This window comes from Diadema antillarum, unplaced genomic scaffold, assembly GCF_040938485.1.
Source record: "Diadema antillarum isolate AM-2024a unplaced genomic scaffold, OU_Dant_1.0 scf00000066, whole genome shotgun sequence".
Classification (NCBI taxonomy): Eukaryota; Metazoa; Echinodermata; class Echinoidea; order Diadematoida; family Diadematidae; genus Diadema; species Diadema antillarum.
In genome coordinates this window covers 2,350,482-2,422,570 of record NW_027270955.1, presented here as the reverse complement: position 1 = coordinate 2,422,570, position 72,089 = coordinate 2,350,482, and the positions used below count along the sequence as shown (strand labels likewise).

The 72,089-nt window shown below is 37.4% G+C and overlaps 1 protein-coding gene and 1 pseudogene across 1 annotated transcript; one reads left to right on the top strand and one right to left on the bottom strand.

Moving 5' to 3' along the window:
- The window catches only part of LOC139716511 (uncharacterized), a 602-nt pseudogene extending 174 nt beyond the window's left edge, over positions 1 to 428 (top strand).
- Positions 429 to 13,377: 12,949 nt separating this feature from the next.
- LOC139716509 (uncharacterized) lies at positions 13,378 to 64,806 on the bottom strand. The gene is made up of 7 exons (XM_071628050.1): positions 64,671 to 64,806; positions 62,576 to 62,710; positions 60,985 to 61,203; positions 59,074 to 59,379; positions 58,058 to 58,381; positions 41,270 to 41,527; positions 13,378 to 13,511 (listed from the first exon to the last, which is right to left on the bottom strand). Exons 1-7 carry the CDS (start codon positions 64,720 to 64,722, stop codon positions 13,378 to 13,380), a joined length of 1,428 nt encoding a protein of 475 aa, XP_071484151.1. The 5' UTR covers positions 64,723 to 64,806.
- Positions 64,807 to 72,089: the final 7,283 nt, after the last annotated feature.

Genomic DNA, 72,089 nt, shown 5'->3' with positions numbered 1-72,089 from the left:
GCTCTTTATTCCTTCGAAGAGGTCGACACACCCTGCGCCGCCCAGCACCTCAAGAGCAGAGCAGAGCTACATTAGCGCCAGAAGCTAATCAAAATAGCCGTTCCCCTCTCGGTTGGTTGACAGTTAAGGAGTATGTCGCAGACGAACTCTCAGACGATTCTGGAGACGAGAAGCGCTTAAGGAAGGCAGAGAAGGCCGCCGCCACAAAGAAATCAGAGTCCGCCAAGAAAGCAGCCAGGACACAGGCCTGGCCACGCCCATCTCTACGTTCCCGGGCTCTTCCGTACTCTTCTGCTCCTCGCGGCTACGCTTCTTTTCGTCACTACACACCAAGGCCTTTCATGCCCGCATTCCGAGCAGAGAACCGCATTTGCTTCCAATGCGGTATCACAGGCCACGTTCGCACCAACTGCCCCTCCCTGGAGTGAAAGGTAGATTGAAACAATATTTTTTTTCATTTTGGGAGCAAGATCTTAAAGCCAGCAAATCCATTCTCGACTCAGTAAAGAATGGGTATAAAATTCCTTTTGAGACGATCCCCCCCTTTTTTTTTTGTGCCAAGAGCAATCGTTCTAGTTTAATGCACCCCAACTTTGTGGAGTCGGCCATATCTGATTTGTTAAGAAAAAAGTTCATTGTCGAAGTCGATACCCGCCCAATGTGTTGTAATCCTTTAACTTGGCATTGAGGTTCAACTTTAGGATTCCGCCTAGAAGAACCAGCCGCGGTTACTGCGCAGCATGCATCTAAATTTTCAGAAGTTTTGATAGATTCGAATAGCTTCCGATCTTATGTTTTCGATTTTATCGTTCCCTTTTGAGAGCTGAACAGTGACATACCTCTTTCTTTTGCTGCGCATTTTTGTTGCGTAATTCTGCGCATTTTTGTTGCGTAATTTTTCGCATCCTGTTAGCGTGCTTATATACCGGGTGTCCCCCCCCCACCCCCCCCCCCCCCCCCACAAAAAAAAAACAAAAAAAAAGCGGAACGGTGGATTTTCAGTAACTTGCGTTCTAAAAGTGATATAATTATTTTTTGACATCATTAGAAAGAGCATCTTCCGCAGAAGACCATGATTCCAGAATCATTCAATTTAGTTCAGTACTTTTTATTCTACCCCAATTTCTGTAAATGCAGTCATTTTCAATTTTTTGCGACTTATGAGATAATAAATTGGGTGCGACACGCGTTCCATACGGTGCATTGTGTAAGCTCGTTGATCCATTTCAACAAAAGATACAGCTTTCATATTGGGAGCGCGCGCACACACAGACACACACACACACACACACACACTGTTTTTTCCTGGTCCGTTCCCAATGTGAAAGCTGCATCTTTTGTTGACATGGATCATCGAGCTTACACAATATTCACCGTATGGATCGCGTGTCGCACTCAAATTATTATCTCATAAGTCGCAAAAATCAGGCGAAATTTGAAAATGACTGCATTTTCAGAAATTAGCGTAGAATAAAAAGTACTGAACCGAATTTAATGATTTTGGTATCATAGTCTTTTGCGGAATATGCTCTTTCTAATGATGTCAAAAGATATATAACTTATAGACCGCAAGGTACTGATAGTCCACCGTTCCGCTTTTTTGGGACACCCGGTATATTCTCCTAGTTAGCCTTTCAGGGTTCGTTCTCGGTCAAGCATTCCACCATCACTCCCACCCAATACACCCCTCCCTTCCAATTTTTCTTTATTTTGTATATGTATTTTCGGGGTTTATTTTAAATATTTGTCTCGTACTTTAGTTCTCGCCATACTTATATTTTTACAAGTTTTCATTGATCATTTCGATCATCACATTTGTGCAATTTTTATATTCTTCAAGATTGTTTCCAAGCAAGATTGCTGTGCTAATTTGCCGTTCTTTTTTCCTTTTTGAATTTACAGGCGAATGTGCTAAGTCGACCAATTACCATCATAAAGACATATCTTCCTTTGAGAGTGATGAGTCATGATGCAATGCAACATGAATCAATTGTCTTCCTATCTGTGAGGCAGCTCGAGTTTAGCGCATACTTCAAACATTTCTGAGTGGCGGCATGAGACTTTGGCTGCGTTTATCAACTCCTTTTCTCGGCAGAAACAGGTTATCCAAACAGCTTTCAAGGAATTTTTACGAGTTGACAAACGCAAAGCTGTTTTGAAAGCCCTTTAGGAAAGCCTTTTACGAAAGGGTGCGTTTATCAACTCTCCAATCTCGGCAGAAACAGGTTATCCAAACAGCTTTCCGGGAATTTTCACGAGTTGATAAACGCAAAGCAGTTTTGAAAGCCCTTTAGGAAAGCCTTTTCGAAAGCCCCAAATTTGTGACGATCCAAACAGGTTTCCTAAACAGGTTATCAGAAACCTGTTTGTAAAAGCCTTTCGAAGTTGATAAACTCGAAGCTGTTTTGAAAGCCCTTTAGGTCGCCCTACTGCGGTTACGCAACCATGCGTTTCCGGTTTCTGAAAAGACGCGCGCCACGTAAAGTGCACACGAGTACGTGTACACAGGCGTATACAGCTGTGTGTAATGCACGCATATTCTTGGAACAAGGAGGTGTTTCTTTCACCAACAAGGTTTGAGAAATAGAGTAACAACAGTCTCATTCCCTTTGATCCCATGTCTCATGCCGCCACTCAGAAATATTTGAAGTATGTGCTAAACTGGAGCTGCCTCACAGATAGGCCAGAAAATTGATTCATGCGGCATTGTATCATGACTCGTCACTCTCAAAGGAAGATAATTATGTCTTTATGATGGTAATTGCTTTTCGCCGTCCCTTCTTAGAAAACAAGCGGCACATTAATAGGCAGTCAGGGCTTTAGGGCTCTCGAAAGGGCTATGGAAAGGGCTATCGAAAGGGCTATCAAAAGCCGTTTAAACAGGGGAAAGTTGATAAACGCAGCCGACGAAAACAAGCGGCACATTAGTAGTACAGGGGAGTGGACAGGGCTTTCGAAAGGGCTATCGAAAGGGCTTTCGAAAGTCGTTTAAACGGGGGAAGTTGATAAACACAGCCATAGACAGCGTTTATCAACTTTCCCCTATTTAAACGGCTTTCGATAGCCCTTTCCAAAGCCCTTTAGAAACGGCTTCCAAAATAGTTGCGTTTATCAACTCTCTTCGCGAACACGATAACTGGCCGGTCACTGCACAGCTGCATTGCGCAATTCGACCCGAGGAGAAGAGGTCATATAAGAAGGCGTGCATTGTTTGTAACTGCAGTACGATACTCCAAAGCCGTTTCAAAACAGCTTTGCGTTTATCAACTTCAAAAGGCTTTTACAAACAGGTTTCTGAAAACCTGTTTAGGAAACCTGTTTGGATAGCCACAAATTTGCGGCTTTCGAAAAGGCTTTCCGAAGGGCTTTCAAAACAGCTTTGCGTTTATCAACTCGTAAAAATTCTTTGAAAGCTGTTTGGATAACCTGTTTCTGCCGAGAAAGGAGAGTTGATAAACGCACTCTTTCGTAAAGGCTTTCCGAAAGGGCTTTCAAAACAGCTTTGTGTTTATCAACTCGTAAAAATTCCTTGAAAGCTGTTTGGATAACCTGTTTCTGCCTAGAAAAGGAGTTGATAAACGCACCTAGTAAGTCACTCTGCTTGTTCTTACTCCCATTCCCCCTTCTTCAAAGTGATCACTCTGTACATCAAGACTCCTACGCCAGCTTTGCACATTACTAAGTGTATCGATTTTTCACGTACTTTGTCACATGTTGCCTGCTGGCCGTTTTCCTATTCTATCGTGCGCTCCCTCTTCACAGTTTTGCTGGTAAAGCAGAATCATATTTCAGGCAATGTTATTATCCGTTGTGGCTGATTTCTTAAATGCACCCTTTCATACCCCTGTGTCGAATGATTATTTTTGTTTTGAATTATTTAGACACACAACATCCGAATTTGATTTAGTTGATGGAGTACCAGGTACGCGTGCAATTCTTTATGATAAATTCGCCGCTGATGGTTTGAATTCATCGGCTGATGAGTTTACCTATGTTTTTGGTAATGATTTAATTCAGCATCCATTATGTAATTATACTGTATAACCGTTAACGAATGTAAAGATATGTGTCATCGTTTCTCCAAAGTCACGGTTTCTTTGCTGCATTTGAACATATGGAGACTTAGATTGTGATGAGTTAAAGATTTTATTAGAATTTGATCATAGTCAATTATTCTCTGTCATTAGACTGAGAGAATTCTTTTTCATTTATCTATTTTTAAGTGAGTGAGTGAGTGAGTGAAACTTGGTGAATCTCGTCCTCTGAAAATTCTTAAGCAATCAACGGATAATGATATGTACGTTAATGATAGTTTTGACATGTCGGAGTGGCGGTGGGGTTACATCTTACGTGTCAAGTTCTTTGAAATGTACTGCTCACATCGATATCTGTAGAATGGATAACACTTTTGAATCTCTTTTCATTGAATTTAATATCCCAGGATGTAGGAACGTGGCAGTCGGGATTATATACAGACCTCCAAATCAGTATTTTAGACCTTTTTGACGTATATCTCAGATTTTGCACAAAAAAAAAAACAAATCGAAGTAAGGATATTTTTTTTTACTTGGCGATTACATAATTGATTTGCTGAAATCATAAATTGATAATTCTTCAAGTGAGTTTCTCGAAACACTTCTTTCTTCATCCTTTCTACCCCTCATCTCTAAACCTACTCATTTTACAGATCATTATTAATAACATGTTTTGCAACGTTTTACTCCTCATTGACTCTCTTATTCTTTCAGCTATAACGGATCATTTTCCAATAATGACTTATTTCACTTTGAAAACGTTTAGTTAATGTTTCAAAACCTTCATTTTTCACTCAAACGTAGTTTCGCCTGAAAAGTTGGCGAGTCTTGATGCCGCTCTTGATAATGCAGATTGGTCACGAGTGTATGAAAGTGATGATGTTAATTTGTATTTTGATAATAATTTTGATAAAGACATGTTTATTTCATAAACACAAAATGGAAAATACCAAACGATCAAAAAGAAAATACGTATCTAATAAAAATACATTAACAAGAATTTAACGTTTAGAAAGAAAAACTATTATTCACAATTGTCAAAATTTTACTTTGATATAAAAAACCTGTAAAGTTTGAAATAAGACTATGAATGAACTCTTGAAGCGCAGTAGAATATATATAGACATAGTTTCTGCGCTTAAAAGTGTAAAATGATTTATTATTATCATTATTATTATCATGAATGTACGGAATAAAAAAAAAGAGAGATTGATGAAATAAAATCGGATGATAGTTTGATTAATGATTCTGTTGATATTACAAATGTTTTTAACTCTTACTTTTTTGAAATAGGTGAAATGCTTGCTCAAGCTATCACTTAATTCCACAGAAGAAAATCTTACCGAATTTTTAGGACAATGAAACACGAATTCCATCCATTTTTTTTTTATTCCGACGGATAACTATCAAATGATTGATACTGTTTCTTCTGTTTAAACAAGCGCAGTCCCAGTTGTGATGGTATTAATAATTGTATTCTTAAAGGAGTTATATCTGCAATTGCAGACCCTTTGACTAATTTTTTTTAATTTATCAATTTCTCAAGGAATATTTCCTGACAAAATGAAATTGGCTAAAGTAATATCAATACACAAGAAAGGTGACAAACTGGATGTCAGTAATTATTGCCCAATTCCTTTATCATCTTTATTGTCTAATATATATAATATATAATATAATTCATATTAGAATTGTTACATTTTTTTATTTGAAAAAAAAATATTTGTAAATTCTCAGTTTCGATTCCCAGAAAAACATAGGACTATTCATGCTGTCCTACATATTGTTGATAACGACTCGTGGTTAATGCAATTGACAAGCACTCTTAGTTAATTAATTTTTTAAACGTTTCCAAGGCCTTCTATACTATTAATTAATTACAAATAACTACAAATTAATGACATTAATTTAATGAAAGTTGATTGTATTAAGTTTTTAGGACTGTGTATTGATAGCGATTTTATCCTGGAAATCTCACATCAACTTTTTAACCAAGGTTTTACGTTGGACTGCAGGAATTCTAAACAAACTGAAAAAAGTACTTCCCCACCAATATATTGCAAATTATATACTCAAGTATGATTTCCCCTTACCTCCACTACGGAATACTGGCATGGGGTAATACGTCCCAATCTTTGCTTGACTGGCTCTTTCTTTCACAAAAGCGCGCTTTTAGAATAATCAATAAGACTGGATATTTATGTCATACAGATGAAATTTTTCCATAAGAACAAAATTGTGAACTATTGTCAGATTTGTCAGATTTAGGGATATTCATGTATGAATTATTAAAAAAATGATCTTCCTGATATTTTCTCGCATATGTTTAAAAGAAATTATTATATTCATAATTATCCCACACCCCCCCCCCCCACGTGACGATTATCACCTACCACGTACCCGAACCATTTTTTGCGAGAAAAAAAAAATATGTATACAAGGCCGAAATACTGGAACGATCTCCCCATAGAACTCACAGGTTGTTTGTCTTTGTCGACGTTCAAATACAAATTAAGACATAATTCATTGAATAATTACATTGCGTAAGTCCATTGAAATGTCTGTACGTTTATGTGCCTCTTCCTGCTGTGTTGGTTGTTGTCATTCATATCATTTAAGCCTCTCTGCGCTCTTTTATTCCTCCACACCAGTACCCCCTTTTCGTACCCTAAGACTTCGGAACGCGTGAACAGCTGGCTTGTTGTATTCATATCAGTGCTTTATTGGCTGGTAATTCTAATTCTAATTCTTCTGTGAATGTTAGTACTTGTATGTTCACTCTTTAGGTTTCCCGTATCTCTTCCGAGGACTCGCATGTCGAGTTGTTTTCTTTTCAGCATTATTTAAATCATATTACACTCTTGTCAACATTGCTAAATCAACTGTTCTTACATCTGCAGAATGTGGTTGTCTATATATCACTATTTCTATTGAGAAGATTCTGTTATTGCCCTGGGTATTTTTGTCTTTCATTTTTGTTTTTCTTTATTTTGGTCCTACGTTGCATCCGTGCTCCTTATCTTTATCTAAAGCCCCCGTTCCACTATCACGATTTGGACCCCGATCTGTCCCGATCTAGCAGATCGGGAGAGAGCGGCAAAAGCGTACGGGGATCGGAAGCATCGTAGCAGCAGCGTGTGGAAGTCGGGGTTGGAGCGGGCATTTTTTTCAGATCGGGAAGAAATTTTGAACCGGTCCAAAATTTCTTCCCGATCTCCCCGATCAAAATTGACATATTTTTAATCTTACGGCAAGCGGGGAGAGCGCAGTGACAGCGTAAACGCAACGGGGAGAGCGTAGTGACGGCGTAAACGCTGCGGGATGAGCGTAACAAGGTCTTTCTGAGCATAGTAACATCGGCACAAAGACGGGAAGTAATTTTAGCTGTTATTTTCGAAGAAGAAGAGATGAAGAAAAAGAAGAGAAGAAAGCAGCAAACCAGCTACCCAAAAGGCGAAGAAAGAGAGACTGCACGTGATGCTGAAAAAGGAGGAAGAGGACATAGCAGAATTTTGAAGAACATGAAATCATCTACAACTGGAGGAAGACGGACTATAAAAGCAAGGACATCAAGAAAAAGCCTTGGAAAAATCAGCACGTCATTGTTTATAACAATGCATTGCTGCAAAAGAACCGTGAGAAGAGGAGCCTCTTCGATGTCCACAGTATATTTCTTCGTCGGTTCTGCATGCTAATAAGTTGACTGACTGCAGATCGACAGTCGAATCGGGGTATATCGGGGCACATCGGGCACTTTTCAGCTCTCTAAACGGGGTGAAGGCGTGATAAGATCGTATAGATCGTTCAGAGCGTAGATACAGCGTGCATCGATCGGATAACATCGGCAACATCGCACCGACAGCGTAGCTACATCGTTCTAAAGCGTAGCTGCAGCGGCAGAGATCGTAATGCCTCATTCCCGATTATCGTAGTAAGAGCGTAGCAAGCACGTGATAGTCGTAACTGCAGCGTACTTAGAGCGTTCTAACATCGTACTGTGTCCAGATCGGCTCAGGTTTTACCCGATCCTTTGTCCAAAAAAATTGTCAAATCGTAGCGAAAACGGCATAGTGGAACGGGGGCTTTAAACTCTGTTCAGAATTGGGGACCTACGCTTAACAAGCTCGCTTTTAAGTAGGTTCCATGATATTTCTTTAGCGTTATACAAAGAACCAAACGTACATTATTGACGCTATGATGTATGTGTTTGATTACATTAATATACATTAATATACTGTTATTATAATTATATAATATATTAGTTATATTATGATTCACTATGCTTTATTATATTTGACGTACATTCCTTCACTGAGAAGTATAAAAATGAATTAAATTGAAGTGAATTGAACTGAATTGAATTGAATTAATCATAACATCTTACTTTATAAGTTATCGCATTATGGAATACGTTGGAAAGCCTTGCAGTGGTTTAAGAGTTATTTAGGTAAAGGAAACAGTCTGTTACTATTAAAGATAATGACTCAGTTATGAGAGAAATTTCAAGTGTGCTGTTCTACAGGGAAATCTTTTAGGACCGTTGTTACTTTTAACATATATCAATGATTTTTCTTCTGTTTCTGAAGTGCTTTCTATTTTATTCATTTTACCGATGATACCACTGTTTTCTTTGCTCATAATGATGTTGATATCTTTTTCCAAAGAGTTAATGCAGAAATGACAAAAGTAACTAATTGGTTCAGGGCTAATAAATTATCATTGAATGTTCAAAAAACAAAATATATGCCTTTCAGTAACAGGGTCGAGTATTAAATTCTTATATAGCTGTAGATGATTTTAATTTAGGAAGTGTATTAAAGGGTGTGTACAGTTCTGGTCGAGGTGAAGATTTAGCTTCTAACGTTTTATGAGATATTCAGAAACCACTCTATGAGATGTCAAAGAGCATGCAGTTCTAAGGGGTATAAAAAGTTTATTCGATGAAAATCGGTTTTGAAATGGCTGAGATATCCAAAAACAAGGTGAAACAAAGAGATACTAATGAAGTTGGGGCATGTCGCCTTTTATTATTAGCACTTTTTTGGATATCTCAGCCATTTGAAAACCAATTTTCATCAAATAAACATTGAATCCTTCTTAAAATTACATGCTGTTTCATATTTCATAAGAGGCTTTTCATTATATCACTTAGGAATGTTCAAAACATGAATCAACCAGTACTGTACAGTCCCTTTAAGCTCTAAATTTCTTGGTATAATTGTTGACAACAAACTTTCCTGGAGAACACATATTGATCATATCTGCAAAATAATTTCATAATAATGTAGGTGTTATTAAATAGACTGAAATTTTATATTCCTCAAAAGTCATTACTTATGCTATACGCCATTCTGATATTGCCTTATTTGAATTATGGAATTTTAGCTTTGGGCAATACTGATCCGACCCTCTTGAATAGAGTGTTATTACTGCAGACAAAAAGCCCTCCGTATTATTTGTCATTCTCATATACGTTCAGAACTATTCAAAATAAATGAGTTGTTATTATTCAATTTAGGTTAATTTATGTACATGTATAATAGCAGTTTCAGCCGCTAGATTAGTCTCCCTTTAAAATAGAAGGAGACATGACCATATATCTCCTGTTCTCCGCTCACTCCATTGGCTTCCAGTCCATTCCCGTATTACTTTCAAGATCCTACTTCTGACGTACAAAATCACACGTAATCTTGCACCCATATATCTTCAAAACTTAGTCTTTCTCCGCTCCTCCTCTTCTGCCAGACCCCTCCGTTCATCTTCCTCTCTCCAATTACTTCATGGCCCACGTACAATTATGGTGACCGAGCCTTCTCTTCCATTGCTCCCACTCTTTGGAATAAACTCCCTCTTTATATTCAGAAAGCCTCATGTGTCGAATCATTTAAAATTCTTCTCAAAACTCACCTGTTTAATCAGTTGTAATTTTTGTTAGTTTTTTTTTCTGGAGGCGCACACAGTTATCAATATTGTACCATTGTATCACATGTATTTTTCTTTTCTTTTCTTCCTTCTTCTTTTGTTACTGTTAACGCTTATTTTGTCAATGTTATTGTGTTTTCTAGTCTATTTGTATGAGTAGCAAAAGTGCGCTTAGAAGCGTCAGTATGAAGCGCCATATAAATATAATGAATATTATTATTATTAATAATAATATTATTATTATCATTATTATTATTATTATTATTATTGTAACTAATTAAACACCACCATCTACATATAAACGACATCAAGTAACTATGTATTTATACACGTGTGGCTTTTACTAGAGGGCAGTTCTTTCATGCTACGGGGAGCGACAGCGCTACCAATAATCTCTTTGTAGTTTTTTAAAATAAAATAATTGTCCTCTTCATGGGGAGCCCCCCCCCCCCCCCACCCCCGCCGCAAAAAAGAGAGAATGTATTAAAACAAACGACAAGAACGATGTATGGTTTGATTTCAGACGCCATTGTGCTATTCTTAATAGGCTTTCCCAATTTCTAGATAGACGGTGGACAGGATGTAAGCTTTTTTTCGCCCTTTTCTTTCTCACTTCACTAGTTATGTATTCCTTACTATTCTATCCTCCTGCTTATACCCGTCTGTTTAGGGTTTAATTTGTAATGTTTTCTTTAGATATAATGTATGACATTTCAAAGGATGAAAACGTTTTATATCGCAGCGATTCACCTCGATTTTTGGCTTGTATTCATAACATTATTTTCCTAAAAACGGTACATTTGATATCGCTGTTTTCGTGGATACATCGTCTTATTCCGAATCCTTAAAGCCAACTTAAAAGATGATTATATTGTTTTCTGTGAATTTGTACTAAATCAGCAGCTTTGCAGATGACTACTCCCCTTCAATATCATGTAAAGCAATTGTGCACTGCAATATGGACCATTTTTAAAGATATTTTCTTGTAAACTTCATTTCACACCTGGGTATTATTCTAGGTGGTTGATCTGAATGTCCACATCATTTTCTAAGCATGCACAGGTGTATACCGGTATCTGTTTTGCGGGAAGGGAAACGAGAGTGTTTTGGCATTTTCGAAATCAATGTTGGAACATCTCATGCATGTTTACTGAAAAAACAAACAAAATAAAAATTCAAAGACGCAAATACAATTAAAGATTTTGTACAGTTCAGGGTCCGAGGGAGAGCAATTGACGGGGTAATCCCCTAGCAACTCTCCTTTTCCATCTCTCGTATCTTCCTTATGCCATTATCTGAACACCCTATACAATTAATTGGTCTATACGTGGCGCTGTTCATCCTGTCGGTCTCGTGGGCCTTCTTTGCCTAGTGTCGGTCTCGTGAGCCTCTTTTGCCTAGTGTCGGTCTCGTGGGCTTTGTTTGCATAGTGTCGGTCTCGTGAGCCTTTTGTGTGTAGTGTCGAACTCATGGGCCGCATAACTCGTGGGATTAGTTTACTTCATGTCGATCTCGTGGGCTGTATACAGTAACTAGTGGGCTGTATGACTTGTGAGCTGTATGACTCGTGGGCTGTATGACTTGTGGGCTGTATGACTCGTGGGCTGTATGACTTGTGAGCTGTACGACTTGTGGGCTGTATGACTCGTGGGTGTCGGTCTCGTGACGTGCACCCTTCTAATTAACTTCGTTGTTGTTGCTTCAAAACTTTTTGTTGCTGTTCTGATGCCGAACTTTACCAATATTTTCACTGATTCTTTCTTTTCCGAGGGGTCCACACTCTGAGAGCTTGTCTTTTCAGTGGGTCCTTCCGTTTTTCGCCTAGTGTACGTTGATATTTCACTTTATTTCATTTTACTTCAGGCATTGTAATGTATCTTTACTGTAAGTAGGCCTATACAAATACTGTTTACTCTGTTAAATTCACATTGTTTTGTTGATACGATTTCTATCTCACTGAAGAAACTGTGATGTATCTTATCTTATTTTTTATTGGCGACAAACAGAATAGATTTGAATTTGAATTTGAATTCGTTGTAACGTTTTCTAATAAAAAAGAACTTGCTGGTCGTATAATATCGGAGCACTGGGTGTTATTTGTCTTTTTGAAGATTCGTTATTCCGAAGATTCGTTACTCCGAACGTTCGTTAGCCCGAACTACATACACATTCCCTATACCTAGAGGCTCGTTAATCCGAAATGAACAAGGGTTCGTTTAATCAGAACATTTATGGCGTTATTCCGGAGGTTCGTTATGCTGAAGGTTCGTTAATTCGAATTTGAAAAAGGGTTCGCTATTCCGAAGGCTTGTTTACCCGAAAATTATAATGGAGTTCGTTATTTCGAAGGTTCGTTGATCCGAAAATGAACTATGAGGGTCCGGAACGGTCCTTCGGAATAATGAGCCTTATTTCATATTCGGATTAACGAACCTTCGGATTAACGACCTTATTTCATGTTCGGATTGATGAACCTTCGGAATAACAAACCTAATTTCATTTTAGGATGAAGAACCTTCGGTATGACGAATCTTCGGAATAATCAACCTTCGGAATGACGAACCTTCGGAATAACGAACTGTAACCGATGCACTTTTCCTCGATGTCGGAATAGCCCTTTTCATATCATGATGAGTCATGGACCCGCAGATTCAGCCCTGCTCCAAGTAGATATATATAATATATACTTTTTTTTTCTGCAAGTGTTTATCTATACCAACATGTCATAATTTCGTTTCATTTCTCAAAGAACAAACAAACAAATTTCTCTATCAAAAGTAAGACATTCCTTCATTTCAAACAAAACACTTGAATTTGGGATACACTAGAGATATAGCTGGCCTCTAATTGAATAGCATGACAGCAGATTATCTACTATAGTGATTCTGCATTCCAGGTTGATCATGCAATGGGCCAAGTGATCAACAAATACATTTTGTTTAACAGGAAAATGTTTGGAATTTTCTATTTATCGTTATGCTCAAAAGAGCTACGTTTACAGTTGACATTGCTAACTGCAAATGAATTTGCACTACTACCATTTATCAGCATCACAGGATTTTCACATCCCACAAGTCACCAGTTGTTCATTATTATTTGTGGCGAGAATTATTCAGCCAAAGGACACGATTTAGGCCGCACAATCTCGCCGACCTCTCTTCGGGCCAGAATGCGCACTCGGTACGTAGGACGAATACGTCAGTACCAACGCATATTCATACAATACCTTTAAGCACGTACATTATCAATCTATCATTTTGCAAAATGGATAATCGGAAAGGAATAAAGATAAGATAACAAACCAACATAAAAAGATCCCCAATCCACCTTCTAAAATGTTTCACACACACCCACACACCCAAATAAAAGGGGAATTATTATCAACCCATTCAATGCAATGCTTCGACAATGTGGATACTTTTCATCCAAAACACGTCGGTAGGTTCTTCGAGTAAGACACAAGGAAGACTGGCCATTTGCTGTCCTTCCCGGAATTCAGCTCGAGGGTTATCGTCCACACGGCGTCTTCCGGTACTGGTTGGGATCTTATTTGTTCTGTCACAAAGATGAAATGAATCAATAGAATCACAATTCAAAACTGTGTACAAACCTGTTTTCCTATCAGTCTCAATTTTCATTTATGATTTTCACCAAAATAACGTAACGAAATAGGCCATGTGACAATTGGCGCCCCATACATTTGTCTATGGTTTAACCCATGGACAAGATTAAACTAACTTCGTGAATTCGGGCCTTGTGATTTGCTGGAAAGCTTTTGTCCACTTCTGTGGACTTCTTCAGGCCAAATGATTGTACCGTTTCTTTAGCACTCCCTGCTTTCTTTCTTTTGTTTCTCCAATTCATCGACAGAGCAGGGATCGGTAAGGTTACGCACTTAAATGTACCAGATAGGCATACTATGGAGCTTCTTTTCTTAGTATGCACACTTTTCCAGAGTGAGTTTTCCTTGTCAATATTCAAATAGGTTAGTATTAAAGCTATACATTATTTAAGGCTTAAAGTCATGCTCAGAACCCTGTTTTTAACTAAAAACCAATGTTTGGCAACTTTTCGTTTGTTTTGTGATGCAGGGTCACAAATTGTTGTTGTTGTTGTTGTTGTTGTTATTAATATCATTACCATCTTAGTAATTCAGTCCATTGAAAATGATATCAACACTAACTTATTATTAAAATACATCCACATGGAAATGACACAATAGAATGTTGATATATAACACATACACAGTCGGCAGAATTATAAAACAAAGTTATGGATAGGCAAGCAATACATGGGGTAGAGCTCACAAAAGTAATTATTTTACTGATGCCCTTTAATAGGCATGTGAGCCCTCATGTAATGCATTCCCGTACACATATTATATAATAGACTTACAAAATTAGAATACACTCATTATCATCAAAACAGATCAATGATAAAAACATACTAAAATACGGGAGATGAGTAAAAAATACCATAAACTTGGTCTCAGTTTCATTTTTTATGAATATATATATATATATATAGAGAGAGAGAGAGAGAGAGAGAGAGAGAGAAGATTAAGATGACCATGTCTTTCTTGAGCTTTAATAGGTCATTCATGTAGACACAGGCAGCCAAACATATATACGTATATAAAGATGGTAGTATGCCTATATTCTAAAGACAGAAAATAAGAAATAAATACAAGTACCGATAAGGCCTTAGGATACAACATAAACGAAAACAAGGGCGTGTAAGAATGAAATTCAAATACGGAGGAAAATGGGTTTGCTGATTATGATACATTCAAAATATAAAGAAGTGGGTCAACCCACTGATGGCAACCATGGCAACAGGAACGACTTCACTGGGATTCAACCTGGGGGAGTCACTTAAGGAATATATTAGAAGTTCCCTGAAATTCAAGTGGTGGTTCGATGCCTAATTTGCATAAATTCAAGATGGCCACCATGTAATCTATATGCCTATCCTAAACCCAAAATTTGCATGAATATGCTTATGAAATGTAAATACCCATTATGTCCATATTCCATACGGATCTGTAGATGTGACCCTTGGTGTCTGTGGTCATGAGATATTGTAACTGCTGAGAGTCACTTCTGCAGTATACATGTATATAACACTCGGGGATATAAAGCCCTAGAAATCTGCATAAATCTGTAGAATATATTCAATACTACCTTGTATTATTATACAATATGTCGAACATCTATTCTGATGTTCATATCTATGAATTCAAGGCAAAGAACATATTTATAGTATCATGAAAAACCTTAAAACATATCTTAACACATAGTTGCATGAATTTGAATTTAATTCAAAATAGGTCCAGTACAACACTGTTGTTATTATCATTATTATTAGTACCACTATTGTTATCAAAATTATCATTATTACAGTTCTTATATAGTGCATGATACCTTAGGCAAGGTCTGTATGCATGTTAGAGGAAGCAAAAAACATAGACAGGAAAATATAATTACAGAAATAATGAAGTGCAGCATAAATCATTATCTAAAAATAATTATGCCAGTTCTTAAACAGATAAACGTTTAACGATGTTTCAAACTTATAGCTCTAACTTGCATGCTTAATATCAATGATTGTGATGCTGTTCCATAGTTCTTGGACGGCAAACCTGAAACTACGTTTACCTTGGTAGTTTGTTGAAATGGAGGGTATCACATTTATATAGATACTCCCGTGACGACCGAAGAATGTTTCTAGATTCACATTTCACAAGGAACTCTGAGAGATCAGAAGGAGCAGTTTTGTGAAACATTGATAAGCAAATAAGCACTATCCACCTTTTTCCTCACATCAAGCTTCTGAATGTTAAACGACTGAAAATATCATCAACAGGACAATGGTGAGATCTTCTTTTTTTCTGTAATCTAAGTTTGGTTCCAAAATGTGCTTACAGTACACAGATATTGAAGTCGAATATCATTTAGCAAAAAACATTTAAAACAACTCTTCTTTACCTGTGAAATTCGTCTCCATGCTTTAAATAATGCGTACTTGTTTTTGATATATTGCACTTCTTCTCTTTTTTTTTGTGCAAGGGAGAGACATCACGAAGAACATGTTTATTCATGAGCAACAACACACAAGACTTGACTTTGGAAATCTAAAAACATGTACAGAGGTTGTCTACTGATAATTTTGCAAAGTGTCATCAAGTGACTTTCTGAAAATCTAAAATATTATGATTCATAGCTTGACATAGCTTGACACTGGTTAAAAAAAGTCTTACCATTTCTAAAACATAATTAGGGTTCATCTGTTGTCACAAGTTTTCTTGACATCAAGCCATAAATCATAGTGCTCTACAGTTTTCACTCATCGAGTAGCAAAAGGCTCAAGAATTGCGCTATTGCCAGCGGTCACTCATCATCAGGTGTCTGTTGTCCGTCATACGTAAATTTTGTATCGTATTTCACACTCTTTTTGAAAATCCCATGACAGATTTTCAGTTAACTAGGCTGGTCGCATTCCTCGGAAGACAAGATCTCAATTTGTTCAAATCGCCACAATATTCAGAAGGCCCCAAATCCCAAATCTACTAGTATTCAGAAAAAAAAAGAAAACGTAAGTGATAGAACTAAGAAAGAGTACCATAAAGGTATTAATGGTATCGCATTTATGGAGATAAGGATTGGACTTATAACTTTTTGCGAGATACCAAAAACCAGTTAGTAAATGATACAGAGCATACCATTCTTAGAGGAAATCAAATCTTATAAAATGACAATCGGTTTGTGCTGAGATATTAAAAAAACACTGCAAAACAATTAAAGAGACCCTAATTAAAGGCGCGGGTATCATCTTTAATTAGGATTGATCTGATTTTTATATGTCTGCCATTTCAAAATGCATTTTTATCAAATAAACGTTGAATCCTTCTTTGAATTACAGACTCTTTCATAATTCATAAGAGGTTTGTCATTATCTCATCAAAAATTTTAGGAACCTGAAGGTAGGTCTCAACCAAAATTTACAATTACTTTAAGTACAATGGGGACTGTATATAGTTTAAAACTTGCTTTCACGTTCTTAAAATTACTAGGTGAATTAAGTCACCAGGTATAGGCGCTGGGATGAAAGAATGGGCCTATGATATTTGAACGAGTAGGCACAATGCCCCCCTCCCCCTTATATTACAGAATATTCTTCTGCAGGGAATCCAATTACCCCAAGAATCTCTTAAAGGTTCAACAGTCTGACACTAGACCAAAAAAGACCCACAAGACCGACGTTAGATCACCGGGCTTTATCGTGACGTCTCGTTGGTCTTTCTTTTTCTTTTATGTATGTCAAACTCATGGGCATTGTTTGCCTAGTGTCAGACTAGTGTCGAACTTATGAGTTATATGACTCGTTTGCGGTATGATCGACTCATGGACTGTATATAAAAAATAAAGACATACACACTCACACACCATCTTTATAGAGTTGGACGAATTTGAACTCCGGCGGGAGAGAAGGAGATTTTGAGAATATTGCCTCCATAATTTCATTTCATTTTCATTTCAATTTATTTTCATATTTCTCACATATATCACAATAAAGTATATTGATACGAAAATTATACAGAACATAATCTAAAATAGAACTTCACCGGAATATTCAAAAGTTTGTCTTGGTATTCAATTCAATTCAATTCAAAGTTTATTTCATTTTTCGACAAAACTATGTTTCACTTCATTTAATAACAGAGAATAAGGTACGTAGAACATAGTGAAATGAAAAGACTACAACTATTGAGGACCTATAGTAATCATACATTGTATAGTAAGAAAGAAACAGAAGTGATCAAAGTGAAGTACATATATACCGTTGCTTTAAGTGCGAAAAATGGAGGGACCCACTATAAAGACAGAGCTTGTAGTATGTGGGCCCCTCTGGAGAAGAACATCGAGTAAAGATAAATTGAATCATCGTAAAAAAAAAAATAACACAGTGGAAGAAGTCTGGAAGACCACTAAAAATTAGATTAACAAATAAATACATTTACATAGACGCGAACAAACATTAAACAGGACTAGACAACAAGACAAGTACTGAAGAAAAGGGTGAACAGGACAAAACGGGATGGACAAGAATGACGAACTGAAGACAAAATAGCAGACAAGAATGCAAAACAGAAACAGTAACAGAACAACAGAAACAACATAAACAGCGACCTTCGGCAGAAGCATGCCAAGAGAAACAGAAGATAGTTGTGGGGAAAAGTAATATTTTGACGCCTGAAAGAAAGACAAGAAAATAGAAAATAGAGAAACATATGAACAGGAGTAACATACCGAAAGTCAACTTCCAGTGCAAAATGCCATAATGACAACATTGCAAACATCCAGGAAAAAATTACCATTAGTTCTTTGAAGAGGGGACAAAGTGAACAGGTCAGCATGTAAGAAAAAAAGGCCAAAAGGTTAATTCAGTATTGTAGAGTCATACGATTGCAATAAAAAAAAAACACCTTCAGTCTCCTCTTGAAAGAATATATGGATGGAGCATTTTTTATATGATGATTCAAAGAATTCCAATAATTTGGGCCTACATAAATGAAAATGATCTGTGTATAAACGCAAGGTGTGTATACATGCAAGTTAAACTGAGATCATAATGCGAAAAATATGATGGGGCCTGCGTAAAAGCAAACTTATATGGAGCCGCAGGTCCTGTGATGAAATCAGATTAGGGGAAATATAAGTACAGATATTTTTTTAGACCATAGTAAAACTGGGGGATCTAATTAAAACGAACAAAGATCAGATCAAATAAGTGTTACTAAATAAAATACAGAAAGGACACATGTTGCAACTATAACCTCTTACAAGTAATGACATTTGGAGAACAACGACTGAGATTGTAAGGATTCAAGAGAGTGTGGAGGTATAGATGATGGCGTAACAATTTAGCATAAATACATAAATGGAAGGTGAGCTGATAAGAATTTTGTCGTGAATATTAAAAAAAAAATACACATAAGGACAGTAGAGCTCAGGAGTCAAATTCCAGCGGGGTCCTAAATCATGCGCGCCTTGTGACCATGGTAACAGACAGCTGCCACGCGAAAGAATTCCATCATTCGAGTGTAACAATAAGTGCTTAGAGAGGGCAACAGGCAGACTGATCAAAAAAAAAAATAATGTACATGGTCAGGATCCCGTCGGACTACTAAATAGAATATAGACGAGATAGACAAGGGGGAAAATACTGAACAACAAGTACTATACAATAGGCCTTTGCATGCCGCAGCTGCTCAAAAGATATATATATATTTTTTAATTATCGTTTGAATGAGGTTTGAGTGGTGCAGTTCCGTAGGGAGTTCATTCTAGTACTATAGGCCCAGTGAACATAATGGTTTTTTTTTTCGAAAAATTGTTTGGGTACTTGGAAGGTGATACGCATAACGTTGGCGGGTTAGATAATCATGAACTGTATAATTTCTTGTAAACATTTGGAAAATACATCTGGTAATTGGCCAGTTGAGAATTGAAACATAAACAGGCAAACGTCGTAAGAAAATAACTTAGGAATTTTCAAAATGTTATTACTCACAAAAAGTTAATTCGTGTAGGACAAGTATCCAGCGTGTTTTACAATTCTAATAGCGCGTTTTTTGCACAATAAACAGCGAATCGATAAGGTTTTAAGAAGCATTTCCCCACGCCAGAATTCCATAATTAAGATAGGGGGACATCAAAGTTGAATATATACTCTGTAGAATATTACATGGAAGATAATAACTGAGTTTGTTTAGAACCCCTGTATTGCTAGCAATAATTCTACTTTAATACATAACCAACATGGGTTCTCCAATATAAAACACTATCAATATAGTTACCCCAAAATTTTGCACTATTGACCTGTAACAGATCAACGTTGTTCATCTTTACAGAGATAGGTTGTACAGGTGGTGAATACAAGATGTAATGAGTTTTTTTCAATGTTTAAGGATAGTTTGTTTGCAAAAATCCAAGATTGAACTGAAACAAGTTCTTCATTTATCATGCTTATAAGCGTATCAGGATTTTGATGAGAAAGGAACAAATTTGTATCGTCTGCAAAACAAACGAAGGAAAGGATCTTAGATGAGTTCTGAATGTCGTTAATATACAAAATAAAAAGAAGTGGACCTGACACGGTATCATGAGGGACACCGTAAGAAAGTAACTTGGGTTAGGAATCGTGACCGTGGATACTTACACATTTTTTTTTTTTTAATTTGTCAGATAATTAGTAAACCATTCCGGCGCCTTAGCCCGAATTCTGTAATGATTTTACTTATAAAGTAAAATATCATAATCTATTGTATCAAACGCATTTAAAAAATCAAGAAAAGCACCAACAGTATGAGATACATAATCTACAGCATGAGCTATCTTATCAATAAACTTGAGCGATGCGTGAGTTGTACTATGTTTTTTGAAGAATCCAAATTGAGAACCAGTAAATATTTTTGGCTGAAGAAGAACATTGAGGGTACATTTTTACACAAGTCTTTCGAGTATCTTTGAAAAGGAAGTTATAAGAGAAATATGGACGGTAATTATCAACAAGGTCATTTCGCCCCTTTTTTTAAAAAAGGAATGGGAACAACTCTGGCTACTTTCATTTTACAAGGAATGTTACCACTAGATAAGGATTGATTGAAAATAAAAGTTATAAGAGGTGAAATTATTTCGTGAATCACGTTTTTTACCAAAAAAAATAGTGATTCCATTTTATACCGAACTTTTTTTTAATCATTTAATCTACCAACAATCTTTATTATTTCATCTTCAACAATCGGTACAAAAAATACAGATGCCATATTTCTATCTTCTAGAAAAGAGTGAAATTCGTGGTGCGCTGATGGGATTTTATCAGCCAGAATTGGGTCAATGTGTACAAAAAAACACATCAAAACTTCAGCTATATCTATGTTGTCATCATTACGAACATCATCCTCTTGAATATAACTAGGAACATTATTGTCAGTGTTACATTTCAACGCCAGGTTTCAATCACCCTCCACGTACCCTTTACATCATATATGCATTTGTCGAATTGATTCATAAACTATACATCCGTTTGGCTAACCGTAATGAAGAAGTGAAGATATTACGATACCGAGTATATCGGGACTTATTCAAACCAGGGGGTACTTTACGATATTTATGAAACAATTTATTTTTCTTACTATTAGATTTAATGCTGTCGACCACCGAATGAAAGACGTCAAGTTAAAACCTCTGCTTCTATAAAACCAGCAGCGCTTTGAATAATACATCAGTAAATTATACTTATAAGATTGCTTATGACAGATCCTAGGTTGATCCCCTGTGGGCTAGTACCAAATTAGGGACAAATTTTCACACTTTCATCATCTTCACAATAAGTATGTGTGTGTGTGTGTGCTGTGTGTGTGTGTGTTTGTTTCGTTCTATTTTAACCAATCTTGGCAGGTTGTACAATATCTTTTTAAATAGAATGGGCATTATGCTCCCTATATGAAATAGTCTGCAATAATTCATTGAAGGTAAACTTGAGATATTCCGGTAAGCTCTAGATATTCTTTCAATATGAAAAAGAAGAAGAAGAAAAAGAAGAAGAAGAAGAAGAAGAAGAAGAAGAAGAAGAAGAAGAATTTGGGCAATAAACACTGCGAAATACAGTTAAAAAAGAGAGAGAGATAAATATTTGTGTGCATAAGAGATCAGTGGGGATTTCCACTCGAAGAGTACAATAGACAGTAACAGTATTTGTACGCAATTCATTTTGTTCATGGTGTTGCATCCTGTTCAGGTGGAAAAATCTCCATAGACGTTTGCGCTATTCGAAACTACTTGTCTCTACATATCATAATTGCTGGCATACTGACTATTTTTTTTTTTTGCTACAAACTCTTAATGGAAGTCAGTTCAAAACTTAAGGGGAAGTTAGATGGAAAAAGAGATAACAACAGTCACTGTCAGAACTTTATGACACATGGTTTATGACCATGAACGGGACCTTCACAATATACACAAAAGCAGCATTAGAACTCTCATCGCATAGTACGCCATGGCTATGGCTGAACACACACGTTTCCACATACTTCCCCATGATACATACCGTTTGATACGACTGCCAAAGTTATCCCGAGAAAAAATGACACGGTAGTCTTCATAGCTATGCAAATGTGTTTGACCTGCATGTAACCACTGTCATGTAGAACATGCTAGGCGTATAATACGTGTTTTCTTGTCCCGTCAATCTACCAGGTGTGAGAGGGTAAACTGTACGCTTTGGTCGTTGTAGCTTCCCACACGGCATACTAAAAGTTTCCTAAAATCCATTGGGGTAAATTACTTATTTGCATACGATTTGCATAGTATCGAGTCAGCGCCGTCATGAGGGGATATTTACCAATCTGGGCTTCCAATTATCCGGTTTGGACAATATAAACGTTCAAAATTTTCAAATCGGACATAATATCTGTAAAAGTGGACATTTTCTGGTTGTTGAAATTTTCGCGCATTTCGCGCAACCAGAAACTAGCGCGAAAATAAAAGCACGCGAATATTTTTGCTTGCCATATGTTCCTTATGTCTTGATTCCGCGGAACTAAAAACACGCGAAACTCTCCTTTCCCAACCAAGCGCGAAAAATTAGTCGCGCGAAAATATCCACTTTCACAGTAAAAATGTAGTAAGCATAAAATGTCTGTTATCTGTTACTGTATGATATAAAGAAACAATGATTCAAATTAATATTTTTTCTTCTTGAATTCCACTTTGAGCGATCACAGACTAGTGTCCCAGATTGGTAGGTTTTTTAAAGTACAGATATTGATCGTTAACGATCGTCCCGTTACTGTACAGGCATGCTAACCTGGAAACCTGGAAACTGCACATTACTTAAATATGAGACCATTCTGAAGCAACTTTTCACCCAACAATAGGTATGTAATGTACTCTTAAATGAATCCGACAATGACTGGAACAATCACCCCCAGCATTCCCACTGATTCCCACTGATCAGTTACTAGTCATCCCCTTTAAGGAAAAAAAAAGAAAAAATCTATCATTACATACTATGATTCATTTTCCCATTTCTAAAATTTCTCAAACTTCCCAAATCTCGCCACGCTTGTAAAATCTCTGCATAAAATTTGGGAACTTTCAAAAAAAATATTTGTTCCAAAATTCATTGAAAAATTAAAATCCCACCGACTGACCTAGATACATAATGTAGATACTTTTTTGCAGTTCTTATTCTTTTCTCCACAAACAATTCTTTTTACCCACATTACTCTTTGAGCTCAACAAACAACTCCAAATTCATCATACTAAGTCCCCGTTCTCCGTAATCTCGATACAAAATAAACCTTTTAATGCAGTCTTTACCTTCCCATATAAATTTAAAAAAAAAAAACAATGTTAACCTCTCCAAATACCAACAGCCTGAGAGAAACAGCAATTGACAACGATATGTAATTCAATTTAGATAAAGCGTATGTTTTACGGAAATTAATCTTACCCATCTAAAAAAAAACCTCTTTGTTTCTACCAACTTCGTATTTTTTTTATTATACTTATAATCTCCTTATAATTCATTTTCATCTCTCAATTTTAGATCTGTCAAAAAATAACCCCGAAATTATCTTCATCTCCCTAACTAAATTGCGAAACGAAAGATCCCTAACATATCAATATTTTTTCCTGTCCATATTATTTTTTTTTCCATATATTCTTTCCTTCCATATGTCATTTCGTCACTATCATTTCTATCATTCTTATTATGGAAATGAAGTTTGGGGATATGACAATTTAGTACCTATAGAGAATCTGCATGCTCAATCCTGTGAACATTTCCTGAGGTTAACAAAAAAGAAATACTATGAATAGCAGGGATCAGGGAGAATTAGGTAAGTTTGAAATTGCCTGTACTGTTTAAGGAAAGAATTATGCTTAATCATTGGTTGGAGTCATCACTGGGAAAGAGAGCAATTATTCGACAGCCGTTGTAAGTAAGATTATATCAAATTTGCGTAATTAGAAGATATATTCATCGCCATACTCTTTTTTTTGTCGAAAGTTTGTGAAACACTAAAGGAGTTACTAATGTATTTTGTTAGGAATAGCTTTGATAACGTTAATTCCTCGTCGTTTATTGCTTTTCGATAAAACTTAAGACTACGAGAAACATTTGTACAGAATTGGCAGTGGAAGATAAGAAACTGTACATGTTGTACCAATTACAGGATCTTTGAAAGGAACTTTGTGTTTAACGGTTCATACTTGTTATAATTTCTAGCATGCTCAGACGAACTCTCGAGAAAAATTCGTTATGCCAGCCACAGATTGCCATTTGTGACTCGTGGATATGTGGGAATTGAACATTATGATCGAGTTTGTAATTTACATAATTCTTATACACTCAGTGATAAATTGCACTATTCTTTTGAGTGCCATACAATGACTAATGGTGAACCAAATTCATTAAGTCCTATTATAGAATAAGAAAGAACACGTTATAGATGTTCAAATTATTCAATTTAGTTTCTGCAGTGCTCTTCATATTTTGGATTCATTTAGAAAATGTTGTGGGCTGCAGATCAATAATATGAAAAAAACTAATGCAGTTTGGATTGATGCATCAAAAGGTAATGATGACTTATAAACTGAAAGTCAAGTGCATTTTGTGCGGGATGATTTTTTTTTTCAGTTATATTAGTACAGATTTCCATCTTGTAGTTTATAAAATAACGAATTATAATTATAAAAGGATTTACGATAGGGCAGAACGTCTGATGATTTCTTGGACTAAAAAAAAAATATTAAAATTCGGGGGAGAGTAACAGTTGTTAAATCATCACTGTTGCCACCGTTCAATCATCGTTTTATATGAATACCAGCTCCCTCTGCTGAGTTAATGAAAAAAAAAATCATAAAAACTAATTTTTCCAGTTTATATGGGAGAATAAGCCAGACAAAATTAGTAGGAAACAAGTGGTAGTACATAGCATGAAGAGGGAGGCCTTAGAATGTCAGATGTTGAGTGCAGTGTATTTTAAATCTGACATGGATTCGAAGCATGGTTTCAGGAACATGACGTAGGCCTAATGATGTCAGTCATTTGTTTTAGTCCGTGTGTTGTGTTGATACGATATAGGCGTGCCAGCAATGAACCCTGCAAAACTACAGATTGAATAATTGCAAGACATGCACTGCCTTCGTTCATGCAGAAGTTCTAAACACAAACAACAATCAGTGGACAAGACATGGCCATCTCATATGGATAGTGATAGAGAAGAGGTTACTGAAATTATCGAGCATTACTTATAGAATCCATGAACACTCCCGTTGATTATTAGTTAATATTGAGTTCATGAACACTTACATGCACCTACGTACTATTATAAACATAACATAGGCCTGTCTTGTTGAAATATGGGAATTATTCATTTTGCAAACAGATTGCTGAAGATTAATCCCAGGATGTCTTTTTTATTATACGAGTGTAATATTCCATGATATAGTGAAACAAACTTTGGCTTTATATTGACAAATTGTCCCACGGATCGTCGTAGGCCTAAATAAGCACCGGTTGTCCAGTAGAAAAGACGCCTGTCCCGTGAGCTGGAGGTTGTTAGTTCGAATCAAGACCGAGTATGTATGATTATGATTTTAGACAAGCTTTTTTCTTACCTCTTAGTCTTCTTATCTTCCTTCGAAAGTTATACTCTTTATATATATACTATACTTTTTTGATAGTTTTGGTGCCAGAGGATGAACCTGTTTTGGCGTCTGCCAAATGTTTTGATGTTTCAACCCTATTTCGAGGTGCTGAATCTGAATCTGGATGATGCAACTTTTGCATCCTTGAGGGTTTTGAGTTGTTCAAGATGGCCGCCAAAATTGCCGCCAAAACAGAAAATCCTTATGTACTCCCATCTGAATGTTGAACAAGAAATCTTGAAAAATGAAAAATTGAAAACAATATAGGTTGTGTTACCTCAATGAGTGCAAAGAAATTTTTGGATTTTTGAGGGTTGTGAGATTTTCAAGATGGCCGCTAAAATGGCCGCCAAAACCGGACATCCATCTGAATCATGAAAAGATAGGTAAAGTAATTGGTGGTTTTACCCTATGTCGACGGTGGTGAATCTGTTGAATCACCATGATACAACTCTTTCATCCTTCAGTCGCCAAAACCAGAAATTTCTGTGTGTTTAATCTCAATTGTAAAAAATATATATATATAAAAATAGTGGTTCTACCCTATTTCGAGGGTGCTAAGCTTATGAATCCAAATCTACATGATGCAACTCTTGCATCCTTGAGTGCTTTGAAATATTTAAGATCGCTCTCAACATTGCCATCAAAAACGGACATTCAAAATGTTTTTTTTTTTTTCTAGATGGTTACAAAAAAAAATGAGAACATTTGATGGTGTTTATTCTATTTCGAGGTAGCTGAAGCCGTATCTGGCTAATGCAACTCTTGCATTCTTTAGGGTTTTCAGTTATTCAATTACTGCTAAAATGGCTGCCAAAATTGAAATTCTATTCTATGTCCATATACAATGACGAAGAATTTGACATGAATTGAAGGTCTTCTCCAAAATCATGTGCTACATACCCGACCACTGACGATCAACAATGCTCTGGCATTATAGGATGTAAAGAGCATTCAGCTTTCTGTTTTTAGAGTTGACAATTTGATCAGATTTGATATCATCGACGGTGACGGATGATATCATATGATTACTAATGAACATTAAACACACACACACACACACACACACACACACAAACATCTAATTATCACATGTTTGTTGTTGATGATGCCAATCTAGCAGGAGTCTCAACTCCGGACTGACAGATTTTACTCGCCTTTACTGCAGATGAATGAGAACATATCCGAAGTTTGGATTATACGAGTACCACAACGGGTGTAAAAGGTGGTTATAAGAGAGCTGTAAACAATGTATCTTACTGACTCAAGTAGAGGGTCAAGTAACAAAACAAAGCAAAAAAAAAAAACTTCGAATTTCAAGTTCAACTTCAAATTTATTTCGGTTTCCAACAGTAAAGTAATAGTATACAAACGCATACATCTCAGTTTCTTTAGTGACGGAAAATTATGCATGTGAATTTTGTGCCTAAATAACAATTGAAACCTTACAGCAACGACGCATTACAATAGGTGCTGAGGTAATGAAGGTGAAATGTCAATGACCACTGGGCACTGGGTGGAAGATTAAGGGAATTCTAGTAATTTGGACCACTGTAAAGTCCTCCATTATTTTTTTTCTTGGGACCGGGACCTTGGGATCTTATAATAAACTGCAATTACAGAGGCTACTTTTACAAAGAAGCATTAAAAAAAGACACACTAACACACAAGCAACACGCAGTCACACACAAGAAAGAAAATGATGTATAAGGTCACCTAAAAGATCAGATCTTTGAAAGGTCTTCAACACAACTATACCTATGGCAATGTGTTAAATTCCTTGATACATTGCAAAATAATGCTCACGCTCAATTTAGATTCCACAGCATAGTGTACTGTGAGGCTCTCGTTCATTATTTACTTACCAAAATATATGACTGCTGTGACGACCAGGAAAGTGATTCCTGTAGACCCCATAACTGGACAGAAGTTCGAGTACATGATGTGTTGAAGAGGCGATGTACATTCTTAGCTGTATCCTCGGTTTCCGAGCAGAACCTTCTCGATCCAACTCGCCTGTTTCAATCACAGGTAAATGTATTACGATAACGGAGGGAGCGAAGATATTGTGCATGCAACTATCCTTACACGCGAATAATATCACTTAAATGCGTGTGCATAGGTTATAGGACGTGTTGTTACGACCAAAATCACTCCGAGAATGATCGCACAAAAGAAACAATCAACTGATGTTCAGGCGGTTTATTAACAGTGATATTGTGGGTACAGACTGGTAATCGGCGTCACATCAGTACAACAATGATCAATAGAAACAGTTATAAATCGGTAGTGGAATCACTTACTCACTAAATCACGAAATCCCTACAGTTCCCTGGTAGTGTCCAAATACAATGCTTGATGCACAAATGAATGATCCGCGACGCACTGATGAATGATTCCTCCGACGTAAATCCAGAGGCACAGGTTACAATAGTCCGCGTTATAATTCCAGGGCATATGTCCACAATAGATCCACAGTATAATGTTCCCAGTAAAATGTGCAGAATCCAACGACCACGTCCAGTCGATGCGTTGAATGATGATTCACTTTATATTGTCCAGCTAGGAATCCAGCCCGTCACAGCTTTGCCGTAGCAATGTCCGTTGACATTAAAATATGGAGTCCAATGAAGGCACATTAATTCTCTGCAGGCAAAATGTCTCCCAGGCCAAGTATCTCCACAAACATAACAGGTCAGCAGGTAACACAGGACTGACTATAACAAGTCGCTTCAGAGCCAGAAGTGACGTAACTCTCAGAGCAGAGGTGTTGGGTACTCTGCCTACTGCAGAATTTCTCTGGCTTATATACTATCCATTCACCCCCTTCTAGCACATTCTATAACTCTCTCCAACTTACTAGCCAGTCCAAGTTCCAGGAAACCTGGATGACTCACTGCCTAACTATGTACAAAACATCATTACCAAAATTAACTACCAATCACATTGGGCTATAGGGACAGTGCCTCACTCAGCCAAATATGTTAGCACTTCCCAGAACATTCTGGAAATGGGTGAAATCATTCTAGATTGAGTGAGCTATAATGTTTTTCCTATTCCATGCATGTACTGTATAGCTACATTGTATACCACCTAGAAAATTCTCCACTGATCTGGTCAGCCTGTATGTACTATATCTATACCACATAGAATGTTCTCCATTAATCTGGTCAACCTGTGTACATACACATTAAAACAGCCATGCATACAGTACATCATACATATGTACATAACTACTAGTGTGTACATTTGTGACAGTGTATGCACGGGGATTCCCAAGTCCCCAAAATAAAATCCCCAATCGAAGCCGCAGCTTTGGCTTTTCGTTCTACTCTTTTTTACACATTCACCTCATCCATCCTCTTATCTCTTAACAATCCTATTTTTGCAGAAGAAATTAAATTCCAAAGGTAATTGCATGTGTGTTGGCTTGTCCATTGTGTGAAAGTATAATGATACTTGTAGTCCGTGCGACGGTACCAGTATAGAAAAAAATGAAGCAGTAGAGTGGTGATGCATTTTGACAGTCCAACAGTGCTATTCTTCATTCAGCTGACCAAATTTTCGACGATACATTCGTCTTCTTCAGGGTCGACAATGACACTTGTCCACCCTGAAAAAGACCTTTTTATATGATATGCAATTCTGAAAGTAAAGTTTACGTCGTTATTGGTAAGTTATATAATTATATATGTATATATATATATATATATATATATATACTATATTTCAGTTTATCAATCGAAATTTGCATATAATCTTTGCTTGAAATATTTGAATTACTTACCTAATATCTACATTCTGTACATTCCTTCTTTACGCATTGTCATGTACATAGTATAGTTGATAAAATAATGATAAGGAGAAAGTCTTTTTTGTTTTACTTCCTCCATGGACTCTGGAACTATGCATATGCATATTTGATATGATATGCAAATGATAAAGTATAATGCATTTCAATATAATGTACGTATAGTGCACGGGAGAAGAGGATATTTTTTGTTTTGTTGTGTGTTTGATTGTTTTTTGTGTTTTTCTAGGGGGGGGGGGCTTTGGAATGCTCAGTCGATATCTATTTATCTATTTTTGTAAAATCCTTTTCGGTTAATATTGTATATGATCTTATTGATCGTGAGTAAACACTTCAAAACCTTTCTTATACATTCTCATGCTTTGTTTCACTATGTAGGTTGCCTTTATCCCTTTTTCTCTTTCAACAAGATACAAATGCTGAGATTGAAACTCTCGACATGATCATCCCCTTCCATTTACTGCAGCTCCGCTATTTTGTTTCCATAAATGATAGAAAAAGCGTCATTACTGGTAAGCTACATAACATTATTATGAATATGTGTGCGTATACAAAATAATGCACATTTAGGGAACAGTTGGCTACAGCCGTCGGTCCCGAACTTCTAAGCTGGATGTGGTGCAGAGTAACGATTATGACTACGTACTGTATTTAAAGGGAATGGCTAGTAACCGATCAGTGGGAATCAGTAGGAATGCTGAGGGATGATTGTTCCAATCCTTGTGGGATTCATTTAAGAGTACTTAATATATCTACTGTTGTGTGAAAATTACTTGCTTCAGAACGGTCTCATATTCAAGTAATGTGCAGATCAATGCCCCGTCACTGACCAGGCACGCTAAACGGGAAACATTAAACTGCACATTACTTGAATACGACACCATTCTGAAGAAAATAATTTTCACACAATAGATACATAATGTACTCTTAAATGAATCCCACAAGGATTGGAACAATCATCCTCCAGCATTCCCACTGATCAGTTACTAGCCATCCCCTTTAAAAGCGAAGGATATCTCGTCTGAATATACCGTACTGCATGCATGGTGATTGTAGATAAGCTGACTCCATTTGATGAGCCAAATGTATGTGATATACCATAGTTTCGCGAATACACTGTCATATACATCATTTGTTGTTCATTTGTTTCGAAGGGCAATGGTTTCCTCGTCAGCCAATTTTTGTATAACACAGTACAATAATGATTGTTATATTTACTGTTTACAAATTGAGCAGAGTTATATTCTCATATCAAATATTCTTAGATCGCAACGAAATATTTTCAACGAGAAAAAAAAAAACCAATGAGAAACTCCACTTTTCATTGTTATTTCTAACTAACATGAAATAAAACTGAGCGCAAATTTAGTATTAGGTATACCTCTGACATAAATGCACACACAGGGGGACAATGAAATAAAAAACAACAACACAGAATCTTCAGAACGGATGGGCAAAGTAAAACCAAAACTTGCTCATCAAAACATCTTTAATGATTTTTATTAAAAAACATATGAACGAAAGTACTAGTCTTAATTTGTCTTAAATAACATGCATTTTACGTAACGCATGCAATTATATATTTTCATAATGGTGACGGTAATTATACTATATTGTATCTACAACAACGTAGACACAATCTTTGATATCTATTGGAAGCAATCAAGGCGTGTGCGTGAATAATCCACATCCGTGTAATAAACAATAAATAAAATATCACGTCATGTTCAGATTATATCAATTAGTGCTACGTAGACAGAGTTTATGAAACGTATACAGGGCACACTACCATGTATCTTGGTACATATTCAAGTTTAAGATCTAACATTCATCCAACATGTCCGATGCTGCTCAATGGTGAACAAGTGATGAAGAAGATCGTAAACTCTCAATGTAAAAGGTCCTTATTTTGAGTCTAACTTCAACAGCGGTTGTACCCCTATGAGCAAGGCACTTTATCAGCATTGCCTTGTTTGTAGCATCCCATGATGATGAATGGCAATGCCCCAGTCACATAGACATCCCGGATCACCCCGGACCACCCCGGATCTGATCTGGGGAGAGATCCGTGTTGACGCCAGGAGGCCAACACGGCAACTTTTGGAGGTCGAAAACATCCGGCGTCATCCGGGGATTGCCGTGTAGCTGCCCTGTTGATCCGTGTAGCTGCCGTGTTGATCCGTGTAGATGCCGTGTTTGTCCGTGTAGACGCCGCGCTCTTCCGGCCTTATCCGCGTAGCTGCCGTGTTGATACCGTGTGTACAGTCATACCAAAAGCCCGGATCTCCCTGGATATCCCCGGACGTCCCCCCGCATCACCGTGTAGATCCTTGAGCATCCGTGTTTATATGTGACTTGGGCATAACAAGCTCACTTGAGCATCTTTCGTATGCTACATTTACACCACGGTCCCGGCGGCCACACCAGCCCCGTTTGCCCGAAACGCAGTGCGCCGAGGGCAGGTGAGATGTATACCTTATCAGTGTTTCTCTCTCTCCCTCTCCTCCCTATCTCTCTCTCCCTCTCTTTCTCTGCCTCTGTCTGTCTGTCTGTCTCCCTCTCTGTCTCTCTCCCTCCCCTCCCTCTCTTTCTCTCTCTCTCTCTCTCTCTCTCTCTCTTTAATAGAAAAAACGAATCAGCACGAAGGATTCAGCTGTTTTATGTACAATGACTGTGAGCATAAAAAGGCGTTGGGTCTTTCAATAGTTCACAGTATTACAACTGCTCTCGGATTTGAATAGGCTGCCAAGTGCATAGCCATTGAATAAAAATACTCTACGGTGATCCGATGCGCCTGAAATTTCATTTGACAATAGGGCACATATCGATCTAAAGAGACATATTCTTTGACGTAAACATAAATTATATACCGCAGTAGCTGACTGTGACATTTAAATGCATTTCATCAGATTCACAGAGTCCGAAGTCTACCCCGACATTGAATTGGTCATTGAAATATGATTTTGGGTCACGATTGTCTTCATCAGGCAGTCGAGAGTCAGTGCTATTGGCATCCTTGGCAACAGGGGCATCCTCTTTCTTGTGACCTTTTAGGAGTTCCTAGTCATGATGTTACAAGATTAGTATAGTTTAACCGCAGACATCGTGAACAGGCGCATTTTGCCTATCTTTGACGCATAGGTTGTTTCAACTTCGACTGACAAAATGGATAAATACTGGAAGATCACTTCGACTGTCAATTTCAATCGAGCGGCATCAGGCAAGACATAGGTCGCCCTTTCTACGAAGCCCATCAATACTTTTTAAAACTTGACCATAGTTGACCGCGTAAATGTTCAGTATCATCAGTCACGCTCGCAATGTACCTGAGCGCTCTATTCTGTGCATGGTGTATTGTTTCTCCACCTTTTATCGGATTTTAATACATGTCCATTATTATACTAGGTGTTTCAAAAAACATTTCCCACTTTTGATCATAAATATTTCAAAAACTATTCATTTGATAAAACTGTCATTGATATGAGTAATAGCTGGATAGTGTACAATTTGGTTGGAGGCAATTTGCACGTGAAAGCATAAATCAGTTTCATTAAATCTAAGATTGATTTTGAAGTAAGGTTTCAGATTTTGGTCAAATTTTAACCCTCTGTACAAAAATTGAACTTCGCACAGGAACCAATGATGTGTATGTGAGTGTGTGCTGACAATGGCCCTGAACAATGGACATGCCTGAACCACCTGTTGACTAGGCGTCAGTCTCGCGCTCCCTGGCACATGAATGCTTAATCAATAATTCATGTGGATTGCCCTGGGCACTGCTAGTCTGAATTCATGCACGGTAAAGTGCTTGCAAACACCACATTTCATTCCAGCTGGCAATCATTTTCAAATTTTGCTTCGTACATATCACTAAATTTGGGATATAAATAAGCATGAATGATCTAAAGTTCCTCATTTTAATACAACTGTCTACTAATTGAATAGATTGACGAATTTTTCGCTTTTTCAATAAAAAGAGATCATTTTTGGTAAAGAGTTCAGCAGCATTTATCATTGGGGCGATTTGTTTAAGAGTAGATTTATTTAAGGCTCCATATACACAAGTGTATATAAACTCCAATTGATTTTCTTTACTTTCTGTCACCACGTTTACGATAGAACAGAAGGCATTCATTGTAATTTTGTTTTTCAGAAGTAGGGAGAGCACTGACGTGACTCAACGACAGTATTGACAGGCGTTTGACTTTACACAGATACTGCCAGAGGCTGAATAAAGACTAGCTGTGATAGTGGAATTTCTCATGAATGAATGATGAAGCATTCAAACCCTGGCCATTGTTCAGGACCATTGTCAGGTGTTAACCACACACTCCCATACACACCCATTGACCCCTGTGCAAAGTGAAATTTTGTACAGAGGGTTGAAAATAGAGCAAAGTCTGGAACCTAACTGTGAAATTAATCATGGATTTCATCAACCAAATTGTACACTATTCAGCTATCACTCATATCAATGGCAGTGTTATCCGATATATAGTTTTTGAATTATTAAGAATCAAAAGTGGGAAATGTTTTTTGAAACACCTAGTACAATGTAGTTGCATACAGGGCGCCATGCACAGGCAGCTGTTGGCAAGAGCTGGCGGGAATAGTGGTAGGTATCTATAGAAATACAGACGAGATATCTTTCTGACTGCTATGTGCCTTAAAGACAGCCAATCCCTTTTGCATGCAATTTTTTGGAAAAATTGGTGAGAACACTTAGGCATTGAAGAAAACACTATTTGGAAACCTCCTGTAAATTTTGAACTCAAGAGGGTCTTTATTTGTTTAGTTTAATTGACCGTTCAGATTTGAATAATTTTTGCGAACTTCGCAAAAATTACAAATCTAAATACTAGTCTAGTTTTACAGACCTGTGTGATGCACTTAGTTGTTCATGTAGTTCAATTCTCTTTTCTGACAATGCATATCTGTTGTTCGAAGTATAAGATTCATATTACAACCACAGGAGGATTAATGTATGCAGCTGTGCCTAGTACACAAAATACGTTACGGTGAGCGTTTGGTGCATTATTTGAATTTTAAAGGCTAACAACCTTCAAATATTACAGAAATGTTATAGATTTACAATAGTCTTGTCATTCTGGAGGAGTATATCATGTTCTGTGCTATTTGGGAAGAAATGCAAAAGGGAAGGGCCATCTTTAAACACGACCTAGTGTTTATACGATGTCCAAAATTTCCGAACTTGTAAGCTGGGGTGTAAGGGTTGTTCATTGTCACCAAATTACATTATATGCCTTCAAAATGGACAGTCACCACGTCTTTATGTACTTAGTAGTGACTAGGGACAAATTGACTCCGTATATCTAACTTTTTGTATCATGTAAGAAATGCGTTGTGATTCGTTCTATCGCGGAGCAAGTGCTGAAAGACAGTTGCGTTCCTCAGCTGATCAAATTAGCCGCAGATGCCGTTGAACATAATAAACTTCATAAAGAATATCGGTCATTTTTGCCTGTGAATAAGGCAAAGGCTATTGTTATGCGAAAGCAGTACGGGTATTTACATGGTCCATCAGTCATTTTGCTGCGGACCGACATTAGTGAACGATTTACATCATTCAACGATGACCATATTCTTTTCTGTGTTGAGAGATATGGTATCTGTTCATACGCAGAAAGGCACTAATTATGTGTAACATTATAGCTAGGGTTCGACACTAGCGGTGGTCGATGGCCCAGGGACAAGTCGGGACACAACATTTCTAAGAATGTTAGATTCGTGTGGCCCAATCGAGCAACTAAAATTAAAAATGGCTTGTTAAGTTTGCTTGTGTTTCAGGCCACCAAAATTTCAGATTTAAACTTTTTTTTCCTAACCGAAACGGGCCACTAGCCAAAAAAAAAAAATTTTAGTTTCGAGTCCTGTTTTAGATAGCAAATCCTTTTCAAAAGAAAAGTAAGTACTACACTCAAGTAGAACGACAAAGAGCTTCATCGTTAATCCATTCCTAAACAAAGATGAAAATTATTATCCTATTATATTTTCAAAGGATCGCAGCATGATAAGACTGTAGCTACATACAAAGTGGCGAATTTGTATATGCTGTAGTTTAAAAAAAAACAGAAGGAACAAAAAAAATCGGACAACTTTCCGTTGTACATAACAAAAATAACGATACTGACAACATGTGGTAGGAATATTACAGAATAAACAATAGTAACAAGTTATTAAAGGTATTAGCCCACATTTGCAAACCCACGAAAATCAAAACTGCGTAAAACAGGTCCAATATGACTTCAAGTACAAGTTATAACAGTAACATACCTCACCTGTTGCTATTTGTCTATACCATTTGATAAAAGAGAGAAAAATCGTTTTAAAATCAATTTTCAAACCGGGTCAACCCGACCCAAAATCGAATTACGAGCGCGGGCTAGCTACGTACATGTAACTTACACATGAATCGCATGCATTAGCCTGACCAGACCGCTGTGCACAGCGGCTGCGTATAGTTACGCATGCATGTAGTACGTACGTGGACCGGAGCTAGCGAGCGTTATACGCATGCATGCGGTGCGTTTTCATTTATTTTTATGAAAGTAATGGACTAATTGGAACGAAATTTTGCACAGGTGTTACTGCAATCATACCCAAACTCCATGCTAACTATGAGACCAATTGCTGCAGGTTTACAAATGTGGGCTAATACCTTTAAGCACCACTGACGGAGATAATGAAAACGATTATTGGCATGTATATTTACATAGCGAGTATAGTACAACAATTGACACGGTAAACGAATACCACATTCAAAAAAAAAAAAATAGACATGCCTTGGTGCGTCTGACTGCCTGTATAGGTTATGTAATACACCGTATGTGTATGTGTGTGTATGAATGTAAATATTCGTGTACATACATAAATGTACACACGTGTCAAAGTCATGTTCAAATGTCTGGTCTGGGATACGTTTTTCCTGACACATACTTACAATATATTTGTTAACTTCACTTATCTTTCTAGAATCTTGCCAGAAGAGGACATGATAAAATATCATGCTATCATAAAAGTATCGACGAAAACATTATTCAATATATATATACTGTGTATTATATATATATATATATGCAATATCTTTCCTCAGTTTTCTATCTGACGCGAAATGTTGACCTCATACCTCAAGAACCATGCACCTACGTATATCACAACGGATTGTGGATATGTTAATCGTCTACGCAATAATGTAAGACAGAATAAGTTTGAACTTGCCCAATAAGCGCTGAGTTTTTCGGCGCCACCAGAGTTCCAAGAAATCCTTCTTTATATAGAAATGTCCACTCCATTATGAAGCTGACTTGAAACAAATGTATGACAATAGACCGACCAGAGCAAAAAAGAAAACATCAAAATCGGTCAAAAATAAGAGTATGGAATGCTCAACTTTTTACGAAACACATCCATAATCACAGACACGCGTTACTAGTATATTAAATAATAATTCGATTGCCATTCGATATTGCGTTTGCATAGACTTAATAGTAGCATGACAGTTGTTTAGAAACGTGAACTACGCCCTTAAAGTTTTTGATTGGTTATTAAAGTTTTCACACCAGGACAATTAAACATTCGGTGAATATGTGTAACTAGGTAAGGACTATGTATGAACGTGTGTACACTGACGTCATTGTCTTAAAAGATATTCTACTCCTTGACATCGTCATTTTCATTCCATTTTCTCTCAGAGCTTAGAAGACGAGATGCTAGTGTAAATGCGAGAAAGCCAGCTGAGGGGTAAAAGAGAACATATTTGCATTTCTTTCCTTCTCTTTCCTTTCATTTTCTTTCCTTTCATTTTCTTTCATTTTCTTTTCTTTAATGTCGATTGATTCGATGTTGCATTCCGCTCTCTCAAGACAACCCCAGATGAATTTCAGCAGCTCTGTGCTTCTTTCCACACTTTCCGTATGGTCACTTTGTGTGTAATTTTCAACTGTGATCACGTCCTCAGGGGGAAAAGTATAATTTGGGAACAAGTCCCCCCAGATCCGACCTTTAAGTTGCATGTCGATTTTATGCGTGAAGACATATTTCAACTGTCCACCTTGAAGACGAAGATGATTAAGAAAGAGGAGAAAAAAAGTAATACAGTTACGAAATGCAAGATAATGCAAGATAAAAAAGCGAATACATAAAAATGTAATTTGCAGGTTTTAATGCAGGAAAACTCCTCTTCACCTGTTCATTTCTAATTCTAAAATGCACAATCAATATACTACATAGCAGTAACAGTCTTAAAAATATTGTTCAAAACATTAAGAATAAATTCCATTCTTGTCACAAACAATGATATTGTTTGTGATAACGTAGACATTAAATGACACTTGAATGATATTGCCTCACATCTTTTCCATTCTATGTACATAATATTATAGAAACGATATTGTTTGATTGTTAGCATGTAGAATTTCCTCTTAGGAGTCCATCAATAGCATATGTTGAAATGTTAACCTCTATTAGGGAAAGTTTCTTCTACTGGAGCATTTACATTAATTCAGAAAGTTCACAAATATAAATAAAACTCAGCAATTGCTCAGCGGAAGTGATGCCTTTGAATTAAATCCCGATGAAATCCCGTTTCCTTTGATCATTTTCCGCCAAAAAAAAAAAAAATGAATAAAAATACGTATATTCATTTCTGGTCAGTTTCCTTCTGTTTACGTTTATTTTTTCTTTATCATACCGAAACAAATAAGTAGAATCAAACAAAGATCAGCCACCTAACCAGTCCTGGTCCTACACTACAACCTTAAAAAAAAACTGGGCAAATCTCTTCGAGCACATAACTTACCATATAACTCTTCTACCGCTAAGGAAAAATCACTTTGAAATTTCCTCATTACACTGGTAGCATGTTCTTCTCTGTTGGAATGCAAACGAATGTAAACAGGTAATGGTTGTGGTAAATCCGACACAAATCAGATATGAAACACTGCTACTCACGCACATCGGGTCCCGAACCCTCTTAACTTTGATATGATACATTTTTACATGATCATACAATTAATTTGATCACTTAAAATGTAAGTCGGGAATTAATTTTTCCATTATTTATTCCGTTTTATTTTCACAGGATAACTCTTACGTTTAACAACTGATTTACAAAGGCACCCTGCACAAAACTAACACAAAATACATAAAAAAGTTACTTATGAAAATACAGTAAAATAAGAATAATACTTATTACTTATTTCGTTCTTCATCAATGGAAACAAATTGTACAAACCAATTTATACAGTCTTAACATCAATTCCGTCATCCTTATACATTCTGATGCACTCTACTATACCACCTCCCCCCTCCCCCTTAAAAAACGACCCCAATAACAACAAATCCTCAGGGACAACTAAAACACGTATGTATTGACATACATGAAACACGTGCGTCGAAAAACATTTTCTGGTGGATGTTCAATAGGCTCTACTCTTCGAAACAAAATCAAAACAGATCATGGCTTCTTTACCAATTAAGACTAACATCGCCATGCTGTCAATCATTCATTGAATTTGTAAATGTCAATTAAAAAATAAATGAAGTTCATGTAATCATGAAGGAACAGCTTGCTTACGGTGCCTACATTATGCATGTAAAACGGATTTTGTCAACGTGTGGTCTTACCTTGCATCAGCAACAAATATGGGACAGTGTATCCTTTCTTCGACGTCACAGTTGTTCTCTGAAATGGAATTTGGTAAATATACAATCTATTTGCTTAAATCACTGCCCCGAAGAAAAATTCACTAAGAATAGATATCATGGACAAATTACATACATTATATCTGGAAAGGTTGAATTATGATGAACAAGATTCAATTACTTAGAAGTCAAAAAATGTCATGAGGAGACAGAAATCGCAATTTTCTCACTCCATTCAGACCCTTATGTGAGACTAGCGGATCGCCAGTCGACTTGGGAGAAAAAGGAGCAGAATAGGATGACGTCACATCGGAGGCAATTTTCATCACAGCCGGCCAGCCGGCCATCACATAGACAAACTCGCATTCATTTTCCCGCACATGTTGCATATTCACCTCGTTTGCATCTCATAGTTGTATCGACAGATGCACCATTTGAGTTTTCATTCAGGGTTTGACTCATCTTGGAGACTGTTTGGAAACGTTTTCCCAATATTTCTATGTATTGAAAACTTTTTATGAAGAAATTATCGGCCTGCAAACATGCTATTTCTTCAGCTCCAGCTGCACTGACAGACTGATCAGCGATGTGTTGCCAGCACAGTCGATGTCTTCAGAGTACTAGTGAGTAGTAGGCTGTTAGTTGTAGGCCTACCGTATCTCCAGCCAAAACTAACTAGCTGCAGTATCACGAAATATTTTTGTCAAAGGTACGTTTTCAAATTCCTAATTTTCTGATATTACTACAAAAGGCAAACCCGGAGATTAGGGGTCCGTATCCAGAATACACGTACCCAGTACACCCGACGCTAGTCTACTATAGACTATGCTTTAGCGATATGGTAGTCCGTGGGCCCCAGCCTCTGTCTCCTCCGCTACTCCCCCCCCCCCCCCCCCCCCCCCCCCCACACACACACACACGGACTTGCTGTGCGTGTGATTGTGAGACTGCACTGAAGACTTGAAGTGGAACAGCAAACAAGATAAATCAATTCAATGAATTCTCAAATCTTGTTTGCTGTTCCAGTTCAAGTCTTCAGTGCAGTCTCACAATCACATGCACAGCTACCGTATCGCTAACTATACATAGCCCTGTCGCTGTACGCAAGTATACACTTGTGTACAGCTACAGGGCTGTATAGTTACCGTATCGCTAGACTATATAGATCTAGAGGGTCTAGATTTCTAGTGCTTGCTACCCCGGAGCCGCGTAGCGTAGGCGTCGGGTGGGCTGGGTACGTGTATTCACTATTCTGGATACGGACCCCTAATCTCCGGGTTTGCCCTATAAAATATTGTTTCAAAGGATTAGAATGTCAGCCGACTGTAGGTATGAGCAAAAAGCTATGCCTAGGCATATCCTTATCGGTGCCGGTGGCGGTGCTGATCCATATTTCTCTACGACAGTACTACTACTAGTCCGTAGGCCCCAGACTGTGCAGGCTGTGTCTCCTCCGGTTCGTTACTCTCCCTCCCCTATCCCTAGCTGGGGCCGGGGAGGGAGAGTAACGAACCGGAGCGGAGGAGACATAGTCTGCCCGGCCCACGACAGTACGTCTACGTTATGTTGGAGCTTGCTCGGATATTTCTCATGCTTTTTAACATTATCATTCTTTTAAAACAATTTTGCTGTCATCTTTTCCTGCATATAAGGCTACCATTTTTTTTTTCAAGAATGATAAACATTTACCTAGTTGATAAGTGACTGCGTAGGCTGAGTGATGGCATATAGGCAATGAAATTTATGGCAGCTGGTTCTTGTCAGGCATAATTCAGATTTTGGTGAGGGTTTTAGATATTTTTTCATCTTTCATCTGACATTGATTTCATGTGCTCTCACATGGCACATTTGTGGAATTTTCATGAGATTTTTTTTTTCAACACTCGTCTTTCACAAACGGGTTCTGTTTATCTAATACTCACTAGGATTAGTAGATCTATAAGTATAAACTACTGTATTCGGAAAAACTTCCCTATGGCCCAGCCACCAATTGATAGTTGTTAGCGAAGTATCTTGATCGAATAGAAAATGACACGGGAAGGACAATTAAGTAAGCAAATAATCATTGACTACTAAGGAGATGGGAAAAACTATCGTTCGCCAAGGCGGCTTGGGCCCACTATCTTGCCTGAGCCGCTGGGCTCCTTGCTGGCCGGCCGCCGCCGGCTGCTGTGGCTCTGGCTCATGCTGGTAGGGTCGCGGCATTCCACCCACATCTCCCTGATCGTCGTCAACTTCTAGCTCATTTTCTTCTTCTCCAATCTCTCCGACCTCTCCATCATCATCATCATCGCTGTCGTAAGAATCAATGTCACTCTCTTCACTAAATTCAATGTCCAAGTTCAGTAACTCGACTTCCTCGTCTACTCCGTCCGACACTTTGATAACAAAACCAGACCTGATACAGGGATTGTGTGTACATGTGTGATACAGCTGAAAGCCGGCAAGAGAATGGTCTCCGATGTGACGTCACAGATATTACGCTCAGCCATGAGGCAAATCTCTCGTTTGAAGAAGCTACACCCCTGTAGACAATGCCAGTGTATATCTTGGCAATCAAGGACTTAAAAACCAAAGATATAAAACACCTGTTTCTTCACCCTGGCCTAATCTAAGCATCAGTCACCGCCACGGGGGGGGGGGGGGGGGGGGGGGGGGCACCCGCGAGAGGAGGAGATTGTTTTGGTTTTGGCATGGGCTATGTAGCTCCATGTTAGCTCCATGGTGCGTGTGTGTGTACGTGTGTGTGTGTGTGTGTGTGTGAGTGTATACATTCAGTATTAATGCTCTCCTTCTTATTCCTGTATTTTCGTTATTTATGGGTCAAATTTTTTCGTTCGAAAGTTAAAACGGATGACCATAGAATTTATCAATTAAACCCTGGCTTGGCCTCCAGGTTTGCCACGCCTGAGTAGAAAGTTATTTTGCAATGGGCAAATACATATCCTCCCACTTCTCAAACGAGGACTCGTTAGGGGGGTATAGCACCCCATCAGCTTCGTTTGCCAATGGGGTCTCGTCTCAAACGGGGATTTGACGGCATGTGTGATCAATTTCCCCACTGCTGATCAGCGGGCTAATAATTATCTGGACAAAAATCAATATTAACGAGGGGCTTGAGCATATTTTGAAGAAAAAAGGTGCTCAAATTAATCTGTGGACCTTCCCCTCAACAGTAATATGATTTTTGAGTCAATTAAACCCATTTTTGACTCTTCGTGATGCTTCTTTAAAGCCTATATAAGAAGTACAGATAATAGCTTCCATGTAGATCACTTGTTGATATGTTTAAGGTTTAGGGAAGTCGCATGTGAATCATAATAAAATTTACTGGAAGTTGTTTTGCTGTAAATGTTAACTCAAAATGTGTGAGAAGTAACCGAATTTCGTTAGATACCTTCTTTCGTATTTGAAGAAATTTCTTTCTGCAATTTGAAGAATAGTCTTTTGAAATGTTCATTTCTCAAAGCAAAAATAGTGCTACTTATACATGAAACGAGAAACAAAAGAAACAAAAATAAACTACCAAATTCTGTTGGCCATTTCCCAACCTCCCATAAAACACACACAAGCATGCACGCGTGTGAACTAGGTGCAACCAATATCCCAGTTTGTGTGTTTGTGTGTGTGTGTGTCTGCCTATATGTATGTTTATTTGTTTATTTCTCATATATTGCTTATATGTTTTACATAACGATTACATACTTACAAGTTATTTTTTTTTTTTTTGGGAGGGGGGAGGGAGGTGTCTTACCAACACTTTTTTTTCATGAGCGCTACGGCGCAGCACGTATATTGAAGAAGGGGGTGATGTCCACTTTGAAAGACAATAAAGCCAAATATCTCGAGTAAACTTATTACACTGTGTACTTAAAAGGGGAAAGAAGAAAAAGTCTGCAAGTATATGTTTATATTATTCATGGTGATTTGATAACATGGCAACAGGCCTATAGCTGTTGCTGTGGCATGAACTGAATAACCCTGCCGCAATGGCTTACGCAGATATTTGAAGAAAAGGAAGCCAATTGCCGTTTTGCCATGGGAAATGTCTTTGAAAACATTTTATTCAGTCCAAATCCACTCTATGAAAACAAGAATTAAGCATTATCTGAAACATACTTAGATTTACGTTACAAATCACACAAATACTTATTGCTAAAACTCTTGGAGAATCACAAAAACGCTCTTCTTTGACAGACAAGCATGCTGCTTTTCTTTTCTTTTTCAAAGTCTAAAACTGATGTAAAATCACTGTATACTAATGTGATTATTTCGAGACTGCAAGTATCTTTATCTAATTCCGCATGAAAAAAAAAAAATACGATCAAGTGAAATTTAATAGAAGTTGCACGAAGAAAATCAAATGCTTACTCAGTTGATCCGTATTTTCATTTGTATCATCCGAATAATCTTTCAGGCCTCTATTGTCGAAGAGCGTGACACTGTTTGTCAGGTGATACGGTGTTTTTCTCGGTGTAAAACTGCCACCTGCCATCTCGTCATTGGATTCGTCAGCGTGTTTGTGGTACTCGCCTGCAGTATGGTAATTGTGACCAGCAATTTAAGTAATGTTGATTACACTGCATATAGGGCCCATATATATGTATATGTATATGTATATATGTATATAAATATATATATGTATATATATATATATATATATATATATATATATATATATAACAAGTAAAACGACCTATCGCATTCCGGTCTTGTCTTGTTCTTCGAGAAAAAGAAGGAAAAAAAAAACAGATATGGACTACAGTAAGTGGTACATAATCTGTGATACTCCCACCAGGCATGCCGTATGTATCGCTAGTTTCAACCAAGAGACTTCCATATTCACCTGCTACGTGATTTGATTTTATTTCGACTTTATGAACATATTACACAGAAAAAAGCATAGATGAGGATATTTTCACTAAAAGTTATTGAAATATTACATGAATGATGTGCATTGTATAGCGTATCATCAAATAACCTGATTCAGAAAAGTACAGAGCACTGTATACCTTTACACTGCAACAACAACAACCAAAAAAAAAAGCAAAAAAGAAAGCAGCATTTGCATGTGATTTAGCAAAGATAAGTTGCAGCAGGCGACTTTGAGTCTACTGTAGAATTCGTTTGACTAATTTCCAGGACGGAAAGTCCTTTCCATCTTGAAATACCATATACAATATAAGCAACAGAACAGTTATACGAGTTTTACGAAGCAGTGATATTGGTCACATTCAAGCACATGCATCGTGATTATTATTACTGTTCAGGTGTGAGTTTCTTCAGTTTGTCTTCCTCTACAAATTAAATTTGTTAAGATCGCAACTGCTGATCTGTAAATTAACAAACATGTCTGAAAAAAGGAAGCACTGGGTCTCGAACCTGTCATGTTATGTTAAGTAGTCCAAGGCGGACAAGGCATAGGATAAATGAAAGAAAGATATTATTCAGAGGGGTGAGGGTTCAGGTGTGAGTTCTTCAGTTTGTCTCCCTCTAGTAACAATGTCGGAATTTCGGAGCTTGGGTATTTCTTCCATGTTCATCGTGTCATTGCCAGCAACCAGGGACAGCCTAGTGGTAGTGTCACTGCCCGGAAAGCAGTAGATGACAGGTTCGAGTCCCACTGCTTCCTTTTTTCCGATGTGTTTGTTAATTTATAGATCAGCAGTTGCGATCTTAACAAATCTAATTTGTAGAGGGAGACAAACTGAAGAAACTCACACCTGAACCTTCACCCCTCTGAATAATATCTTTCTTTCATTTATTATTGCTGTTGTTGTTTAATTGTCTTTTGTAATTTCTAACTGCACATCACGATATTTGGAAAACATAACACAAAGCAACAAAAAAAAATCAATATCAACCAAACGTGCAAGGTATATCTCAAACTTTTCATAGTGCACAGTAAGCATGTCATTACAAGTGCAATATTCTTATCTGTTGCTATATTAGTGTTAACATGATTCATATCATTGTGTCTGTACACGAAATATTATGTCTATCTATGCTGTAGCAGTGAACAGGATGTTTCATTCATTCCATAGTCATCCATCTCACCGCCACCCTTCCACAGTCAAGTTCTCATCGTTCCCTGCTTTCTTTCTCTCATCAAGATCTTCTGATATGCTGACAGCCACTTTCTATTCCCCACTCCCTTTCCACTCCTCCTGTCATCTGTCTTCACCTCATCACACGATATCAACGATGCAAATGTAAACGACACCGGAAAGTCACCGGGACATGTTTTGTAAACATGAAGTACAGTGATGTATCAAATGTAAATGTGTTGGAATAGTATACTTGAGAATAGTGAATAAAGAACACTTGCATTTTGACTAAAACAACAACAACAACAACAACAACAACAACAACAAACAACAACTTGGACTCATAGAAAAAGTGGACTGATAGAAGCGAAGAACACTCAGTGGAGAATTACCAGTGTCACAAGAACTGGTAATACACTATGAATAGACGATGATGGCCTTTGCTTTGCCACTGTGTGAGAGCAAAGTGACTGGCGAAATGTTAAAAAAGAAAAGAAAAAAAAGGAATTAAAAAAAAGAGTCCAATGATCAGTCATTGTGTTTGATCGAAATGTGTAATCCTTCATAAGATGTGTATTCACAGACAACGTTAGGACAACTCATTATAATCCTTGTTTACATGCTTGTAATGAAATTCACATTACATTGCTCGTATGACATGATTTCATTCGTGCATTGACATATTATCGAAAATGTTCACAAGTGTGCCAAAAAAAAAATGTATTCACGTTTTATAGCAGACAAGAAATGCAGTCTTCGTACTCTCATAAAATCATTTGCCTCATATCTTCCATTTTACACTCTAAACTCTATCTCCTGTTTCTATTGTACTTCCAATTATTTTGTTTGTTGGAAATGAAATAAATGAACTTGAACTTGAACTTGAAGATACGATGTATATGCATGTTTGCGATACAGCTTTGTTGGTATACCAAAGTTAAGTATACAGAGTACTATATAAAGCTCATGAAATATATTTTGATGTATTACTTTCTATCTTCATAAGTTGATGATGTTAGATTTCCTTACATACAAGTACATTTATAACACAGTGCATGGATTCATATTCCACTGAAGTTTGACATGCAAAGCATAATTTGTTTCAGTTTATCATGACCGTATTTTGCTAGAAAATCACTCGTGACTGTATTCCGAATATTTCTATGTCTATTGCTCTTCCTTAACTCTTGGCTATCATTTCATTTTCAGACAACATTAAGTCATGTGTTTTATGGCAAGCCATACGGGAAAAAACAAAATATATTCGATGTTCACAAAAATATATATGCGCAATTAAAATATATTCGATGTTCACAAATATATATGCGCAATTGAAATATATTCGATGTTCACAAAAAATATATACGCAATTAAAATATATTCGATGTTTACAAAGATACATATGCGCAACTAAAATATACATATTTTATACAGATATATATAATTATGACGTTGATGAAATATATGACCAATGATAAATATATGCATTGTAAAGTAAGATGTTCAAATACAATATATGTGTTGTGAAAAAATATATGAGCTAAAAAAATACATGAGCATTAATTAATATATGTATCGTGCAACAAATATGTGAACATAAATAACTATATGTTGTCATGAAAAAGGAATGAGCATAAATAAATATATTTCAAGTAATATGTGTAAAATTTACAAGAAAGTGATATACAAATGTATGTGCAATCTAAAATTTCCTTCATAAATTTCATATAAACTAGAAATTAGCACCTAACTATTATCGTTTGGCTTTATATGCGTGCGGAAAAAATATGTCCGGAAGGGGAAAAAAAATGTGCTTCTTTAATAGACGCAGTCGTCACATAAGTCTTTTAATCAGACTATCCAGTCAGACCATTCCGTGGCGCAAGTCAGAATGCAGTATTGCGCGGCGTGGCGCGGCAAGTACAATCGAGCTCTGTAGATTAGACTGTGCGCCGCGGGAACCATGTTGTTGTTGTTGTTTTGGTTTTAATGGCATGAGCTAGTCTGACTTATAGACCCTCTGCTCGTACTATTTTGCTATACATTCGACAAAAAAAAAAAAAATGCGACGACCTTGTCCTCCGGAGCGGCGACTTCTTCACCGCGGGGGGGGGGGGGGGGGGGGGGGCATTTTGTCTTTGAGCACACGTACAACTTGTACGCACGCACACGTCGTGGGCCGTGGGGTACTTGGTGTAGCACCTGTGCAAACGCGGGCCGGTTAAATGAATCCCCACCGCAACCAGTACTGTACAGTCCCTTTAAACTATTGCGATCGCCTACATGAAGAAATCACCTAAGTTTAATTATGAGACGACCAGCCACGAAGAGTGATAGTTAGGCCTATATAGCTCATATACAAACGTGACAAATATGGCGGGAATTCCACCAAACTCTCAGCACCTTGTCTAATCTATCAAGAGCAACAACGTCAACCACAACAAGAGGCAGAGCGACACCCCCTGCACCTGCCCCATCTATCGTAACTCCAGCGCGAGGAGCTGTATTAAACTCGTGTTGGGGTCGATGGTGCGTTTACATCCGATCGGATCCTGCCGGTGACACCGCTGGCGATGCGACTTCGAGTACCAGTAGGAGTACGAGGAGGACTAGTATAGAAATGCAATCAGCCATGAGCTGAGAATAGTTTTCGGGCATGGCTGCTATGGACGTGGTGGCAGAGGAAGCGGCAGATCGAGTGCATACAGATGATCTTGGATTGAAAGCTGACCGGCTTGGGTTTGGAGCGTGCGTGTAAAGGTGCGATCACAGATCGCCGGTTTAGATGGCGGTTCATGGCGGTTCTCAAACCGCCGTGAACCGTGTCCCAATGATGGCGGAAAGCACTTTGACTACGTTCTCAACACGTTTTGAACACGGAGCAAACGCGGATTGACGCGGTAGTAACACGTATCGTCCCGGAAGGTGGAGGAGTCCATACCAAGCCATGTAGTTGGATGCAATCAGAGCCCTTTCACTTGTCCTCAATGGGTTTCAACAAGGAGCGTTTTGCTTTGTTAGGTAAACACAATTTTAAAGAAATTATGAAACGTTGTAATCCCCTGTGTTTTACAGATTGATATAAGTGATGCAACAAGCAATTATCTTCAAGTTTCAACGTGACTTTTCTCTTTCTCTTTTCATTTTTAAAATATCCGCATTAACTGTAATTAAAAAGACATACATATCAAAGGCAGAATCCAAAATAGTTTCCAAAGTTTCCTGTTCATTTGAAGGTTTATTTATCAAGTGATGTACAAGTACTTGCTTGTTTCAACATCTCTCTTTTTTTTAAAATTCTTTCTTAATTAAGTTTTCACACAATTATTTCGCGTGTTGAATTTAAGATCTTGTAGCTTGTTTATCCATGTTTTCACAAAATTGCTCCTTCTTATCTTTCACAGCTTCATGTGAAATATGAGCCTAGGAGAGTTCCTAAATCGTATGGGGAATCTGTATGTGATACCCTAGATCCATTACGACAAACTACTATGGCAAACGTGGTTTATGCGCCCCAGAACTGTGGAAAAGCATCCCAAGTGATAGAACATGAAGTTCCATCAATAAGTATAAAATGTTTTTAAATACTTAACTGTTAAAATAGTAACATAGTGATTGTAGATGATGATTTATGCAGCATGTTACTGTTTCTGAAATTACCTTTTCCTGTTTATCTTTTGCTCCCCCTCTAAAGCGCATAGAGACCTTGCCAAAGGTATTATGCGCTTTATAAGAACGGTAATGATGATAATATAATAATAATATCTTTAACAACAGTCAATAAAAAAGACATATTATGTACATTATAATTATCAAAGAAACATATATAGTATTATGTGCATAGTTTCCTCTTTACTTACAGGTTCATGTAACATAGAAATGGTGTTTTTCAAGTTTCAACATTGCTTTTCCCTCTACTCTCTTAAGTTTTAACATATCTGTATCAACATGCAGTCTTACAAAAATGCCATACATAACCACGAAAGCAGAACCCAACATAATTATTTACATAAGTCTTCTGTGTGTAACACGTTGCTGGCCATCTTAAAAGCTGTTAAGCTTTGATAGAATTATGAACTTACCTTTTAATGTAAATGATGTACTATTCAACATACCTAACAACCTTTTGAACATTAAACTTTATTTTGTTACTGATATGTGTTAAAGAAGTAAGGAAACAGTAGCATTCAATATAATTATTTGCCCGATCTTGCATTATGGGTTCATCTTTGCTTTTATCTCCATTTCTTATTGCTCCGCCACGAAGTGTCACCGGAGCCATTATTCTCTTTTAAGTTCATTGTTTCTTTTCACTTGAAAATTGTGGCGGTATTAACACGGTATTATCACGGATCTTGCGGTGCAAACACAGAGGATGCCGTTCTTAACACGATGGACGGCGATGTGAACACGGTCCATTTCAAACCGCCAAGACCGCCACGAAAAATTAAACATGTTTAATTTTTCTGGCGGTTCTCGCGGTTCATGGCGGATGGGTGACGGATGACCACGGTTTGTGTACGGTGTAAACACGGTCTTTGGCGGAGCACGGCGATTTGCTGAACCGCCATGAACCGCCATCTAAACCGGCGATGTGTGATTGCACCTTTAGTCCCGATTCCCGATCCACCGCACGAACGTACTTGGTACAGCTGACTCGGTATACAAAGCACGAATTCAGAATATGAATACAATGTAGTCATTAATTCCGTCAAATGATGCGACTAGTCCAGGCGCAGCGACCCAGAAAAAATGACTTCGTTCAACCCACCCCGCAGAAAAGGTTTGACTGCATGGGGTGGTAGGTTGGACCCTCTGGAACACCCCTAGGTAGTATGTGATATCAAATTGTGGTATCAATGAAATTTTACAGGCCATTTTAGTTGCGACATGACCATATTCTTCGAGGAAGCGTCTGCGCACACTAAGACTACTACACGTACCACTAGCACTGCTACAGGCGCCAATGCCAGTGGTGCGTGTTATAGTCTTAGCGTACAAAGACTTTTTCCGCGACAAACATCGGTTTTTGCCAGCAAACTAACTTTTCACGCTAAGCTGGGGTCGGTGTAGTGTAGTTTCCAGACGTTTTTATTTCGTCTTTATTTCTCCGAGTTGAAGCAAGCCAAGTGAGAGTGCATACCCAGCGATTGTGACGCCCGAACCGTTTTTTGTGGCAATCATTGAGCATGCACCCTCACTCGGCTTAGCGCAATACAGCGGGCTTCTGCACAATACACAAGCTGTAACTTAGAGAAATAAAAGCGAAATAAAAACAGCTAGAAATTAAGACTATGGTCGGTAACGCTTGTCGCTATTGGGGCACTGGAAATGACAAAATTATCACAGTTTTTGCATTTATTTCACGAAGGATTCATCGAAACGCCTTAAAACTATAATGTGCATGTTGCTAGAGATGTCAGTAATACAATGGGATACATTGTAAGGTATAATAATGTGCATGGTTACCATAGTAACCGGATGCCTACAGGTGATTGGTAACTCCCAAAAATATCTGGAATTTCGACAGGTTTGTTTCTTTTGCCTTTCGTGCACATCACTCATTGTAGATGAGCTCTACACTGTAAAATTAGTCTGGATAAAAAGGGAAAAGACGCCCAAGATTTTTCCCTCATTCTCTCCTCAGCATTAATTCATTACTGCACGTTTTGAATGAAATTTACATATCATGATATTTCATTTTATTCTATATATATATATATATATATATATATATATACATATTACAATAGCTAACGATTACAAAAGTACGCTTAATTCTTTGATGGATAATCCAGCGCACGTGTATATTCCTTCTTTAGAAAGGAATTTATCGGTATTCTTGAATAAACTTCCTTTAAGAACATAAACATTCAATTGCTTTCCTCTGCTCTTTTCTAGGATTGTTTTGAATAACCATCGCTCTGTCAATACTCGAAAGAGCTACTATAGAATATTGGGTTTGCTTTCTGTATTCCTCTTATTTTCAAAGGGAAATTTGTGTCCATACATTATTAAAAACTATATACATTTGCCTATGCTTTGAAGTCAAATTTGTGTTGAAAGTACGACGGATGCAACTTTTTCATTCATTTTACTATTCGAAAATGATATCTTTCTTTCAATGGCCGTTTATTATGCCTTTGCTTACAAATTTTGCTGTAACTTGAGAATGCTTCAAAATATTCTTCACATACATGTCGCACACTTTATGCAGAAGGAAGGACATGCTTATTGAGCTTTTTGAAATTATGGGCTTTAGTTTTTGAGTTATTGACAACTAAATTCTGATTGGATAATACTGGTTGCCATGGCAACAGGGAAAACTTTTTTAACGAAGATCAATAAAAAAGTTTTTTTTTTAATTGCATCTATATGATTTAAAAAAAACAATGTTTGCAGCAGCAGGAGGCATTTTGGGGGTTACCAGTCATCTTTAGGCATCCGGTTACCATGGTAACCATGCACAATATTATAACTTACAATGAATCCCACTGTATGGATGACATCTCTAGCAACATGTACATATATAGTTTTATGCAGTTTTGATGAATTCTTCATGAAATAAATGCAAAAACTGTGTGAGTTTGTCGTTTTCAGTGCCCCAAATAGCGACAAGCGTTTACCGATCCTAGTCTTAATTTCTAGCCGTTTTTTCGTCTTTATTTCTCTGAGTTGCAGCTTGTGTATTATGCAGAAGCCCGCTGTATATGTTGCGCTAAGTGGAGTGAGAGCACACACCCAGTGATTGCAATTCGGTCGTCACAATCACCGGGTATGCGCTCTCACTCGGCTTGCTTGAACTCTGGAAATAAAGACGAAATAAAAACGGCTAGAAACTACACTACACCGAACCCAGCTTGGCGTGAAAAGTTAGTTTGCAAGGCAAAACCCTTGTTTATCGAAGAAAAAGTATATGCGCGCTAAGACTACTACACGCAGCACTGGCACTGCCGCCTGTAGCAGTGCTAGTGGTGCGTGTAATAGTCTTGGCGTGCGCAGACTCTTTTACGTTTGTTCCAACAAATCATGATGAAAAATGGCCAGTAAAATTCTATTGACACCACAATTTGGAACCACATACTACCTGGGGATGTTCATAGAGGTCCCATCTACCACCTTGTCTGGTCAAACCTTTTCTGCGGGGTGGGTTGAACGAACTCCTTAATTAAGCCTCTTACAGGAATTAGCGCCTTGACTAGACGTCTCATCAGCGCCCCCGAATACGTCTATAGTCTGATCTTGCAGAGCTCGATTGTACTTGCCGCACCAGCATGCATTCTGATCTGACCTGATTGCGGCATGGTCTATCTCGGACTTGATCTATAGGGTTTGAAAAGGCCCATTTAAAGACTATATAGAGAGCTCATATATTTTTCCTTGCGCACATATTTTTGGGGTACGAATAGTTTTTTTTTTTCTTGCACAAGATTTGTAAGACGTTCAAACATAATTCTCGTACGAACAATACCTCCCCGCGCACATATCACAAAGCCCAACGATACTAGTATCGAAGTGCTAATTTCTAGTTAATATGAAGTTTAAATAATGAAGGAAACGTTGGATTGCACATATCGCTTTTTTGTATAATATATATTTTACCCATATATAATTTCAAATGTGCATGTTTATTTATGCTCTTCCTTTTTTATTACAGCATATAGGCCTATTCATCTATGATCACAATTTTCAGCGCATATATTTTTAGCATATAATATATTATGCTCACATATTTGTTGCACGAAGAATATATCTATTTATGCTCATATATTTTTCTTAACGCATATATTTTTAACAAGGCATACATTTATTGATGCTCTTTGTTTTTCAGCCCATATATCGTCATACATATGAAACATATTTTAATTTCGCATATATTTTTTGTGAACATCGAATACATTTTGTTTTTTCCCCTATGGCTTGCCATAATGGCTTGACATAGTTTCTTTTCCAAGAAGGGAAGGGAAATTGTGTCTGTACACGAAATATTATGTCTATCTATGCTGTAGCAGTGAACAGCATGTTTCATTCATTCCATAGTCATCCATCTCATCGCCACCCTCCACAGTCAAGTTCTTATCGTTCTCTGCTTTCTTTCTCTCATCAAGATCTTCTGATATGCTGACAGCCACTTTCTATTCCCCACTCCCTTTCCACTCCTCCTGTCATCTGTCTTCACCTCATCTCACGATATCAGCGATGTAAATGTAAACAACACCGGAAAGTCACCGGGACATGTTTTGTAAACATATGTACAGTAATGTATCAAATGTAAATGACTGTGTTGGAATAGTATACTGGAGAACAGTGAATAAAGAACACTTGCATTCTGACTCCAGATCCAAGCAGCCATGCATCCATCATTCTCCCCATCCTCCCACAAAACATAAAACATATGATACACTAATGATACGATGTTATGTAGGATTGTGTTAATGTAGATTCCACAATGTCTTAACAATAGCAGACTAATGCAGCACTGGGTTGATGACGAAAATCAAAGACAGAAATTCAAACCAAAAAATAAAAACACACAACAGACTATCTATCGATCAGGTTAACCATTAATATAAAAATTATTTGAGATTCCTTAATTTCTCATTAATGGGTCATTGGTAAACACAGAACAAAAAATTATCTTAATGGAATCGATTTCAAAATGGTTTCAACGCTACATTTCATCTGTGCAGTACGTATCTTTCACGTATCTGAACAACACTTGATGTAATGACCTCTGTTTCTGCCTTTTTTATCTGGCCAAATTGTCCACAGTAAGGTATTAACAGTTTTCTTCGATCTGTATACTGAATATAAAAGTTAAGATAAGTTGCAGATTAATGTAACAAATATCATGAAGAAAGTGTATTACCTGTCAAGGCGAACATGACCGAATTGATAAAGGCCGACTTGCCAGTTGACATCACACCAAATAACCCAAGATTCACCTGGTTCACGTTAAGTGTAATTTTCGTTGCATCACCAGGCTTGTAGGATTGTATTTGTTTCCTCAGATTCCCCAACAGTTCTCGTGAGGCGAATACAAACGAAAGAAATGGTGTATAGATTTAGCAACAATACGACTACTCAGGGAGCTGTTGCATAAAAGTCGAGATCAAATATTTCGGAAGTCTCTGAATACTTAAATCATTTACTTCAAACAAAGAACTCAAATTCCTTGAAATTTAGATTTGCATTCTATCTCTACTTCATTGTGTCATTATAATGCTGTGTTGTGTTGTCTTGTGTTGTGTTGTGTGTTGTGTTGTGTTGTGTTGTGTTGTGTTGTGTTGTGTTGTGTTGTTGGCTCTATAAGTCAAATCAATGCCGTCATATCGTTGCTGTAACAACACTTAACAATGCTTTGAAAGACGTTTAAAAATGATATCTACCTCGTTTGTGTCCATCATCTTGCTTCTTCCTCATGCGTTTAAACACAAGGAAAAACACCAGACCCAAGACGATAAGAATTATCGCAATTATTCCGAAAATTGCACCCACGGAGAGTCCTCCTGCACATGGACGACAAAAGAAGAATGAAAAGAAAAAAAAAAGAAAGACTTCAAGCATGATGACCATGTATGTGGAGAAGCAATGGCTTTTACTGGCTTTGGTATACAAATCAACGAATCAATATACCTAGCTGTAGTCTTTCTAAAATGCACATGGTGGGTGCATGTTTACACGTGTGTGTGTGTGTGTTCATTTGTGCGCTACAAGGGGACGTTTTGTCATTAACATTGCAACCAATCAATTCATTCATAAAAATTTATCAACCAATTCATAGAAGCCCTAGTAATGCCATGACAGCTTTCGGCATGATATTATCTGCCGTAATGGCATTATTGCTCATCATTATTCACCATACATTCCTACTGAGACCACTGTAAAGGTAGACGAATAAAATGGTAGACGTTAACCCTATTCCCACCGGGGGGGGGGGGGGGGAGGCATTTTGCCCTCCCCCCCTCCCCCCTCGACGTTTTGCGTGATTATTCCGCAACGCGTGATGCTCTCGCCGCGACATTTTATGACTTTTTTCTTTCAAGTATCGCGCAACTTTTGAGACCAAATTTGTCGCTCCCGGGCATACCGTTTTGAAACCAAGCCCCTTCGAAAAAAATTTGTCGGCCCAAAAATTGCTCAAAAACGTGATTTTGTGTACAAATCCAATGTAAATTGTGTTTTTGCAATTAATTCATATAAAAACAAATATTTTTACTTTCAATGGCTGATAATGATTTATTTTAGCCTGATTATGCTTTAAAAAAGTTCTGCGACAAATATTGACAAAAAACTAACAAAAACAATAAGTAAAAAAACTAAAGAAATACATACGAAATTCAATAAACAATAAAATACAAAAGAAATAATTATGAAGCCGATTTTTTGCTTCAATATTATTGTTGAGGGTATTGGAAAGAATATGTTCACCAAAAATTAGAAGTCTTGGAGCTCTATTTTTTTATTTATAGGCAAAAAAAAAATATTTTGCATAAATTAGCATAAATTAATTAATATAAAATACATAAATTAAAATGTGAAAAATCTAACTATACAGTCTTGTACATTACATTGGCCTCTACCTCAGTGCAAATTTTCGCGAGGATCGCGCGATCCACGACCGAGATCTGAAGGGGGCCAAAAAGCACCCCCCCCCCCCGGTGGTTTCAAGTCCCTCAAAAAACCCGGTGGGATTAGGGTTAAAGGAATTTTGCACATATTAAAGATGAAATAATTTTTTCGGCTTGCCAAATTTGCACATGACTTCATCGACAAATTATGTTGAAGGCAAAGAAAACGAGGCGATTACTACAATGTGTCAATGGCAAACTTCTGACGTAATGACATTGTTACCTCCTTTCTTTTGCATGGTTTTGCCTCACATCAACTTATTGGTTTTCGCAGGCTTACCTATCAATACAATTATAGTAACCAGAGACTCCTGTTACAGTCATGTACATCAAATCACTTAGTCCAAGTTTGAAATATAAAATCTTTCTTCAGGTAGACCTACTTTTTTTTTCCCAAAAGGGACCATTCACTGTCCCATGATCTAACCAAAACTCTTCCATTTTCGAACTTCAACAGTGAAATTTGCATTATCGTCGGACCAAATATGCAAAATTTACGAATTTAATCAATAGTGAGTGTTCAAGAGTGTCGTACTATGCAAATCATATGGGGCGACAATGTAAATGAAGCATTCAAGTTTCAACTTCACTATCCTCCTTGAAATCAGAACAAAAAAAAAGAACTTCAATTCTTCAGTATAAAACTATCCTTGAACTGCACTGAGTCAGCATTAGCGAATCTTACCAGAAGGTGAGTGCGGGAGGGGTAATGATTTTCACAATATGGTCCATGTTCGTAAGGCCACACGAAGTTATCCCCTCATTTTGTTTGCAGTTTTGTTTTTATCGATGTCACCGTTCAATGGAGCCAGATAAAACTAATAGAGTTACACCATTGTATCTAGTACCGATTTACTGAACATTTGACTGTTCATGGCTCATTAAGTCAACTTTACCACAAATTTGATTTTCTCTTTTTGTCTCGCCCACCGGAGGTGGAGGCGAGACTAAGGGATCCAAATGGCGTCCGTCCGTCGTCCGTCCGTCGTCCGTCCGTCGTCCGTCGTCCGTCACAAATGTTAAAGTTTACCTGCAAGACTCTCTTATGATGCATAACTTTGCAACTGTTACAGCAATGGCAGCCACACTTGGGTGATAGAAGCTCTAGGGGTATCTTCATGTTATGGTGTTGTCAGAGGTCATGTGATATTGTCAAAGGTCATTTTGAGGTCATATATTAAAGAGTATGTGCAAGACTCTCTTTTCTATGTCAAAGTTTACCTGCAAGACTCTCTTTTGACAAATAACTTCACATAAGTTGCTTGGATTACAACCTAACTTGGGTCATAGATGCACTGGGGGTACCTTCATGTTATGGTGCCGTTGGAGGTCACAGGATAAGGTCAAAGGTCATTCGAGGTCATACGTTAATGTTTACTTGCAAGACTCTCTTATCACATGTAACTCGACACATGTTGCTACAATGGCAATCAAACTTGGGTGATGGATGCACTGGGGGTACCTTCATGTTATGGTGCCGTAAGAGGTCACATGATAAGGTCATAGGTCATTTGAGGTCATACGTTAAAGTTTACTTGCAAGACTCTCTTATCACACGTAACTCAGCACATGTTGCTACAATGGCAATCAAACTTGGGTGATGGTGAGAGATGATGTCTCTTGGGAAGTTGAAGGTAACCACAAGGTCAAAGGTTACAGACAGGGGTCAACGAACTTTTAGGGCCCAATGTTAAGTTTTTGGGGCGCATTTCGTTTATGGCTCATAACTTTTGATCCCTTTGTCCGTTTCTGACCAAACTTGGATGAAAGATGTCCCTTGGGGAGGTGAAGGTCGTCACAAGGTCAAAGGTCACAGACAGGGGTCAGCAAAGTTTTAGGGCCCAATGTTATGTTTTTAGGGCGCGTTTTGATTGTGGCTCATAACTTTTGATCCCTATGTCTGTTTGTCACCAAACATGGACGGTAGATGTCCCTTGGGGAGTTAAAGGTCATCACAAGGTCAAAGGTCACAGAAAGGGGTCAACAAATTTTTAGGGCCCAATGTTAAGTTTTTATGGCGCGTTTCGATTATGGCTCATTACTTTTGATCCTTTGTCCGTTTGTGACCAAACTTGGATGGTAAATGTCCCTTAGGGTGTTGAAGGTCACCACAAGGTCAAAGGTCATAAGCAGGTCAATCAACTTCTGGGAGTTAAAAAAATATTAATTCCTTGTACGCGAATGGGCGAGACACAATTTGGCGATAGCCTTGTTTAGGTAAAAGTCCTACCTGACTTCAAGATCACCGTTATCATTGCACTTTCAGTCCCATGTGCAGCTTCTCCATGGGTGCTGCACGTAAATGTTTCGCTGCTACTCTCGAAACTCATTGACACGTTCGCATAGACTGTTTGGTCGCTGGAACCATCCTCCCGTCTCTCGAAGGACGCAGGGAGTAGCGTTAGGTCTGACTTTCCGGCCCCTGTTAGTGAAATTGTGACGTTTGGTTTGGCCCCGTGTACTGTGCAAGAGAGCTGGAAATCTCGGTTGTTCACTTCCTTGGTACACTGTTTATCCCCTTGGCATCTGTCAAAGCTAGGATGGCTCCCATGGGCTGAGGGGTCGACGACACACAGATAAAGTTGACAGAATGTGACTAAGATTATATTAACCATTATTATGATGTATATGATTTGCATAACTTTGAACTTCTTTGTCAAGAAAAATGTTTTTAATTTTGATGGGAAGTTATAAAAGAAACCTAAACAAAGAGCACTATGAGTAAATATTCTCTCAGATCAGATATTACAAACGATATCTTGATAACAGATCTGTTGATACGTCGAAAATAGTTGGTGTCTATATCGTGTGAAACCGAGCAGAATGTTGTGAAGGATTTTGTGTCGTTCGCCAGGATTTTTTTTTTGAACTGGAAATAAGGGGTTTTGAAGAACACAGTTTCCTATTTATAGCCATAATTACACTCTCCCCTATATCCCGTCCGCTTGTATCATTAGGTTGTTGTGGAGTCTCAGCATTTGCAATATATATTTTTTTAATTGTCGCACTCTATTACAGTGACAAAGTATAGCTATACATATAATCATAAGGGTTTTTAAAAGGTAATCAAAATGTTTTACATCAACGCTCTGCTTTATAGATCACCATGTCTCCCCCTTGATCTCTCCATACATGCTCATGAGTCAAATGTATTTTATTTCAGGTATTTGTACTCTCTCTTCTGGTACACAAACGACATGGAATGAAATGAGGATCAAAAGCACTATGGCAACAGGAAACACATACCATTCACAGTAAGTTCTGTCGAGTTCTTCCAACTCTTTGAATCGTGCGCGAAGACTTCACACGTAAGTGTCGCCTCATCAAAAACACTGACTTCACTAATTGTCAGGCTGAAGTCATTTTCCATGCTGTATCTACCATTCCCGACAGACGGGGGATGGAAGGTACCGTCTGTATAATTCGCTACCACCTTACCACTGGATTCATCGACCCACTGGACCCGATAGGGCGTGTAAGGAAGCTTACACGGCAATGAAGCGGTCTCCCCCTTCAAAACTGTCAATCTCGGCGTTGTCTGCATTTGAAATTCTGGATTGGATAATACGGAGAAAGTTAATGCCCTTTTTCGTTTGTTTGTTCGTTTGTCTTTTTTTTTTTTTTAGGGGACGTAAAATTTCTGCAATGCCAGTAAAAAAAAAAGAAGAAAGAAATGAATGAAAATGTTTGAGAAAGAAACTGGAAAATCAAATTGAATATCACACTTTCTTCAATCCAAAGGAGGCTAACTTTGTCCCATGTTATGTATGATATATTATATCGTATTGAGATTATGGGTGGAGAGATATACATAGAGAACTGTATGAAATGTAAGCAGTGGCATAATATTGTAAAGAAATCTATGAAAATTTGAATTAAATCAGCAAAAAAAAAATGAGTGCATCATTTTACCTTCAAAAACTCGATAACTTACAAGCATGTCCTCTAACAAATACAGCATTGTTATCATCATTATTATGATAATTTCTTTTTTCTAAATTATCATTGTCATTAGAACGCGAGGGGGAGGGGTCATTTTCCCTTGTGTGTTTTGTGTTGATTTTCTTTTTTTTTTACACGTAACGTTTATACAACTTTATTGCGTCTTACCCCAGTATTAAATTTGTTCAAGGGAAATGTGCCCCCTCCCTGCATTAAAATAAAAAAAAATCCTTTGACATCAGACCCCATAGTTTTATATTTTTGGTTCGTACAATAATAATTACGTACAAAAACAGAAACATCTTATTTTCTTGACTCTGTTAAAACCAATGAGCATGTGACCTGAGATATTTTGCAAGCAAGTGCATAGCTGAAACCAATACAGATATTTTATGCTTCCTCACCGGAGGTGTTAAGCTTCCTGACTCTCTGACCTTAGTAATATATTTCTTGATATGTGTCCAATAGTGACCAATTACTTTCGTTTTACTGTATTCTCCCTGTGAATACGGTCATGACGGTTCAGCTCTCATTCACGGGTTTTCCTTCAGGCTGATCTCTGATTTCCGTTTCTTTTCATGCTTGGTTTTGTTTAATCGTGTTTGTTTAATCCTATTCGCTTTTTTTTTTCAAAATGATCGCATAAGTTCATGTCAACTAAACATATCTCCACTCCAGGTCAACATTGTCGATTACATCACCCTAGTTCTACATCACCCTAGTCCCCCCCCCCCCCCCCCCCCACGGCCAGGAGCTTTGTGTGCCATTGACCTTTTATGTGAACAGATGGTCAATGGTAATAGAAGAGTTAAGGGTCAATCAGAGGATTGAACATGATGACATTGCATTGAAGGTACAATTTGATGCCTGCTCTCCTACATGTCGGTTCGCGGATAGAGCAACACACGTAGTCACCAAAATTACAGGAACATAAGAAATAAGTACGAAAGGATTTGAACACCACGAACATAACACAGAGACCAATGTGTATCAAAACGACCAAAAAAAAACCCCAACAACAACAACATGCAAACGTGTCAAAGTATAAAAAGCTGAGCAGTTGAACGGATGATCACTAGGGTATATTCAGCGAAGAAAGAAAGAAACATAAAAATCCAAGATATTATATGAAGTCAATGTGTGACAGCTTTTGGCATTACGAAAAGAGAAAAAATCTCACGGCGTATGCCCAAGCTTTCGATGTACAGAACTTACCACGAACAGTGACCGTGGTACTATTGGCGTGGAGTTCCGCTTTGTAGTTTGAGACGCGACAAATGTAATTTCCGGCCATGTTAAAGTCGAGAGGTTGTTTAAATACCAGGCTGTAGTTTTGGCTTACTAGTATGTCGACAGAACCGTCGTCAAACCTTGTACCACTTTTCTGCCCTTTGTACCAGACTATCAAATCCTCTGCCGTGTCAACAGTGGCACCTGTGACGGAAACAGTGACGGGAAAGCAAAATCTCAGCCTTAAGTTTTTTTTTTAATCCTTATATTGATCCTATATTCCTAATACTTCGCAAAAGGATTAACCTTCAAACAATACATATGCAAAATAATACCAGTAGTACACATGACAGTTCAAAAGTTATGAAGCGTTAAAGTTTTGGTTAAATCTAAGGTTCGTTATTAAATGTGAAAATGACACAAGGTGCGTTTTGCTGACAGAGCATAATTTGTGCGCTTTCTCATTCGTTCTTCAAAGGCAGGTGAAATTATATTTCTGTCGTGCATGAGGAGGATGGGGAGGGGCGCTTGTCTCATCTTGCTCCGCAGAAACCTTTAACAAAGTGTTGACTATTGCAATTCGGGAAGAAGCAGTGACGTAAAATCCTAGAAGCAAAAGTTTCTTGAAGTACCTCAAAGACGTTTCCTTCTTCTCTCTATTTTGATTTAATATAGATATAACAGTTTATTTTCCAGTTCCCTTTTTGGAGTTCAATGAGGATGCTTACGTGATGATGGGAACGTATCTTATCATCTTTTGAAGAGACTTTTTCAACTCAGACAGACCTTTCTCTCAATATTTTGCTCGATATCTGAAATATTTGCAGACTTGAATTTGACTGTGGTCTTCAATTCATCAAACCCCAGGTTGATTGTTGTGGTGCTAACCGATATTTTGTATAGCTTCATGGTTGAGGAGTTCTTTCAGACGAGAATACCTTTCTGCTCCCGATGAGGAGGCGTCCTACAGGGAGGAGCGGTTCTCGCTGCCTTTAATACTCTTAACGGTAATTATGTTAATGGATGTGGCTTGCTTTGGTACTGCCATCGTGGCTGCGTTTCACTTCGAAAAAGGTTGCGTTTATGATGTAAAACTATCTAAAATTTGTCCAGTCAATTGACCAAAATGCCAAGTAAAATAAAAAAAAATGTGCGAAGAAGAACATAATGGTGTTAGTTGAAGAGCTATTACTGAAAACTTTCTACACGTCGTGTACACCTATCGGCTAACCGCACGCCACACATAGGCCTCCTCATACAACAAAACACATGTACACACACTAACACGCGCATGCTCACGCACGCACACGCACACACACACACACACAAACACAAACACAAACACACACTGTTCTGTGAAAAATAATTCGCATGCCATACCTCTCCAATTTACACAATTGTTATCACGGACAGTGATAATTAGCATTGATGGACTGAGTAATGAATAGAATTACTAGTATTGTAATATTGTTGTTGTCATTCATTATTACCATAATCACTACCATCGATATCATTTTATTCTTATCAATATACTATTAGGAATGTCGTTAATCACACACATGTGTATTACTATTACCTTTCTTCCAATAGACCGCGATTGGTTCTCCCCGGAATAAACAGGGAAGACTGACAATTTGCTGCCCTTCCCAGAAAGCAGCACGAGGGTTCGTATACACGACGTCTTCCGGTACAAGCTGTGATCTTACTTGTCCTGCCACAAAGTTAAACATGTGAGAAGAGAATTTCTGCTTAAAGGGAAAATTTCAGGACAAAATCCCATCCCAAATCGTGCACCTCTATGACGGCGAATATTGAAATAAGATGGTTGACCTGACATAAATTCGTTGCGATATACTCGAAAAAAAAATCTCTACAAGGTCAATGAGGATAAAATTGTCCGAGCGATGCCGTCCTTTTCCAAAACGCAAGGGATTCAAGCTCAACCTAGGTCCGGTGTGGCTATTTAACAGAATAGTGAAAGATTCACCACAACTGATACGATAAGTATAAATAAGAAGTCATTGCAGATTTGCCGCCCAATTTGATCAAATTGCGTTCAATTTAACGATGTGACCTTTCAATTTCGAATTCCAATGATCACGGCGGTCATATACATTCAAAGACTTCGATGCGATTTGATTATATTTTTTTTCACATAAACACGTAAAAAACGCGTGAAAATTCAAACACACACGTACAGGTAGTCCAGTTCGCACAGGCACTGCTCTGACGAACGTTAGGAATTTCAATTCACGAATAGTTAGACATTTACAACATTTTGGTAGTCTTTTTCGAGACTGGTTTAACGCTCCGCGTGCTCTGCATTCGTTTGTGTGCAGACTTCATATACAGTACATGTATACCTTCAAATGGGACCGTTTGCTGAAAGTTCTTAAATATTATAACAATCCTCTGACAAACTGTGATCAATGCAACATACCCATCAACATTATAAATTATGACACTGGTGGCGGCTGAAGGAGAGTACATGAATATAATAATGTCTAATATAGATAGAACTATAGCTTAACTGGAATTTGTATCTGCGAAGAAATTGAACATCTACTTAGTTCCTGAGAAAATGAATGGCAATTTCGCGTCGTTATAGATTCAATAAATGTCACTCTAAATTTAATGAATGTCTCTCTAAATTTAATGAAATAAGGTTTACAAGAAATGACAAACACGAAATTTAATTTCGAAGAATGGAAGTAAACTATAAGAGTATAGAGTATTGACGAATATCGTTTGAACTTGAACCCGAATTCCCGATTCGAATGCATATCTAATTAAGTTTGGCTGGGAAATCTATAATGGAAGCGTTATATACCTTGAAGTGGGACCTTTGCCTTATAGGCCTACAGACATTCCCATTCCCGTGACCAACCGTCATCGAAGCATTTAGTATTTCACTTCATACACATGTCATGTACATTCATGTAAACACGACTTCAGCGCGAGGAGAGTAGGCCTAGGGCCTACATGAAGTCCCAGATACGGATAGAATTATATAGTGGCCGATGCATTTGACAATCAATAAAACTATATAATAACTGGCAATCTCTTGGGGAAAAAACAGGGTCTACAGTCGGGCCGCTTGAGCAACAAATCTTCGAAGTTTAAGTTCAAGTTCAAGCTCAAACTTGTTTCGATTTCCACAGTAAAATACTAATATACAAACGCATACATCTCAGTTTCTTAAGTGAAGGAGATAATTCATGTAAATATTGCTTAGAGTTAACAGCAACAATTGAAACCTTCCAGTATTAATGATACATTGCAATGGGTGCCGAGGTAATGAAAGAAAAATATTAATGTGCACTGTGTGAAAAATTCAGGGAATTCCAGTAATTTGGACTAGTGTAAAGTCCTTCATAAAGTTACTTGTCTTGGGACCCGGCATAATTCTAAGTTCTTAAAGTTGTAATTAGTTTTACAAAGAAGCATTAAAAAAGACACACTAGCACACAAACAACACAGTCACACACAAGCAGATAATAATGGAGGGTCACGTAAACGATCAGATCTTTCAAAGGCCTTCAATGCGATACAACTTTCTACTGCAATGTGTTCAGCACAGCGAAACACGGAAGTGGACATTGCGACATCATGCTCACGTTCAGAAGATTCCACAGCATTGTATGGTACTCTATTTCATTATCCATACTTACCAAAATATATGACTGCTGTGACGACCAGGAAAGTGATTCCTATAGACCCCATAACTGGGGAGAAGTTCGAGTACGGTGTTTTGAAGATTTATGTCCAAGCCTTAGTTTAATTCTTGGTTTTCGAGCAGAAGGTAGGCAATCAATCGGGCCTGTTTCAAACACATGTATTATAACGGATAGAGAAAGTATTGTGCCGACACCTAATGCGTGCGCTTATAGGTCATAGGACGTTTACGCATGGCCGGGAATTCCCACATATTATATAGTATTATAGAATCCCCAATCAAAGCCACAGCTTCGGCTGTTCTCCGCCCCCCCCCCCCCCTCTCTCTCTCTCTCTCTCTCCATCTGTCTGTCTTTACAGGTATCTCAATGAATTTCATTATTAGATGTGAAAATAAACAAATTCACGAGCCAATTTTTTTTTCTTGTGAATTTGTTTAAAAATCGAAGATTTTTTTAATAAATAACTTAACCCTAACTAGGCCGGGCTATTTAGGTAGATGATAGAGCCGGGGGGGGGGGGGGGGGGGGTCCTCCCAGGCTCCCCCCCCCCCCCTCCGGATCTCGGCCGTCGACCGCGCAATCGCGACGAAAATTGGCACACGCATTGCCTATGATGTAATCTAAAGTACCATAAGTTGATTTTTTTCAAAAATTATCATTTACACTAAATTATGCTAGTTATGCATAATGATGCATGAAATCAGACAATTTGGTATAAATCACTAAATAAAGCTCAAAACAGGCACATTTTTGGTGTAAATATTCTTTTTAGTGTCCTTAGCAAATGCAAGAGAAAAAAAATTGCACAATCAGAAGAAATTCTAAGTATTTTATTGTTTTTTGAATTTCTTATGTATTTCTTTGTTTTTTCGACTTTATGTTTTTCATTGTTTTTTCGATGAAATTTGTCCGTGACATTGTTCCGAACAAGAGAATGCATTATTAATTGATTTCAATCAATAAACCCCCAAAATAATCATGCTTTTATGAAATTTGCCTGTAAACACAGTTTGCATTGAAATTGTACACAAATTCACATTTTTCAGCTTTTTTTGGTCTGACATGCACATGCATATTTATGCGCAACTTCGGAACCTCGCACCCGGGCATTGCAAATTTGGTGTCAAAAGATGCGGGAGACTCGAAAGAAAAAAGTCATGAAACGTCGCGGCGATAGCTTTTCGCGATAGTGATACATCGCGCGATACGTCGAGGGGGGGGGGGGGGGGGCTCGGAGGCCCCCCCCCCGGGCCTAGTTAGGGTTAAGGCAATTTCTGTACATGTACAACAACAACTCACCACCGTCCATTTTTCGATTCCATGTTTCTAAAAAATCAATCATTTCATGAATATCCCACTCGACGTTCCAATGAATTTCATTTACCTCTTTTACGAATGATTCTTGCTGAGAACACACTTATTTATACTGGCCCAACTTATTTGAATTCTTTGAATTAGTATTAACAAATGCCCCCCCCCCCCCTTTATGTATTCATCTAAACCGAGATTAAAGTCCTTTTTATTGAAATTTTATGATCCCACGGAAATGAATTAGCCTGTTGGCATATTTTGATTTCCTTTCGAAGAACTTGCATTACAGGTGATATTATACAGTCACGTATTTTCTTGTCCCTATTGTCCTAAGACACTTGCAATGTAGATTCGAATGTATTCATATCATTTCTGCATCCATTTCTCTATATTTCCGTCTCCTTTTCACGCATCCCATTTTTCTTTTTTATCTCTATTTGCTAACGAAATGTTCACACAACCAAATGCATGCTTAAGGTATTTTCTATTTATTCTGTCATATTTCATTGGGGAAAAAAGAATTAAAATAAAGGTCCTCTCTTCTTGAAAATGATTATAGGCGAGCCAAGGGCCCGAATGATTAAAGGAAATATGCAGTATGGCATTCGATGGTACGATATTCAGTCATTCATCAACATGATCAAGGCGCTAAAGGTTTCACCAATTAATATCGTACCAAAGAAGAGTATTCACAACGTGGGTCATGTAATAAATCTCCAGGAATCATATTTCATACTCACACACACACGCACAAGCATGATAATACGATATATAATATTCAACAATAACTTTCGAATATACAACTGAATATCTAACAAAGCTTCAGCACTCTAAAGAACGTGTACAATCACAAGATTCACACAAACACTAGGCTTGTCCATTTCACACATAAAGTGAACGTAGCAAAAAATGAGATAAAAATATATTTTTTTTTCTTTAACTAATGACTGCATATCATTAAAGAGTATCGGAGGTTGAAGACATAGGTTGGAGTAAACATCGCGTTACAATGAACAAAAGCGGTAGATCAAAATCTTTGGCTTGTGTTTCATTTTTCATTTTCATGTTATTGTTTCTGTATGCATGGTACAATATCAACTCTGATCACTTTCAGAGATAAATACATGATTCATAATGAATCATTGTGACAAAGATCGGAGACATAATGATAATAAACAAAAAAAATCAAGGTACGATACAGGAGGATTCCCAGTAAGCCAAGCTTGATATTGGGGCCTCGTGCACAAATAAATACATAAACAGTTTCAACCAACTACAACTTACAATAACTACAACAAAAACAGTTACACAACAAAACATACACGGACATGTACACAGGTGATGCTAAGAAAGAAAAACAAAGAAGAAGGGGACAGCGATAATCAAAGATGGTGAGAAAGAACAAGAGAGAGAGAGAAAGGGAAGGACTCCTCGTTCACTGTACAATAACATACTGTACAAATACAACACTATTGCAGGTGTATTCACCCTGTTGCCAGGTAACGGCTGGGTGTACTAACGTACGGACCAGTTACTTACATCTGTATATAAAAATAGAGAAATATTCCATGGCATGCCTACAACAGAAGGCGGAGTATATATACAACATAGAATGAAGGTGCTTCAAGTAACAAAAGAATTCATAAACTCCACTCCATAAACTCCAAATTTTATTGTCCAAGAATGGAAATTCGTTTTGCCCAATTGATCGTGGGTCCAGCAGCCACTGAGCAGCGCCAGATCGACGTTGCTCTAACCTTTTCAACTGTTGAACGGCAAACAAGGTAGCAGCAACTCCCATCTTTTAACGTCTTTTGGTATGACGCGGCCGGGGTTTGAACCCACGACCTCCCGATTGTGAGGGCAGCCGCTCTACTCACTGAGCCAACACATCGGTATTCATGTTCTGGATATGTAAATTAAGTCACTAATATGTAGCAACGAGCATAATGTTTAACAAATCTTTTAAAGGAACCAATCAAGCGAATTGCACGGGACTGAGATGAGATTTATAAGATGAATATTGGAGGCATTTCTTGTAGGGTAGGAGTGGATTTGTTTATTGAGTTTGAAAATATTCATGAAATAAGAAGGTAAACACTGAATATTGTAGCGAAACATGAAGGTAGCAGTCTGTAAAAAATTAATATCATCAATTTTCAAAATTTTGTGCTTTTGAAATATTGGGTCTGTGTGAGCTCTATAATCAGTCCCAGCACAAATACGCATGGCTTTCTTTTGGAGCAAAAACATTGAATTTGTACTACTGTGTGAAGTTGCCCAGATAATGTTGTAACAATTTATATATGGCAAAACAAGTGAGTTATACAATACAAAAAGAGTTTCTACCGGAAGAAATACCGTAATTTCCGTAGAACACCAATATTGCGTGCAATGGGATTTGATATATGTCTGACATGATCAGACCAATTTAAATATTCATTAATAACAACACCCAAAAATGTTATACATGATTTTTGTTCAATTGCGATATCATCTATGAATAACACATTATTTTCTGGATCATGATTTGTTCTTCTATAACCTTTGAAATGAATAAAACTCGTTTTCGACAAGTTGAGAGATAGCACATTGCTCCAGAACCAAAGTGACAATTTCGGTAGTTCAGTATTTAGTTTCGAAATAAGACTATTGTAATCAGCATGGGAAAAGAATACATTCGTATCGTCGGCAAAGACAATATATTGCAATGAATCTGACACATTAACCAAATCATTTACATAAATTAGGAATAAAAGCGGGCCTCAAATGGATCCCTGGGGGACACCACATGTTAACGGAAGCAAAGTAGATGAATGAGAATCGTGAACGGTGTATTGATATCTATTTGATAGGTAACTAAGAAACCATCAAGGGCGACACCCCGTACACCATGATGCTGCAATTTAGAAAGTAAGATACTGTACCATGATCTAGAGTATCGAACACCTTGCTGAGGTCCATAAACACGCCGATCACGTGCTTATGGTCCGCCAAGGCGCTCGATATATACTCTGTCGTATAGTTTCAGGAGTGCAGCATCAGTGGAATGGGCTTTACGGAAACCATACTGATCAGGATTAAGCAAATTATTGCGTGTGATAAAATTATCAACTCTGTTATACACAATTTTCTTTTTCAAGAATCTTTGAAAAGGCAGGTAGAATAGAAATGGGGCGGTAATTGGATATATTTGAAGGATCATCTTTTTTGTGGATTGGTACCACTTTAGCTACTTTAAATGACTGTGGTAATACACCTGTAGATAATGAAAGGTTGAGAATATATACCAGTGGTATCAAAATATATCGTATTATTTTCTTCAATAAATATGAGCTGATTTCATCATGACCAGTTGCATAACTATCTTTCAATGATTACTTACAGGGTAAAAAAATAACGTTTTGTAAAAACTTCTATTCAAAAAATTCCGAAAGTCAATTCCATTTCTATCAATTTTCTTGGCTTGATTTTGACCAATTCCAACAAAATACTCATTAAATTTGTTTGCAATTGTTCATGGTGTGTCATATGACACTTCTTCAAAAAATAACATATCAATATTGTTAACACGACCTTTATTCAAAATTTCTTTAATTACTTTCCAAGTGGATTTACAATCATTTCTAACTTTTACAAATCTATTATGAAAATATGATTTACGAGATGCCCTTATTATTTTTGTCAATTTATTTCTATATTTCTTACATCTATCAAAACATTCTAAATCAAATCTATTATTTATATGCAATTTGTATAACATATTCCGTCTCTTAATTGACCACAGAATACCATTCGTGATCCACGGGTGTTTTTTCTTCTGTTTAACATTTATTTCTTTTACAGGCATATTCTTATCAAAATAATATAAAAATTTATTTTAAAAACAGTCATAGGCGTAATTAACTTCCTCGCATGCAATAACATCTCTCCAAGTTTCTACTGCCAAATCATTTTTTAATCTATTAACTGAATCAGAAGTTATTTTACGTTTAACATATTTGGTAGACCGAGAAGATCTTTTTGAAATCAAATTGGTAAAGATCACAAAGATTGGAAGATGGTCAGATATATCAGCATAAAATATACCTGATTTTAATGTATCTCGTTGCATATTAATAAAATGTATATCAGAGAAGCTGACAGAGGTGTAATTCTGGCTGGTTTGTCAATTGTATTATAAAATGAATGCGATAATAAAATAATAAGAAAGGTTGAAGTCGGATCATTTTCAGTTGCCAGATCGATATTGAAATTACCCATTAAACAGCACATCTTATTGGAAGAGTTAATTTTCCTAAGCAGGGTTTCTAAGTCCTCAAAAAAATAATTCCAGGTTTGTATTACACATATGATAAAAGAGTTACCAGGTGTTACATCAGCTTGAATAGAGAGTATTTCAGCACTGGATAAAGAGAATGTCAAATCATTTCTAACTTTGGGGACCAATGAAAAGGAAATATAAAAACGAACACCTCCACCTCTACCACATTTCCTGTCAGCACGAATAAATTTATAACCATCAAGGTTTACAAGATCAGGAGATGTATCACTCAACCACGTTTCTGTTACCCCAATGATAGAAAAATTTAACTGTATGGAGGACAGAAAAGTTTTTTTTACTATGCTGCGAGTATTAACATGCAATAAGCTTAAATCGGAAGATACACTATAATCTGACATTTGTTCGTTTGTTTAATTTTTGTGTTCGTTTGTTTATTTTTTTTTGTTGATAAAAAAATGAAAAATAGATAAAGATGGAGAAAAAAGTGCAGATAGCGACACTATACAATTATAGGTACTATATTGATGTACAATCACACAAATTACAACTGTACAATCGTATAATACAGACATAATAAATATACAAGAACGAACATAATCGGCATAGACGTTATGCTTTCTGACACTCAAAATGATGTATGAAACTCCATTCTATCATTTTCATGACTTTCTCCTCCGTTGAAATCTTGACAAACGTATAAAAATATTATCAAAACTCCGCAAATTATGCAAGCTAAGTTAAACTGTGTGTGTGTGTTTTTTTTTTCATTTACATTAAGTATCTTTTCTCCGAAAGGGTTTGAAAGGTATTAATCTCTGTTGATTACTTTCGCTACTGAAGAATTCTCGTGCCTCACCACGGACACTTTTTGGCAAGAAATGGCGGGAATCCTAATAGCCACCTTGTGAGATCCAGCAAGATCTCCGTCTGATTTCAGTATCATTTGTGTTTTCATGTTGTCCAGAACTTCAGAGCTGACAGGGCTGCATGGTAAATTACTACATTGTATATTGTATTACACGTTTTTCAAAAGGAGGAGAATGTGGTCTTTATGAAATTCGGGGTGACAGAGGATAGCCGGACTCCATACGTTGAACCTATTGTATGGTATACTACAATGAGTATGATGTGTTTTGTTTTTGGCAGAATTCAGCTAAAACTATAAGCGTGTTGCCTAGCTTAAGGCAATTCAATATTCCTTTTTAGGGTATACTAGTGGGAATGTTGATTATTTTGGAAAAGTAGTCTTCACAGTCTTCATCAGCCATATTGAAAAAAGAAACATAAAAAAGGAATAAATGATTTTACAGCAACATTATCCTTCAAATTATGTACATCGGTGGCAAGCACTATGACGTAATTCATTCTCTCTTGAAAAAAAATGTTATCAGTGCTGACTTTGAAATGCACTGTACAATTTAGACATTATAACTTAAAAAATGAAAACTTAGATGTAAACTCGTCGTGACGCAGAGGGATTTTCCTCGTCAGGTAATTCTTGCCGATGGGTGTATAAATGTTAATGCATAAAAATGAGAGGAGTTTTATTCCCATAAAAGCACAACGTGATACATTTATAAACAGACAGAAAGCTAACAGAACTCTACTGAACATGGGTATAATTATTCAGATATGACAAAAAAGACTACAGTTATACACTGTATATTAAGCGTTGCCTAAGAGTGGTATGACACACATTGTATACAAGACGGTGCGCACACAAGAAGGCAGTGAATTAAAAAACAAAAGATGCAGAACAGAAAAGATAAAAATGGAGAAACAGCAGCTTGCTTCTGAACACATCTTTAATCATTTGT

What these genes read in the sequence shown, in the direction of transcription:
- LOC139716509 (XM_071628050.1), bottom strand. Translation starts at nt 64,722, where the DNA reads ATGGGGTCTATAGGAATCACTTTCCTGGTCGTCACAGCAGTCATATAT. An exon ending in TACCACGGTCACTGTTCGTG is followed by an intron (nt 59,380 to 60,984) that starts GTAAGTTCTGTA and finishes TATCCAATCCAG; the next exon opens with AATTTCAAATGCAGACAACG. An exon ending in AACGGTGATCTTGAAGTCAG is followed by an intron (nt 41,528 to 58,057) that starts GTAGGACTTTTA and finishes TTGTTATCAAAG; the next exon opens with TGTCGGACGGAGTAGACGAG.